Source organism: Cucumis sativus, chromosome 3 (genome assembly GCF_000004075.3).
Source record: "Cucumis sativus cultivar 9930 chromosome 3, Cucumber_9930_V3, whole genome shotgun sequence".
Classification (NCBI taxonomy): Eukaryota; Viridiplantae; Streptophyta; class Magnoliopsida; order Cucurbitales; family Cucurbitaceae; genus Cucumis; species Cucumis sativus.
The window spans coordinates 24,501,452-24,570,308 of record NC_026657.2 but is presented as its reverse complement, the minus strand read 5'-3'; the positions used below and the strand labels follow the sequence as shown (position 1 = coordinate 24,570,308).

At 33.9% G+C, this 68,857-nt stretch overlaps 4 protein-coding genes and 1 long non-coding RNA gene across 14 annotated transcripts; 4 read left to right on the top strand and 1 right to left on the bottom strand.

Annotated features, from left to right (window-relative positions):
* The first annotated feature begins 23,825 nt into the window (after nt 1–23,825).
* LOC105434915 lies at nt 23,826–26,622 on the top strand. Of its 2 annotated transcripts, XR_004215480.1 has the most exons (8): nt 23,826–24,081; nt 24,154–24,246; nt 24,514–24,816; nt 24,899–25,129; nt 25,211–25,445; nt 25,534–25,695; nt 25,775–25,879; nt 26,278–26,622. XR_004215480.1 is itself a non-coding variant. In XM_031883212.1 (5 exons), exons 3-5 carry the CDS (start codon nt 24,799–24,801, stop codon nt 25,406–25,408), a joined length of 447 nt encoding a protein of 148 aa, XP_031739072.1. In that variant the 5' UTR covers nt 23,826–24,081; nt 24,154–24,246; nt 24,514–24,798; the 3' UTR covers nt 25,409–25,512. The 2 variants fall into 2 exon arrangements, 1 of the variants encoding a protein (XP_031739072.1); XM_031883212.1 differs by lacking the exons at nt 25,534–25,695; nt 25,775–25,879; nt 26,278–26,622 and having other exon boundaries at nt 25,211–25,512.
* A 6,095-nt stretch (nt 26,623–32,717) lies between these two features.
* LOC101214911 (cyclic nucleotide-gated ion channel 1) lies at nt 32,718–40,652 on the top strand. 5 transcript variants are annotated; one of them, XM_004150271.3, is made up of 6 exons: nt 32,718–34,994; nt 35,759–35,959; nt 36,438–36,721; nt 38,683–38,794; nt 38,994–39,230; nt 39,640–40,652. In XM_004150271.3, the coding sequence occupies exons 1-6, from the start codon at nt 34,581–34,583 to the stop codon at nt 40,345–40,347; spliced, it is 1,956 nt and encodes a 651-aa protein (XP_004150319.1). In that variant the 5' UTR covers nt 32,718–34,580; the 3' UTR covers nt 40,348–40,652. The 5 variants fall into 5 exon arrangements, with proteins under 5 accessions (XP_004150319.1, XP_031738560.1, XP_031738559.1 ...); XM_031882700.1 differs by having other exon boundaries at nt 33,858–33,966; XM_031882699.1 differs by having other exon boundaries at nt 34,856–34,999.
* Nucleotides 40,653–47,718: 7,066 nt separating this feature from the next.
* On the top strand, nt 47,719–52,273 carry LOC101212985 (cyclic nucleotide-gated ion channel 1). 2 transcript variants are annotated; one of them, XM_031883131.1, is made up of 8 exons: nt 47,719–47,873; nt 47,991–48,135; nt 48,727–49,267; nt 49,449–49,661; nt 50,143–50,396; nt 50,803–50,971; nt 51,094–51,330; nt 51,481–52,273. In XM_031883131.1, exons 2-8 carry the CDS (start codon nt 48,122–48,124, stop codon nt 52,102–52,104), a joined length of 2,052 nt encoding a protein of 683 aa, XP_031738991.1. In that variant the 5' UTR covers nt 47,719–47,873; nt 47,991–48,121; the 3' UTR covers nt 52,105–52,273. The 2 variants fall into 2 exon arrangements, with proteins under 2 accessions (XP_031738991.1, XP_004150313.1); XM_004150265.3 differs by having other exon boundaries at nt 47,720–47,873; nt 50,803–50,914.
* A 76-nt stretch (nt 52,274–52,349) lies between these two features.
* On the bottom strand, nt 52,350–57,480 carry LOC105434925. Of its 3 annotated transcripts, none has more exons than XR_004215444.1 (3): nt 57,191–57,480; nt 56,927–57,039; nt 52,350–52,708 (listed from the first exon to the last, which is right to left on the bottom strand). It is a non-coding gene; the product is annotated as an uncharacterized LOC105434925 (long non-coding RNA). The 3 variants fall into 3 exon arrangements; XR_004215445.1 differs by having other exon boundaries at nt 56,927–57,036; XR_969043.2 differs by having other exon boundaries at nt 57,232–57,477.
* Nucleotides 57,481–59,111: 1,631 nt separating this feature from the next.
* Nucleotides 59,112–63,163, top strand: LOC101214670 (cyclic nucleotide-gated ion channel 1). 2 transcript variants are annotated; one of them, XM_004150270.3, is made up of 7 exons: nt 59,112–59,275; nt 59,560–60,076; nt 60,166–60,375; nt 61,005–61,279; nt 61,367–61,478; nt 61,861–62,097; nt 62,179–63,163. In XM_004150270.3, the coding sequence occupies exons 1-7, from the start codon at nt 59,250–59,252 to the stop codon at nt 62,884–62,886; spliced, it is 2,085 nt and encodes a 694-aa protein (XP_004150318.1). In that variant the 5' UTR covers nt 59,112–59,249; the 3' UTR covers nt 62,887–63,163. The 2 variants fall into 2 exon arrangements, with proteins under 2 accessions (XP_004150318.1, XP_011651606.1); XM_011653304.2 differs by having other exon boundaries at nt 59,118–59,275; nt 59,613–60,076.
* The last annotated feature ends 5,694 nt before the right edge of the window (nt 63,164–68,857 follow it).

The window sequence follows — 68,857 nt, the reverse complement described above, 5'->3', positions numbered from 1 at the left end:
TGCATACAATGCTAAAGCTTTAGCCTCTGCTTCAATCTTCAATGTGTTGCAACCGAGAGGATTCATCTTCATCTTCTCATAGGAGTCGCAACCGAGAAGATTCATTTTCATCTTCTCTCAGGTGTAGCAACCGAAGATGATTCATCTTCATCTGCTCTAAGGTGTCGCAAGTGAGAGGATTCATCTTTGTCTTCTTCCATGTGTTGCAACCGAGAGGATTCATCTTCATCTTCTCCTAGGAATCGCAACCGAGAAGATTCATCTTCATCTTATCTTAGCTGTTGCAACCGAAGAGGATTCATCTTCATCTTCTTCTAAGTGCTGTAATCGAAGAGGATTCATCTTCATTTGCTCTAAGGTGTCGCAAGTGAGAGGATTCATCTTTGTCTTCCCCCATGTGTTGCAACCGAGATGATTCATCTTCATCTTCTCCTAGGAGTCGCAACCGAGAAGATTCATTCTCATCTTCTCTCAAGTGTGACAACCAAAGATGATTCATCTTCATCTTCTTCCAAGTGCTGCAACCGAAGATGATTCATCTTCATCTGCTCTAAGGTGTCGCAAGTGAGAGGATTCATCTTTGTCTTCTCCCATGTGTTGCAACCGAGAGGATTCATTTTCAACTTCTCCTACAAATTGCAACTGAGAAGATTCATCTTCATCTTCTTCCAGGTGCTGCAACCAAATAGGATTCATCTTCATGTTCTTTCATATGTCATAGCCGGAAGGATTCACCTTCATCTTCTTCTAGGTGCTACAACCAAAGAGGATTCATCTTCATATTCTCTCATATGTCATAGCTGAGAAGATTCATCTTCATCTTCTCCCAAGTGCTGCAATCGAAGAGGATTAATCTCCTCTTATATGTCATAGCCGAGAGGATTCATCTTCATCTTCTCCCATATGTCATAGCTGAGAGGATTCATCTCCATCTTCTCCTAGGTGCTGCAACTGAAGAGGATTCATCTTCATCTTCTCTCATATGTCATAGCTGAGAGGATTCATCTTCATCTTCTCTCAGGTGCTGCATCTGAAGAGGATTCATCTTCATCTCCTCCCATATGTCATAGCTGAGATGATTCATCTTCATCTTTTTCTATATGTTGTAGTTGAGAGTATTCATCTTTATCCTCTAATAGGTGCCGCAACCCGGTCGATGGGATTCATCTTCATTAGCTCTAAGGTGGCGTAAGCTAGATGATTCATCCTCATCTTCTCCCTGGTACCACAACCAAGAAAGAAGAAAGAAGAAAATGATGAAAGAAGAAAGAAAAAAAAATGAAAGAAGAAAGAAAGAAGAAGGAGAAAGAAGAAGGAAGATGAAAGAAAGAAGGAGAAGAAAGAAGGAGAAAGAAGAAAGAAGAAGAAAACAAAAAGAAAGAAAAAGATGATGAAGAAGAAAGAAGAAAAGAAAAAAAAACAAAAAGAAAGAAGAAGAAGAAAAACAAAAAGAAAGAAGAAGCAGAAAAAGAAAACAAAGAAACAAAAAAACAAAAAAAAAACAAGAAGAAGATGAATGTAACACCCAAGATCCTAAGGTACTCTATTTTAATGAAGTTGCCCAATTTATGTAGAGATTTTTAATTTTTGGGTTGGGTGTTGTTATATGATAGGATCGAAGGAAAAGAGAAATTAGGTATTGTGAATTAGGAGTAATAATAATAGATAATGTTATTATTATTATTAAATATAAAAAAAAGGAAAAGAAAATTAAAATTCTCTCTCTCGGGCCGCACGTCGCACGCACCCCCCCCTCCGTTTTTCCTTCTCCCTTCAGCCAGCAACCGCTGGTCACCCCTCTCCCTATCTTCTTCTCTGTTCACCCTAGCAGTCGGTCTTTTGTGAAGCAGTGGGCTGCGAAATCGTGGGTCACGCGACTCTTCGTTTCCCCAGCCGAGCCGCAAACCATCTATACGCAGTCTCTCCATCGCACGTCGTCTCTACGTCGTATCTCGTTGCTCTGCCGCACGTTGTCTATTCACAAAGCTGCTGCCCAATTTCTTCTGCGAGTAACACCTTTGACGTTCGCGCCGCCAGGTTTTCATCCGCTACCGTGAAGCTGTCGTGAACCGAACTAAAGACCCCAGATCCAACTTTCTGCGCGTCGAGTTCCTTCTTCGTCCTGCCGCAGGTAGCAAACCCACGCCATTCGATTGGGTTGTTCGCTATCATTTCTGCCTTGCCACGAGTCATCAAATTTTGGTTGGTAAGATTGAAGTTATGAAATTTGTAGTTGTTTCCAAAATAAACTCAAGTAATATTACTGAAATAATTGGTTGGATAAATTGTTTAATGTTCGATCATAGGTTGAAGGTAATGCTCGAATTCCTTGGGTTCGCAGCAAACATTTGATTTTAGTTGGAACTCGTTTCGTGAAGATTTGGGTAAGTTGTAAAAAAAAAACACATTGGGTTGAATTTAAATGATTGATGTGTTGGGGAGATTTATTGAGAAATTGTCTTAATGTTTAGGTTCGTTCTTCGTAGACCTCAACGTGGTCAAGGAGCTTAACTAACTTCAAGGTAAGGGACTTTCTACTGGACTCACCTAAAGTTTTGAGTTGTGTTGGACTGTATGGTTATATCGGAACTTAGTAGGAATGATGGTTATGATATACACATTTGGTTCCAGACTTAATGTTTAGTGTATATTGTATTTAAATGGAAATATATATATATATATATATATATATATGATTATGTACGGATTGATGTGGATTGTTGAATGTATACTCTGAATGACTGGAATTATGCATATACATAAATTGACGTAGATTTGATGTTGAATATATATGGAGATTGTCTGGGATAAAACATGCAGGTGTGGATGTAGACATGATGATATTAGTAGACTGGTGTTGTATAAAATTTTGCATGTGAACGGGTGAATTTGTTTCGGTTGGGTGTGGGTTATACTAAACTGTGGCTTGTACTGGTAAACTGAGGAGTGTTATGACTTTATAGTTTGTTCGACTGATATATTAAAATGTTACCAACGGTCTTTGGACTAAAGTGGGATAGGTTGATTGTTAGAATGTTAAGTGAAAGAACTTTATATTTTGAAGTAATGGAAAGATGTTATAAATGACTGTTAAAATGTTTAGAATTGACTGAGGGGAAAATTGTTAGCTTTTATTGGGATGTGTGCCTTGTAGGTGTCACACGAGATCACCAATCATTATGAATCCTTCGGGAGCATTAGACTGATATATGTTTCTACAGAACACTAGACTGAAATGTATATCCCTCGGGGCGTTAGATTGATACGTGTATCCTACGGGATCACAAGACTGTGACTGTGCAGGGTTTTCTAATAGGACGTTAACAATTTATTTTCCCCTGACGGGACTAGTAGTGGGTCTCTTACTGAGTATTTTTTATGTTTAATTTTTCAGGCAAAAGTAACAAAGGCGGCAAACCGGCGAGGGGAAGGAAGGAAACGTGATTGCCATAGGAAATGTGTTATTTTGCTTCCGCTTATTGTTTTTTTGAGGTTTAAGACGTCGTATTGAAACTTAGCTTACAAACTTTTATTTGTAAGTAGTACTTTTTAAGTTTTTGAATATTTGAAATCAGGTCAAACTTAAAGTTGTTTTTCCTCGATTGTGTGTTTTTCAATTGGCTTACATTTCATTTTGTATCAACCAAGGTCTTTTGTCAAAAATTAATGACCTCGACTTAGGTAGAAAAGTTGGATCGTTACAGTTGGTATAAGAGCCTAAGTTTTAGGTTCTGTAGACTGACTTACGATGTAAGTCTGTGTTTTGTGTCCCTATGGCTAACGCGACCCTTCGTCTCTCGTCAGGTATGTTTTATGCTTATATGTATGGTTTATTTGCATGACTTTTGCCTAAGTTAAACTGGACGGTATGAAGTACTCTTTTGTTTAGATTTTTAAAAGATAGTTATTGGTGGATAATAGGAATTATGCCGCCAAAGAGAGGTGTTCAATATCGCAGACTTGAAGCCCTATCATGCCCCAGACGACTTCCAGCTTGCTGACTAATGTACTCGTGGTCGAGTACAATCTCGGGAGGATGGAATGATGCAATTATAAACAGTGCAATCATACAGTCATTAACTATCTTACTATTGGTTGTTATTTCTGTTTTAACCATTCTTTGTTAGTAGTTGTTTTATCTGTTAGTAGCTGTTATTCCCGTTTTCAACTGTTGTTGTTAGTAGCTGTTTCTTCTGTTAATAGTTGTTGGTAGCTGTTATTTCCAAACTAATCAGTTACAACAACTGATTAGTTACACTCAACCAACACTCACAGCTATAAATAATCATTCTCCTATAGAGAATGATAGAATAGAATTATTGAATAAAAGAGAGAAATTAATCCCAGCTTTGAATTACATCAAAGATGATGCAATTATAAACAGTGCAATCATACAGTCATTAACTATCTTACTATTGGCTGTTATTTTTGTTTTAGCCATTCTTTGTTAGTAGCTGTTTTATCTGTTAGTAGCTGTTATTCCCGTTTTCAACTGTTGTTGTTAGTAGCTGTTTCTTCTGTTAATAGCTGTTGGTAGCTGTTATTTCCAAACTAATCAGTTACAACAAATGATTAGTTACACTCAACCAACACTCACAGCTATAAATAATCATTCTCCAGGAGAATGATAGGATAGAATTCTTGAATAAAAGAGAGAAATTAATCCCAGCTTTGAATAACATCAAAGTGGTATCAGAGCAGCCCCGATTCTTGGACGGATGGCTGGCCGAAGAGGAAACAACCCAGCCACGGGGGACGACCGTGCGCAAGAAGAGGCAAAAGACACTGCCGCTCTCTCACCAAGGACATCAACGGTTCGCTTGCTGGCCGTCGAGGACTCCTTGGGAGATTTACACCGGAAGATAGATAGAGTCATGGACAACTTTGAACTTTTGGCAAGAAGGATGGACGAATTACGGGCACCACCGCAGCTCGAAGCAGAAATGGCAGACGATGGGGAGATCAACAACAGGCGAAGGCAACGTGGACGGGGAAATTTCAGAAATCTCCACAATCCACGATACGCTAACCGAGGAAGGGCTGATCTCAACCCACCACCACAATTCTACGCCGACATCCATAATGAGCAAGAAGACGAATCGTCGAGCAGTGAAGACCAGAACAACCCCTGGGACGCCTTAGACGAAACACAGAGAGGACAACACGGCAGGAGGTTCGGCACGCGGGCAGAGACTCATCATGACTTCAAGATGAAGGTTGACTTACCTTCATATAGTGGCAAGAGAGATATCGAATCCTTTTTGGATTGGCTAAAAAGTACTGAGAACTTTTTCAGTTACATGGACACCCCTAAACAGAAAAAGGTACGTCTCGTGGCCTTGAAACTCAAAGGGGGCGCATCAGCATGGTGGGAGCAACTGGAAGCCAACAGGCAAAGATACAACAAACGACCCGTACGCTCTTGGGAAAAAATGAAGAAGCTATTAAAAGAACGATTCCTGCCTCCGAATTATGAGCAGACTTTATACAACCAATATCAAAATTGTCGTCAAGGTACCAGGACAGTCACCGAATACATAGAAGAGTTCCACCGATTAAGTGCCAGGACAAATCTAAGTGAGAACGAGCAGCATCAAATAGCCAGATTTGTGGGGGGTTTGCGTTTTGATATTAAAGAAAAAGTAAGATTACAGCCTCTCCGTTTCCTATCTGAAGCAATTTCATTGGCCGAAACAGTAGAAGAGATGATAGCTCTAAAGACCAACACCATGAATCGAAGAACATGGGAACCAACATCAAACAAGAAGACAAACTATGCGAACAAGTCAAATGATCAGCCGATGGCACCAACTTATGGAAAAGGAAAAGAAGCCGACTCTCAGACTGCAACATATGAAAAGTAGGCAGAGATGATCAACAGAAGCAAGAACCAAAATAATTACACTCGCCCATCATTGGGCAAGTGCTTCAGATGCGGACAACCAGGTCACCTATCAAATTCTTGCCCTCAAAGAAAAACAATTGCCTTAGCTGATGAAGAAGACAACTTACCTGGAGAGGTGAGTCAGAACCAGAAGAGGAAACAGAAGAAATTGAAGCCGATGAAGGAGATAGGATCTCTTGTGTTATCCATAGAGTACTCATTGCTCCCAAGGAAGAAAAGAGCCCACAACGCCACAGTCTTTTCAAGACAAGGTGCACCATTAATGGGAAGGTATGCGATGTTATTATCGATGGAGGTAGCAGTGAAAACTTTATAACCAAGAAGATAGTCTCCAACCTGAACTTGAAGGTTCAGCCACATCCAAACCCCTACAAGATAGGATGGGTAAAGAAAGGGAATGAGTCCACAGTTAACGAGGTATGTACGGTCCCCCTTTCTATCGGCAGCAGCTACAAGGATCAGATCGTATGCGATGTAATCGACATGGATGTATGCCATGTCCTCCTAGGCAGACCGTGGCAACACGACACTCAAACCTTGCATAAGGGGAGAGAAAACACATACGAATTCCACTGGATGGGTAAACGGATAACTCTACTGCCCTTGACCAAAAAGAACGAGGAGAACAGTAAGACAAGGGGCCAGCTATTCACAACGTGCAGTGGCAAAACTCTTTTAAAAGAAAGAAAGCAAGATATTTTAGCCCTTGTGATGACAGGCAGCTCTAATGAAGAACAGGCTGGAGAGTTGGAACCACAATTACAACAACTTTTCGAGGAGTTCCCACACCTCAAGAAAGAACCTGACGGACTGCCACCTCTTCGAGACATTCAGCATCATATAGATCTGATCCCTGGAGCATCACTGCCAAACCTAGCTCATTACAGAATGACCCCTAAAGAGTATGCAGCGCTCCATGAACATATCGAAGATCTACTCAAGAAAGGGCATATTAAGCCAAGCCTCAGTCCTTGTGCTGTCCCAGCTCTCCTTACCCCCAAAAAGGATGGAAGTTGGAGAATGTGTGTAGATAGCCGAGCCATTAACCGAATCACAGTAAAATACAGATTCCCTATCCCAAGAGTTGGAGACCTCTTGGATCAACTCGGCAAGGCCACCATCTTCTCGAAAATTGACCTAAGGAATGGATACCATCAAATACGTATCCGACCAGGTGATGAATGGAAGACTGCCTTCAAGACGAATGAAGGGCTGTTCGAATGGATGGTAATGCCCTTCGGCCTATCCAATGCTCCCAGTACCTTCATGAGGCTAATGAATCAGGTACTGCACCCCTTCCTCAACAAATTCATTGTGGTTTATTTCGATGATATATTGGTGTACAGCAGTGGGAACGACGAACACTTGCTCCACCTTAAAAAGTTGTTTCAAGTATTGACAGAAAAGGAACTATACATCAATCAAAAGAAGTGTGAATTCTTGAAGTCTGAAATTACATTTCTTGGTTTTATAATCAAGAAAGGAGAAGTAAGCATGGAACCAAGAAAGGTTGAAGCAATACGAGAGTGGTTGGCTCCAACCACTGTCAAAGAAGTTCAAGCCTTCCTAGGACTGGCTTCTTTCTACAGAAAGTTTATAAAGAACTTCAGCTCCATCTGCGCACCACTGACCGACTGCTTAAAGAAGGGGAACTTTAAGTGGACTTCATTCCAACAAGAGAGCTTCGAAGAAATAAAAAAAAGGTTAGCTTCTAGCCCTGTTCTGCAGCTGCCAGATTTCTCTTCTCCTTTCGAAGTAGCAGTAGACGCCTGTGGCACAGGAATTGGGGCAGTCTTATCCCAACGAGGTCACCCGATTGAATACCTCAGTGAGAAATTGAGCACCGCACGACAAACATGGAGCACATACGAGCAAGAATTATATGCCTTAGTTCGAGCTCTCAAGCAGTGGGAACATTACTTGCTCTCCAAAGAGTTTGTTCTCTTAACAGATCATTTCTCCCTGAAATATCTTCAATCTCAAAAAAATATCAGTCGGATGCATGCCCGTTGGATATCTTATTTACAGAGATTCGATTTTGTTATCAAACACCAGGCTGGAAAAGAGAATAAGGTGGCTGACACATTAAGTAGAAAAGGCTCCCTGCTCACACTTCTCTCCTCAGAAATAATTGCTTTCGAGCACCTGCCAGAACTATACGAAAGAGATGCTGACTTCGCAGACATCTGGCATAAATGCTCCAATCACCTAAGGGCTGAAGGATACCACATCCTAGAAGGATTCCTCTTCAAGGGAGACCAATTATGCATACCACACACTTCCCTGCGGGAAGCCTTAATAAAGGAAGCTCATTCCAACGGATTAGCCGGACATTTCGGGCAAGACAAAACCTTTGAAACAATCTCCATACGGTACTACTGGCCACAGCTAAGAAAAGACTCCAATAACTTTGTGAAGAGATGTTCCGTTTGTCAACGGGCCAAGGGCTCCCGAACTAATGCAGGGTTATATACCCCGCTGCCGATTCCACAATCAATCTGGGAAGATCTCTCAATTGACTTTGTACTCGGACTCCCCAAGACTCAAAGAAACCATGATTCAGTCATGGTGGTTGTTGACCGATTCAGCAAAATGGCTCACTTCATCGCTTGCAAGAGAACAAATGATGCTGTATACATAGCTAACCTATTCTTCAAGGAGATCACCCGATTACATGGAGTACCTAAAACCATCGTCTCCGATAGGGATGTTAAGTTCCTAAGCCATTTCTGGAAAACACTGTGGAGAAAGTTTGATACAACGCTGAAGTATAGCACAACAGCTCACCCTCAGACCGACGGACAGACTGAGGTAACAAACAGAACACTGGGTAACTTGATACGCTGCCTCAGTGGCTCTAAACCTAAACAGTGGGATTTGTCCCTCGCACAAGCAGAGTTTGCCTTCAACAACATGAAGAACCGATCGACTGACAAATGCCCCTTTGAAGTCGTGTACACTAGACGACCGAGGTTGACATTTGACCTCGCATCCCTCCCTGTTACTGTAGAAAGTCACAAAGAGGCCGAAACCATGGCAGAGGATATCGAAAAACTACACAAGGAAGTTCATGACCACCTTGTCCAATCCACTAATTCCTATAAGAAAGCAGCAGACAAAAAGAGGAGACAAACTGTTTTCTCCAAAGGGGACTTAGTAATGGTACACCTAAGAAAAAACAGATTCCCCACTGGAACGTACAACAAACTGAAGGATAGATAGATCGGCCCATTTCGCATTACAGAAAAATATGGAGATAATGTTTTTAAGGTCGAACTTCCCCCAGACATACACATCCATTCGGTATTCAATATCGCAGACTTGAAGCCCTATCATGCCCCAGACGACTTCCAGCTTGCTGACTAATGTACTCGTGGTCGAGTACAATCTCGGGAGGATGGAATGATGCAATTATAAACAGTGCAATCATACAGTCATTAACTATCTTACTATTGGCTGTTATTTCTGTTTTAACCATTCTTTGTTAGTAGTTGTTTTATCTGTTAGTAGCTGTTATTCCCGTTTTCAACTGTTGTTGTTAGTAGCTGTTTCTTCTGTTAATAGCTGTTGGTAGCTGTTATTTCCAAACTAATCAGTTACAACAACTGATTAGTTACACTCAACCAACACTCACAGCTACAAATAATCATTCTCCTATAGAGAATGATAGGATAGAATTCTTGAATAAAAGAGAGAAATTAATCCCAGCTTTGAATTACATCACTTTTGTTTAGATTTTTAAAAGAGAGTTATTGGTGGATAATAGGAATTATGCCGCCAAAGAGAGGTGTTCGTAGAGGAGGTCGTAGAGGCTGGGGTAGAGGAGCAGGTCGTAATCAACCTACTGAGGGTCAAGCTGAACAAACAACTTCCTGCTGCACCAGTGACTCACACCGAGTTGGTTGCACTGTCTGCTCACATGGAGTAGAGGTTCACGGAGCTTATGACTGTTATAGCTGAGAACCAACAGGCATCAGTAGTTCCGCCTGTACCAGTTGTTCCGCCTGCACTTGTGGTTCCCCCTGTACCAGCAGCTCTACCTGCACTGGCGATCCCTCTTGCACAAGGATTGGCTGCACAGCAGCTACAGATACTACCAAACCAGCTTTCTGCCGAGGAGAAACACTTGAGAGACTTTAGGAAATATGACCCTCAGACGTTTAACTGGTCACTGGAGGATCCTACCAAAGCTGAATTGTGGTTGTCCTCTATGGAAACCATATTTAACTACATGAGATGTCCCGAGGAGCATAGGGTTCAGTGTGCTGCTTTTCTTCTGAGGGACAGAGGTATCATCTGATGGAGGACCACAATGCGTATGTTAGGTGGAGATGTGAGACAAATCACTTGGGATCAGTTTAAAAACTGCTTCTATACCAAGTTTTTCTCGGCTAACCTTATAGATGCTAAAAGCCAGGAATTCTTGGAATTGAAGCAAGGACACATAACAGTTGAGGAGTATGTCTAGGAGTTTGACATGCAGTCGCGCTTTGCCCCTGAGCTTGTTGGAAATGAGCAGGCCAGAGCTGAGAGGTTTGTTAAGGGATTGAGTGATGAGATTAGAGGCTTTGTGCGAGCACTAAAGCCCACCACTCAGGCTGAAGCACTGCGTCTGGCAGTGGATATGAGTATTGGGAAGGACGAAGCTCATGCAAAGAGTTCTGATAAGGGAGCGTCGTCTGGCCAGAAGAGGAAAGCAGAGCAGAGATTTGTGGGAGTTCCTTAGAGGAACTTGAGGTCGGGTGAACCTTTTTATAGTTTTCAGTAGAGTCCTGGTGGGGCAAGGGACACTACTAGAGAGAAGCCACTATGCAAAACGTGTCAAAAGCGACATCTGGGCTGTTGTTTGGTTGGAACCAGAATTTGCTTCAAGTGCAAACAAGAGGGACACATGGCTGATCGTTGTCCCTTGAGATCTACTGAGGCTGGACAGAGCAGTCAGGGAGTGAGAACTCCACAGCGGGGTACAGTTTTTGCCACAAGTAGAGCAGAGGCAGAGAAGGCTGGCATAGTGGTGACAGGTACACTACCAGTGTTAAGGCACTTTGCCTTAACCTTGTTTGACTCAGGATCTTCTCATTCCTTTATTTCCTCGTTATTTGTGACACATGCATGCTTAGAGGTGGAGCCCTTAGATTATGTTTTGTCAGTGTCTACACCCACCGTCTAAAGAAATTATGTTGTCTAAGGAAAAGACTAAAGCATGTAAAATTGAGATAGTTGGTCATGTGCTGGATGTAACTTTGTAACTTTGTTGGTGTTGGATATGCGTGACTTTGATGTAATCTTAGGCATGGATTGGCTAGCTGCTAATCATGCTAGCATTGATTGTTCTCGTAAGGAGGTGGTGTTCAGTCCTCCTACCGAGTCTAGCTTTAAATTCAAAGGGGTAGGAACAGTAGTACTGCCTAAAGTGATTTCAGCTATGGAAGCTAGTAAACTGCTCAACCAGGGTACTTGGAGTATTTTGGCAAGTGGTGGATACTAGGGAAGATGAGATTTCTTTAACTTCATATGTGTTTTGCCATTGAGTTGGAGCCAGGCACTACTCCCATTTCGAGAGCTCCTTATAGGATGGCTCCTGCGAGTTGAAAGAACTGAAGGTACAGTTACAGGAGTTGCTTGTCAAAGGTTTTATTCGACCTAGTGTGTCGCCTTGGGGTGCACGAGTACTGTTTGTGAAGAAGAAGGATGGGTCGATGCGTCTTTACATTGACTATAGAGAGCTGAATAAAGTAACGGTCAAGAACAGATATCCTTTGCCCAGAATCGATCAGTTACAAGGAGCCACAGTGTTCTCTAAGATTGACTTACGCTCAGGTTATCATTAGTTGAGGATTATAAACATTGACATTTCTAAGACTGCTTTTCGTTTGAGGTATGGACATTATGAATTTATAGTAATGTCTTTTGGTTTGACTAATGCACCTGCAGTATTTATGGATTTGATGAACAGGGTGTTTAAGGATTTCTTAGGCACTTTTGTGATAGCCTTCATTGATGATATTTTGGTTTATTCCAAGACCGAGGCCGAACATGAGGAACATTTGCATAAAGTATTAGAGACTCTTCGAGTCAATAAACTTTATGATAAATTCTCTAAGTGCGAATTTTGGTTGAAGGTGGCTTTTCTTGGTCATGTGGTTTCTAGTGAGGGAGTTTTTGTGGACTCTGCAAAGATTGAAGTGGTTACCAGTTGGTCTCGACCCTCTACGGTCAGTGAGGTTCATAGTTTTCTGGGTTTAGCAGGGTATTACCAGAGGTTTGTGGAGGATTTTTCTCATTTGGCTACTCCCTTGACTCAGTTGACCAGGAAGGGAACTCCTTTTTGTTTGGAGCCCAGCTTGTGAGGATAGTTTTCAGAACCTTAAGCAAAGGTTAGTTACTGCACCGGTTCTTACAGTACCAGATGGAACTGGAAGTTTTGTGATTTACCGTGATGCTTCTAAGAAAGGACTGGGATGTGTTTTGATGCAGCAGGGTAAGGTGGTTGTTTACGCCTCTCGCCAGTTGAAGAGTCATGAGCAGAACTACCCAACGCATGATTTGGAGTTGGCAACAGTGTTTTTTGCACTAAAGATGCGGAAACATTACTTGTATGGTGAAAATATACAAATCTTTACTGACCATAAGAGCCTGAAGTACTTCTTTACCCAGAAGGAGTTAATAAATATGAGACAGCGAAGGTGGCTCGAGTTGGTAAAAGATTATGACTGCGAGATATTGTACCATCCTGGTAAGGCGAATGTGGTAGCTGATGCTCTTAGTAGAAAAGTATCACATTCGGCAGCACTTATTACTAGACAGACACCGTTACATCGAGACATTGAGAGGGCTGAGATTGCAGTATCTGTGGGGACGGTCACCTCACAATTAGCTCAGTTAACGGTGCAACCAACTCTAAGGCAAAAGATTATTGATGCTCAGAGTAGTGATCCTTATTTGGTGGAGAGACGTCGCCTCGTTGGAACAGGGCAGATTGATGAGTTCTCCATATCCTCTGATGGTGGACTGATGTTTGAGAGACGTTTGTGTGTGCTAGCAAACAATGCAGTTAAGATTGACTTACTAGATGAAGCCCCTAATTCCCCATTTTCCATGCAACCTGGTAGTATGAAAATGTATCAGGATCTAAAACGATTTTATTGGTGGCGGAATATGAAGAGGGAAGTGACAGAGTTTGTTAATAAGTGCCTAGTGTGTCAGCAGGTTAAGGCACCTAGACAGAAACCGGCAGGTTTTGTTACAACCTTTAAGTGTGCCATAGTGGAAGTGGGAGAATGTGTCGATGGATTTTATTACAGGGCCGCCTAGAACCCTGAAGGGTTACACAGTGATTTGGGTTGTCGTAGACAGGCTTACGAAATCGGCACATTTCGTTCTAGAGAAATCCACTTATACTGCTAGTAAGTGGGCACAGTTATATTTAACTGAGATTGTGAAACTGCATGGAGTGCCTGTATCGATTGTTTTTGACAGGGATGCACGTTTTACTTTCAAGTTTTGAAAGGGACTTCAGACTGCCATGGGTACGAGGTTAGATTTCAGTACAGCCTTCCATCCACAGACTGATGGTCAAACTGAACGTTTGAACTAAGTTTTAGAGGATATGCTACGAGCTTGTGTTCTAGAGTTCCCAGGTAGTTGGGACTCTCACTTACATTTGATGGAGTTTGCTTATAACAACAGTTTCCAAGCTACCATTGGCATGGCACCATTTGAGTCTATTATCGTTAATGAGTGGACTAGAGTTCGTATAGGTATGACTCTTTCTCTCTATCTTCCTCACTTTTTCTTTATGGATGTGAATTGATCTTTCTTCTTATGAGCTTCGCGGAGTGCAAAGAAAGAGCTCATTCTCAGTCTTAACCTAAAAAATATAGCTTAAAGGAAGACATAGGTAGAAGGTTTAGTGGTTTTCTATTATCGGAAGACGAAAGCAGGTTCCATAAGACAGGGATATTGTGCTCATTTGTATGGTAAATGTTGTAGAACCCCTGTTTGTTGGAGTGAAGTTGGTGAACAGAGGTTGATGGGTCATGAGTTGGTTTAGTCCACAAATGAGGCTATTCAGAAGATTAGAACACGTATGCAGACAGCGCAGAGTAGACAGAAGAGTTATGCGAATGTGAGACGGAAAGACCTTGAGTTTGTTGTGGGAGATAAGGTGTTCTTAAAGGTAGTACCTATGAAGGGTGTTATGCGTTTTGAGAAGAAAGGGAAGTTGAGTCCTCATTTCGTTGGACCGTTTGAGATTTTAGAGAGAATTGGTGTTGTGGCGTATTGTTTGGCATTACCACCGTCTCTCTCCGCACTTCATAATGTTTTCCATGTTTCGATGTTGAGGAGGTATGTGGCAGATACATCTCATGTAGTGGATTATGAACCACTAGAGATTGATGAAAATTTGAGCTATGTAGAACAACCAGTTGAGATTCTTGCTAGAGAGGTGAAGATACTTCGTAATAGGGGGATTGTATTAGTGAAAGTATTGTGGCATAATCACCGAGTTGAAGAGGCAACATGGGAGCGAGAAGATGATATGAGAGCTCGTTACCCAGAGTTATTCCAGGATTAGAACTTTCGAGGACGAAAGTTTCTAAAGGAGGGAAGAGTGTAACACCTATGATCCTAAGGTACTCTATTTTAATTAAGTTGCCCTATTTATGTAGAGTTTTTTATTTTTTGGGTTGGGTGTTGTTATATGATAGGATTGAAGGAAAAGAGAAATTGGGTATTGTTAATTAGGATTGATGTGGATTGTTGAATGTATATTGTGAATGACTGGAATTATGCATATACATAAATTGACGTAGAATTGATGTTGAATATATATGGAGATTGTTTGGGATAAAACATGCAGGTGTGGATGTAGATAGGATGATATTAGTAGACTGTGCTGTATAAAATTTTGGATGTGAACTGGTGAATTTGTTTCGGTTGGGTGTGGGTTATACTAAATTGTGGCTTGTACTGGTAAACTGAGGAGTGTTATGACTTTGTAGTTTGTTCGACTGTTATATTAAAATGTTATCAACGGTCTTTGGACTAAAGTGGGATATGTTGATTGTTAGAATGTTAAGTGAAAGAACTTTATATTTTGAAGTAACGGAAAGATGTTATAAATGACTGTTAAAATGTTTAGAATGTACTGAGGGGAAAATTGTTAGCTTTTATTGGGATGTGTGCCTTGTAGGTGTCCCACGGGATCATCAATCGTTATGCATCCTTCGGGAGCATTAGACTGATATATGTTTCTACAGAACACTAGACTGAAATGTATGTCCCTCGGGGTGTTAGACTGATACGTGTATCCTACGGGATCACAAGACTGGGATTGTGCAGGGTTTCCCAATAGGACGTTAATAATTTATTTTTCCTTCACGGGACCAATAGTGGGTCTCTTACTGAGTATTTTCATACTCACCCCTTTATGTTTAATTTTTCAGGCAAAAGTAACAAAGGCGGCAAACCGGCGAGGGGAAGGAAAGAAACGTGAGTACCATAGGAAATGTGTTATTTTGCTTCCGCTTATTGTTTTTTTTTAGGTTTAAAACGCTGTATTGAAACTTAGCTTACAAACTTTTATTTGTAAATAGTACTTTTTAAGTTTTTGAATATTTGAAATCAGGCCTGACTTAAAGTTGTTTTTCCTCGATTGTGTGTTTTTCAATTGGCTTACATTTCATTTTGTATCAACCAAGGTCTTTTGTCAAAAGTTAATGACCTCGACTTAGGTAGAAAAGTTGGGTCGTTACACTGAAATCCCAGGTTAATATGAATTGTCCTTCGAACTTGGGAAATCAATATATAAAGAAAAAGAATGGACTTCTTTTTCTCACAATATCCCTGATCATACTGATCGACATTCTGTTCTTTGCAAACGCGTGGGAATCTAAATTAAGGCCTAAGACGATGGTCACATATTAAGTTGCTCCTAACTTTAGGGTAGAGCCAGCTTGTCCGAAGGACTCATCGTAGAGATCTAGGAGTATTCACATAAAAAAAAAAAAAAAAAAACTATTAAATAGCCACTATCAAAGTATTATTCAGAAAAAAAGCCACTTAATAACCACTAACTAATAATCCGCTAAAAAAGTCTTGTGGAACTAAAATAAGCGGTCTACAATATCCCTGTCTTATATAGCCTAATGGAGGCGGGGTCACGGAGCTCTAGATCCATAGAAAGACTTGCCCACGGATTCAATATTCTTTGAACCTATGCTGGAGTTAGGGGGAAAGAAGGTTAGAAAATGTATGTGGTGTGGGTTCATCTCTCTCGACCTGTGAAGGTGAAAGGGAAGGTGAGGGGACCCAGACTTTAGATCTCTTCTCTATGGCATGAGGTTGATTTCGTCTCGACGAGTGTGTTGGGGAGCCAAAGAGAGGGAGTACCTATGCCTCTGAATCTCTAGGATGACCATTTGTCACAGTTGTAGGCAAAGGAGACAAGGGTGAGGCACTTTTGATAGAAGAGACTGAACCTCCAGGGGCTCAACAATATCCATTCTTCCCGCTCGACTTGCTTTATGCCTAGCATAAGATCCCGATACTTTTCATTGATCCACTCCTCCATCTAAATAAAATGAGCCTCTCGTCTCAAATCTCCAAATGAATAGTCCTTCGGACCTGTCTTATGGCACCTCTCCCTGTATTTCCTATCGTCGGCGAGCCCAACAATATCCCTATCTTATGGCGCCTTTCTTTACTTAAATTGCATTGAGCGTCCTCTATGGCCTAATTAGGGGAGCAAAGAATTTGATCTTAATGGAAAAAAATATCCATTCGGCCTCAATCCGCTTTTCCTTTTATAGTTATGCGCACTAAAATCGGGAAGCCCCCATTCTTCTTATTAGGTTGATTGTTTTGGAACCCTAAGGTTGCTTGTTGCTCTTTTGTTGTGCGGTCTTTTTAGAACACGTTTTAAATTTAGTTTTATTCTCTTATTTGCATTTTGCATTGGATTCTTCTAAAATTTTGACTCTCTTTATCTTTTTTTGATCATTTATTGTGCGATCTCTTTTTATAAGACATTTTTAGTTTAGATTTATACATTTAGTTTACAATATTTGAAATTTGGAGTTTGTTTTGATATTTTTACCCTTTTTGTATTCTCTCGTTTTTTGTTTATTTTGTTTAAAGGGGGTGCTTTTCTTTGAACAAATGTAGAATTTATTTTCTTCTTACGTATTTGCATTTTGTTTGAAACTTTATTGTGTCGTGATTATTCAGATCTCCTTCTTGTTTCTCTCTTATGTGTTATTGTTTCTCTGTTTTTTTATATTTTTTTTCATGACTATGGAGGGTGTTCTTTTAAAATTTGAGTTGATTTAAGAAAAATTGGTTGTCCGGGAATTAATTTTTCTATACTATCTCAACCGTAATAGAAGACATGTGTTTTCTAGTTTCATTCTTAGTTGCGTCTTTTTTTTATTTTCTTATTTTAAATCTGGCTCATTTTGTTATGACATTATTCAATCATTATTATAATATTTATTTCTTGTGCGATGTCTTTTGAGAAGACATTTTTAGTTTAAATTTATTATCTTTTAGTTTGCACTTTTTTCATTATTGATTGGTATGAAATTTTGAGTCTCTTTTTTATTTGTCATTTGTTGTGCCCAATTTTTACGAGGTATTTTTAATTTAGATGTATTATTTTTAAATTTTCTTGCAATTGGTATTACGAATTGTTTTCAAATTTTGGACTTTTTTTCTTTGTTGTGCAATGTTTTTTTCTTTCTTTCTTGCATTTAGCTTCCTAATTTAGACATATTTTGTTTATTGATTATATTTTTAATTTAGATTTATTTACTTTTAGCTTGCATTTTGCATATAGATTGTATTGTTTTATGAAATATAGGGTTTTTTTTTTTTCTTAGTTTGTGATGTCTTTTTACAATATATTTTTAATTTAGATTCATTATTTCTTAGTTTGTATTTTGTATATAGATTGTTTTTTAACATGGGGTTTTTTTTTTTTTTTTTTTTGCTTTGTTGTGCTGACACATTTTAAATTTAGATTTGTTATCTTTTTAACTCTTGCGTTATGGTTTGTTATGAAATTTTGAGTTTCTATTTTTCTATTTTTCTTTTTTTGTCATTTGTTTTGCTATCTCCTTCTAAGACATTTTTAGTTTAGGTTTATTATTTTGTAACTTGCTCGCATTTTGTATTATGGACTGTTTTGAATTTTTTATTTTTTTCCAATGGTGTACGATGTCTTTTTACGAGACATTTTCAATTTACATTCATTATTTTTTAGTTTGCTTGCATTTTGTATTATGGATTGTTCTTTGGAATTTTAAGTTTCTTTTTTTGGTTCTTATTGTGTGATGGTTTGTAAGAGACATTTTAAAATTTAGATTTATTATCTTTTTAGCTTACTGTATTATGAATTGTTACGAAATCTTGAATTGTTTTCTTTTTCTTTTCTTTTTTGTCCTTTTTTTGTGTGATTTTTCTTTAATGAAACATTTTAATTTAGGTTGATTATTAAAAGCTTGCTTTTGTATGGATTGTTATGATATTTTGAGTTTTTTTCTTCTTTTGTTAGTATCTTTTTATGAGACATTTTTAGTTTGCATTTTTGCATTATTCTTTGTAGAATTTTGATTTTTTTTGGTTGTGCTATAACTTTATATGAGACATTTTAAATTAAGATTTTTTACTTTTTAGCTTGTTTGCCTTTTGTATTATGGATTGCTTTTTGGAAATTTTGAGTTTTTTTTTTTATTTTTTGGTCTTTTGGTGTGCGGTCTTTTTAGGACACGTTTTAAATTTTGTTTTATTATCTTTTAATTTGCATTTTTCATTGTATGGATTCTTCTAAAATTTTAACTCTTTTTCGGGTCATTTTCTGGTCGTTTATTGTGCAATCTCTTTTCATCAGACATTTTTATTTTAGATTTATACATTTAGCTTACAATATTTAAAATTTGGAGTCTGTTTTGATATTTTTACCCTTTTGGTATTCTCTGGTTTTTTCTTTATTTTGTTTAATGGGTGAATGTTTTTCTTTGAACAAATGTGTTTTCTTCTTATGTGTTGTTTCTCTGTTTTTTTATATTTTTTTCATGATTATGGAGAGTGTTCCTTTTAAATTTGAGTTGATTTAAGAAAAATTGGTTGTCCGGGAATTAATTTTTCTATACTATCTCAACCGTAAAAGAAGACATGTGTCTTCTAGTTTCACTTTCATTCTTGTTGTGTCTCTTTTTTATTTTCTTATTCTAAATCTTGCCCATTTTGTTATGACAGTATTCAATCATTATTACATATATTTATTGTGCGATGGCTTTTTTATATTTATTCTCTTTTAGTTTGCATTTTTGCATTATCGATTGTTCTGAAATTTTGAGTTTCTTTTTAATTTGTCATTTGTTGTGCTCATTTTTTACGAGATATTTTTAATTTAGAGGTATTGTTTTTAAATTTGCTTGGATTTGGTATTGTGGATTGTTTTCAATTTTTGGGCTTTTTTTCTTTGTGTGCCATGTTTTTTTTTCTCTTGCATTTAGCTTCCTAATTTAGACATACTTTTTTTATTGATTATACTTTTTATAAATTTATTAATTTTTAGCTTGTTTACATTTTGTATATAGATTATATTTTTTTTTGAAATTTAGGGTTTTCTTCTTCTTTTTTTTATCTTTGTTGTTTAGATTTATTAATTTTTAGCACTTGCATTTTGTATATAGAATGTTTTTTGAAATTTAGTGTTTTCTTTTTGTTTTTTTGGGTCCTTTGTTGTGTGATGATTTTTATGCGACGATTTATGTCTTTCGATCCATTGTTGTGTGATTTCTCTTTATGTGACACTTTTAAATGTTTGTTAGTTAGCTTGCATTTTGTATATTATGGATTGTTTTTTGGAAATTTTGAGTTTTGTTTTCTTTTTTTTTGTCATTTGCAGACATTTTTTAATTTAAATTTATTATCTTTTAGTTTGGGGCTTGCATTTTGCATTAATGAGTTTTGAAATTTTGTGTGCGTTTTTTTTTTCTTTTGTTGCATGAGATCTTTTATGAAACATTTTTAATATAGATTTATTGTTTTTAAATTGACCTTTTTTTTTCCATGGTTTGTCCCAATCCATTAGTTTGGTGCCTTTTTCTTCTATCCAACATTTTTTGTTTATAATTGTAGAATCTTTTTACTATGCGTTCTTTGTGTGACTCTTAGTTTCACTTTACTTTCTAAAGATTTGATAGCAGTTTTTTTAGTTTAATATTTCTTTTAGTTCTATTTTAATTTGGTATATTGTAGTTCACATTACACCCATTATGGTTTGTTATGAAATTTTGATTTCTATATATATATATATATATTTTTTTTTTTTTTTTGTCATTTGTTTTGCTATCTCTTTGTGAGACAATTTTTAGTTTAGGTTTATTATTTTGTAGCTTGCTTGCATTTTGTATTATCGATTGTTTTGAATTTTTTATTTTTTTTCAATTGTTGTACGTTGTCTTTTTCCTAGACATTTTTAATTTACATACATTATTCTTTAGTTTGCTTGCATTTTTTATTATGGATTGTTTCTTTGGTTCTTTATTGTGCGATGGCTTGTAAGAGACATTTTAATTTTAGATTTATTATCTTTTTAGCGTACTGCATTATGAATTGTTATGAAATCTGGAGCTTTTTTCTTCTTGTGTTTTCTTTTGTCCTTTGTTGTGTGATTTCTCTTTAATGAAACATTTTAATTTAGGTTAATTTTTAAAAGCTTGCTTTTGTTTTGCATGGATTGTTATGAAATTTTGAGTTTTTTTTTCTTTTTTTTTGTTAATATCGACATTTTTAAGTTAAAATTTAATTTAGGTTTATTGTTTTTTAGTGTGCATTTTTGCATTATCGATTATTTTTAGAATTTTGAGTTTTTCTTCTTTTTTTTCGTCGTGCTATAACATTATGCGAGACAATTTATATTAAGATTTTTTATTTTTTAGCTTGTTTGCCTTTTGCATTATGGATTGCGTTTTGGAAATTTTGAGTTTCTTTTTTTTTTTTTTTTTTTTGGTCTTTTGTTGTGCGGTCTTTTCAGGACACGTTTTAAATTTAGTTTTATTATCTTTTATTTGCATTTTGCATTGTATGGATTCTTCCAAAATTTTGACTCTCTTCTTTGTTATTTTTTGGTCATTTATTGTGCGTTCTCTTTTTATGAGACATTTTTATTTTAGATTTATACATTTAGCTTACTTGGAGTGTGTTTTGATATTTTTACCCTTCTGGTATTCTCGGTTTTTTTCTTCATTTTGTTTAATGGGTGAATGTTTTTCTTTGAACAAATGTGGAATTTATTTTCTTCTTACGTAGTTGCATTTTCTTTGAAACTTTACTGTGTGAAACTTTACTGTGTCATGATTATTCATATCTCCTTGTTTTTCTCTTCTGCGTTATTTCTTTGTTTTTTATGTTCTTTTCATGATTATTGAGAGTGTTCCTTTTAAATTTGAGTTGATTTAAGAAAAATTGGTTGTCCGAGAATTAAATTTTCTATACTATCCGAATCGTAATAGAAGACATGTGTCTTCTAGTTTCATTCTTGTTGTGTCTCTCTTTTATTTTCTTATTTTAAATTTTGCTCATTTTGTTATGAGATTATTCAATCATTATTATATTTATTTCTTGTGGATGTTTTTTTAGAAGACATTTTTAATTTAAATTTATTATCTTTTAGTTTACATTTTTTCATTATCGGTTGTTCTGAAATTTTGAGCTTCTATTTTATTTGTCATTTGTTGTGCACATTTTTCACGAGATATTTTAAATTTAGATGTATTATTTTTAAATTTGCTTGCATTTGGTATTACATATTGTTTTCAAATTTTGGGCTTTTTTCTTTGTTGTACTTTTCTTTTTTTTTTTTGCTTGCATTTAGTTTCCTAATTTAAACATATATTTTGTTTATTGATTATAACTTTAATTTAGATTTATTAATTTTTAGCTTGCTTGCCTTTTCTATATAGATTATATTGTTTTTTGAAATTTAGGGTTTTCTTCTTCTCATTTTTTTGTCTTTTGTTTTTTCGAAAAATACACAATGGGTCAGTAGGTGCACCAGGACATCTCCACTAGGTGGACACCTCCTTAGCACCCTCATCATTCCCGCTTCACTAAATATAAAAAGTCCAAAGCATGAAGCAAGGAACACAAAAAATGCTAGAGAGTAGCCTATGAGACCTGTTACCTCGAAGTCCCGATGGAAAGCATTAAAATACATTGAGATTTAAAGTAACGCTACTAGTAGAGTTTTTGAAAATGGGAGAACGACTAGTCCATAATCCAGTGAGGGCTTGTATATCTTCCCATAAAGCCGGCAAAGATTTTTCTTTCCCATTAAAAATTCTCTTGTTTCTTTCTAACCATATAGACCAGAGGGTGACAACAGCCATGTTTAAGTGGATAACTTGTTTTTTCGACTTGGGTCTATTTCTACAAATATGTTTGCACAAGAGAGCAGTATTGTCAAAGTTGTATTGATGATGTAGAAGAGCTCCAACCTTTTCCCAAATACCTTTGTTGTAAGGGCAGCCGTAGAAAAGGTGATTTCTGTTTTCTTCACTAGCCTTGCAGAGCACATACCAGGAAGGGTTCAAAATCCATTTAGGAAGTCTTTTCTGTAAGACTTCAACCATGTTTATACACTCGTGAAGAAGGGATCATATGAAGAATTTACACTTTTTTGGAATGGTAGATTTCCACAGTTGTTGGTATATTTCATATCCCGAATTGTTTTGCTCCTATTGTATTCTGTCTGTGATCGTTGTTTTGATCGAAGCAATGGAGAAACAACCATTTGTATTTAAGCTTCATTTGAGAGTGTCTTTGTCTTGTGAAGGGGTGAGAAGATGCATTGTGCTTTTCAGTTCCTCCCAACTCTATATTTCCACACTTCTCAGAGGTCTTCTAGGGTATAAATCTCATTCCATAGTTTCTTCGTTCCACAAGTCTTTGATTGAATTCCATTTCTTTGTTGGAAGCGCATACAGTCTTGGTCTTTGAATGTAGAGGGGGTTGTGTTCATGCCAATCTCCATGCCAAAAAGAGATGACTTCCCCATTATTTATTCTCCATTTAATCTGAGGTAGAAACCATTCATTGCCCTTGGTAATAGACCTCCATGGGGCTTTTGGACTGTTGTATTTGCCCTTTGTAGGGATGTCACCCAAGAAAGATTGTTCATATTTTGCTAGAATTATTCTTTTCCAGAAGGGGTCGGTTTCATTTAGAAATCTCCACATCCTTTTGAATAGAAGAGCAAAGTTTGTGTCCTTTACATTGTTGATGCCGAGGCCGTCCTTGATCTTAGGAGTTGTAACAATCTTCCAATTAATTAGGTAGATATTGTTTTTTTCTTTTGAGTTTCTCCAAAAAAACTTCTCCAGCTTTTTTCTACGCTCTTGCATATTGAGATTGGTGGTTTAAAAACTGAGAGATGATAATTCAGGATGCTAGCAAGTGTGGAATTTATAAGGGTCAATTTGCCTCCGTTGGATAGGTAGGAGTACTTCAAATTATGGATTTTTTTTAACATGAAATCAATGAAGGCCCAGTTGATTTTGAATTTAGATTTATTAATTTTTAGATTGCTTGCATTTTGTATATAGATTGTATTCTTATTGCATTTTGTATATAGATTGTATTTTTATTTGAAATATAGGTTTTTTTTTTTTTTTTTTTCCTTTGTGCGATGTCTTTTTACAAGATATTTTTAATCTAGATTCAATATTTTTTAGTTTGCATTTTGTATATAGATTGTTTTTTTGAACATTGGGGTTTCTTTTTCTTTTTTTTCTTCTTTGTTGTGCGATTTTTTTCACACATTTTAAATTTAGATTTATTATCTTTTTAACTTTTGCATTATGGTTTGTTATGAAATTTTGGGTTTCTGTTTTTTTTTTTTTTTTGTCATTTGTTTTGCTATCTCCTTGTGAGACATTTTTAGTTTATGTGTGTTATTTTGTAGCTTGCTTGCATTTTGTATTATGGATTGTTTTGAATTTTTTATTTTTTCCATTGTTGTTCGATGTCTTTTTACAGGACATTTTTAATTTAGATTCATTAAGGATCAACCATCATGTTTGCAGTTTCCTCCTAAGATCTATTCTCTTATTAATCAAGAAAATTGTGAATCTTTTGTGGACCCTAGACTGACCGAAGAATGGAAGGTAAATAAATTTAATTACATGTTAACTTTAATTTTGGTTTGGTAAGTAACTACAAACTAATTCTTTGTATAGGATTATAGTCGCACTCAAAGGGAAAGAAGATCAAAATGCATATACAATCATCACATTGCTCGTAAGGAATATGCAAATCTTGCCAAAGAATTAGTAAGTATTTCTAATTGAATGAAATAATTTATCTTAATATGTTTATGCTAACTAAATATATATCTTTGGTTGTAGAATATAACGGGTGATCTTTCCTATTGTTCTACTCTTTGGAAAGAAGCACGAAAAGAAAAAAACAATGATTATTTTGATGATGTTACTCGAGATTGTCTCTCAGATCATAAGTTTGCTTACGATTTACTTATATACAATATATAATCTTTTGTAAACTTAGTTAGTGATGAATACACTTGTATTGTTCTATAGGAGGCATTAGCTGAAACACATAAAGATGAGGACATATTGACTGAGGCATTGGGTTCTAAGGAGCATGGTGGACGTGTACGTGGCATGGGTGGTTTTGTCTCTCAATCACTATATTTCAAGGCAGTGAAAGGGAAAGGGAAAATTGTAAGTTCTCAAATTGAAGTATGTCATATAGAGGATGACTAAAAAAGTAAGAGTTACAAGAAGAGTCATAACTACTCAAAACCGTCCATCGGAAATGTTAACATAGATCTCAATGCCGATGAGGATTTGGGCAACACCCCTATGAACGAAGAAGTGAAGGTAACTAACTTTGTTGTCACTTATAAAATTTTAATGTTTATAGGATAATTTTTTCTTAACGATGCATTTAATACTTGTAAAGGGAACACCATGCAAATTGGCTATAGGAACGATTAATAATATCGTTGCAATAGCCACCATACTTGATGATAGCAATGACGGTCTCAATGTTAAAGTCTTGGTGGACTTGCTCACGGGAGGAGATTGTAGTATACCTATTCCAGTGAAGGGCAAGATAGAGACTTTAAATCAAGCATTAGGTAATATTGTTGAATGGTCTCGTCGACTTGTTTATGTGATTCATAACAAAGAAGTAAGTCTCTTATTCACTATTGAAGTTTTGATAATATATGTGGTTGTATTTTAGGTTTTGATATTATTTTGTTTGTGGTAGGAGCATTCAACCCCGAAGGATGTTCTGTATTCTTTAAATTACACAAATGTTAATGGAACCATTAAGATCTTATATGGACATGTCGTGAAGAGTATAAAGGGTGTAGATATGGTTCGTATCCCAATGAACGAGCTAATATTCGGTAAAAACAAATTCATTTATTTAGATCGTGAGGACTTGATCCACTATTGCAGCTAGTAGAAATAGGCTATATGTGCATCCTAGCATACATTACGTAAGTAAACATCTTTTACTCATCTTTATGTCCAATACTATAGCTATAGTTATTTTGTTCCTTTTTAACTAAGATTGTTGTTACTTAGATATCTTTGGGATGAATGTGATTGTGGAAACAAGTTTTTTGTTATCAACCAAGCAAAAATAACATCACATATCAAGGATCGTGATCTCCGATCCAGAAATTTTGCCAACCAGTTAGAAGCGACTACCTTGGAACAAATAGTTCTAATTCCGTATAATACTGGGTAAATAAATAAGAGGAACACATTATTATGTTTTTCATTGAGCTTAAATGTATACTCACATTGAAGATGTTTATTGTAGTTTTCATTGGATGTTGCATGTCATCGATCTTCGAGGGAACTGTGTTTATGTTTTGGACTCTCTTCGAAGTAAAGTTAACGAAGACATCCATGGAGTCATAAATGTGTAAGTGTACTTACGATTTACTTCTTATTTCACTTCATTGTCTTCCAATTCTAATTATGTTTCCAAATGTATAGAGGATTAAAAGCATGGCAAGCTAAGCATGATTTACAACATTATCGGTCAACTCCGAAATGGAAACCTATAAAGATAATTTGCATTGACACAAAATTATTTTCAATGAAACATAAGAATAATTTGTATGTAATTTATATACATGCAATGTCCTCGTCAATTAGAATCGGTTGGGTGTGGGTATTATGTCCAAAAGTATACATCAAATCGTTTATAATTCTAGTACTCCCATCACTAGTCTTGTAAGTTTCTACATTCACTTTTTTATATGTTACAAATAAATAAATTACCTAAACTTATTATTTCCATACATTCCTTGTATATAGGCAAGAGGAGATTGACGAGATTCACACAAAATGGGCAAGCTTTGTTAGTCGATTTGGGTAAGCTTTATATATGTGTTGTATTGTAGTGTTTTAGGTGTTACTTTATAGTGTATTTGTTGTAGTACTATGTGAAAAATGTGTGTTAGTGGAGGAATTTGTTGTACACATACTTTAATACTTTACATATTATTTACTTGATTGATATGTGTATTTCTGTAGTAGTATGAAAGTGTGGAAAAGTGTATTTCTGTAGTTTGTCATGGAAGTGTGGAAGTTTATGTGCTGGTTTTGTAGGTGTCTTACATGTTGAATCCTATGGCTAAAATATATTAATTTTCCATGGAAGTATGGAAGTGTATGTGCTGGTTTTGTAGGTGTCTTACCTGTTGAATTCTATAGCTAGAAATAATATTAGTTTGCTATTGGATGTGTGGAAGTGTATGCTGGTTTTGTAGGTGTTGATCTTCTTCCTTGTAGGTGAAATGGATAAATTGATTTGTCATGGAAGTGTAGAAGTGTATGTGCTGGTTTTGTAGGTTTTTTATATGTTGAATTCTATAGCTAGAAATAGTATTAGTACTCATTGGATGTGTGGAAGTGTATGCTTGTTTTGTAGGTGTTGATCTTATGCCTTGCAGGTGAAATATAGAAGTAATATATAAGGTTTGCCATGGAGTGGTAGACAATTAGCAATCGTGCAACAATTTTTTTAAATTTTTTTAATATACGATGAGGAACATTTCATGTCGTAATTTGTGACAAATAATGTCGATTTCGATACCATAAAAAATAATTAAAATAAAAAAAACAAGGCTTTGATGTCGATTTTAAACCGACATCAATGGCCATTAATGTCGTTTTTAAACTGACATCCAAGCAAAAACGACACTAAAGGCCTCTAATAACGCTAGCATAGATGTCGGTTCAGTACCGAGACCAAAGGCCATTAATGTTGGTTTTAAACCGACATTAAAGGGCAAATTTCTTCTGGTGCTTGTTTTTTTTTTCTTTTTTTCCTTTGTTGTGCGATGTCTTTTTACAAGATATTTTTAATTTAGATTCATTATTTTTTAGTTTGTATTTTGAATATAGATTGTTTTTTTTAACATTGGGGTTTCTTCTTTTTCTTTTATTTCTTTGTCATCAATGTTTTTTATGGCATGTTTTAAATTTAGATTTATTATCTTTTTAACTCTTGAATGACACTCATTGTTGAATTTTTTCTTAACCTAGAACACATTTATACTATTATGAAATTATAGTGTAGGATGAGATGATGGAATTAAAAACCACTTCATCATAAGAAGGGAGTGAACCTCTTCTAGAAAAGGAAATATGTGAACGGGTATTGGGTAAGCGATCAGGGCATGTGAAAGGACAAGGTTGGGGACCAAGGCCCAAGAATGCTAGAAATGAAATAATTCGACAAAACACCAAAGAAGCAAATGCACATATTGCACACTTGCAAAGCATAGTTGATTCATAACAAGCTACAATTGAAGCGATTTTAAAAAGGTTAACATGTCAAGAAGCTAGCTCTAACATGGAACAAAGTTTAGAACAATCAAATGAGAGCCAACAGGTACATTTTTCAAACTTAATTAGTTTGATATAAAGTGCTAGATTAGAGTAGTATATACAAAGATGGTATACTGTGAATTGATATGACTATCCTTCAGTTATGGTAATCATAAATTTGTTCTTATGATGATTTTGGTGCTTGTGATTAGAACATTATGGACTGTCTAGACATGTCTCTCCCTTCGCATTTTGGTGCTTGTGATTAGAATGTTATGGAGTGTCATTATGTCACCCCCCCCATTGTTTGAGTTTTCAATTTAGACATGTCACCCCCTTCTCAATTTGGTCTTGTGATTGCTTGTGTTTAGAATGTTTTGGAGTATCATTATGATTTTGGCGTTTCATGTAGACATCCCCCCTCTTATTTTGGAGTTTGTGATTAGAACGTTATGGAGTGTCTAAACATGTCCTCCCTCCTCATTGTTTAAGTTTTTAATTTATAACGATCGGCGTTTTGGGACAAGACTTAGAACGGGGTTGGAAGCATCCTCATTGTTTGATTAGAAAGGAACGACCGAACTTAGAACGGAGTCGGAGGCCTCGAAAGTTGACATCTAACTACTAGGAGGTCCGATTCTGAGTGATCTCGAAGTTTATTGCCCAGAAAAGCCGAACGGTGATGCCCCAGACTCGGTTTCTTGGTTCCGTCCCAAAACACCGAAGACAGGTACAATGGCCTAGAAAGGAACGACCGAACTTAGAACGGGATCAGAGGCCTCGAAAGTTCACATCTAACTATTGGGTGGTCCGATTCTGAGTGATCTCGAAGTTTCTTGCCCACAAAAGCCGAACGGTGATGCCCAGACTCGGTTTCTTGGTTCCGTCCCTGAACGCCGAAGAAAGGCACAATGGCCTAGAAAGGAACAACCGGACTTAGAACGGGGTCAGAGGCCTCGAAAGTTCATATCTAACTACTGGGTGGTCCGATTCTGAGTGATCTTGAAGTTTCTTGCCCACAAAAGCCGAGCGGTGATGCCCCAAACTCAGTTTCCTGGTTCCGTCCCAAAGCACCGAAGAAAGGCACAATGGCCTAGAAAAGGAACGACGAGACTTAGAATGGGGTCGGAGGTCTCAAAAGTTCACATCTAACTACTGGGTGGTCCGATTCTAAGTGATCTCGAAGTTTCTTACCCACAAAAGGCGAATGGTGATGCCCCTATACTCGGTTTCCTGGTTCCATCCCAAAACGCTGAAGAAAGGAACAATGACCTATAAAAGGAACGATCGGACTTAGAACGGGGTCGGAGGCCTCGAAAGTTTACATCTAACTACTGGGTGGTCCGATTTTGAGTGATCTCAAACTTTTTTGTCCACAAAAGCCGAACTGTGAGGTCAATGTTATCCTGATCTCAAGTTTCCTTCATATATTCTCTCTTTTATTGTCTCACAATACTTTTTTTTCTATATATATTTAATAACACTTGAAGTTTTTAAAATGAAAAAAAAAAAAAAGAAAAGATCTTACTTGACGTTTAAAAAATGTCAAAAAAATCTAGAAAATGACTCTCCTCCACCTTTTGTTGTGATTGAACTTGTTAGTGTAATGGCAGAGTGACATGAAGAACATGACATGTTTTTTATTGTAAAAAAATGTAGTAATTGAAATGACAGAAAAAAAAATGTCATAATATACAAATTCGTGACATTTTGTAATTGTCATCAATATCAAAACAATGACATTTTATTTTACAAAAACTGTCACGGTTGACATATCCTTGACAGGGAAAAAATGTCATAATATACAATTCGTGACATTTTGTAACTGTCGTCAATATTGAAACAATGACATTTGATTTTATAAAAATTGTTACGATTGGCATATCCTTGATAAGGAAAAAATGTTACAATATACAAATTTGTGACATTTTATAACTGTCGTCAATATGCAAATGATGATAGTTATTTGTTGTTATAAAATATTAAATAATGACATTTATTTTCTATCATAAGAACACTTATTGTGGTCGTTTTTTAAATTGTCATTGATGGTCTTTTCACAACAAAAGATCTTATGACTTTAAATAACTGTCACAAATTTTATTTATGACAGAAAATAACTATAGTCGTAGACCATTTTTCTTGAACACCTCACATCCATTTTTAAGATATGTGAGGGGAGAGCCTAATATTGTTTCAAAGATTGGTCATTCCTTTGTATTTTGAATCACCTCAACTTTGTATTTTTACCGACCATAAACGTGGATATTTTTTATTATTGATGGCTTATCCTAAAACTTTTTCATATTCTCTTTGAAAGAATACAAATAATGTGTCATTAGAAAAGAAAAAAAAAAAAGACAATATGATTGGGATTGATGCAAAAACATAAAACATATGTTGTTCGTTGCTTCTCTTGATGAACAATAGAAAGACGTTTAAAGCAAACTAAGAATAAATAAGACAATGATGGATATATCTATTTTTCTATATTCTCTTCAAGCTTATTTATAAATATGTTAATATCAACCTAGCTTAATTGCATGCATATTGAAGATTATTAGGTATCTACTTTGTGTTTGGTTTTCTTCCTTCATTAGTTGGGTTCAATCAATCCACCTTTGTGAAAGGTCATAACATTGTTGGAAGATTGTGGAAGTTAATCATAAGAACAATGATAAAGGTTGGCCTTTGTTGGAGGGGCATGTCCAAAAGGTTTTTGACTTTGTCATCGAGATTTTGTTATTTAACATTATTCTTCTTGCTTTTGGTACACCATTATGGACTTGTGAGTTTGATTAAGGGCTTGTGTTACTTATTGTACATGTGTTCCATTTATATGGATGAATCTATTGAAGATCAGGTCTAATCTATTGAAGATCAGGTCTTTTTGTCAAGGGGATCCATTATGGCAATACCACTTTCTGTCATGGAAGTTTTGCCTCAATTGTTGGATTTTCCTCTACTTCATCTTGGTTTCATCATTGTTTGTGACCACATTGGGCTCACTCCCCTTGACATTTCTCCACATTCTATGTCTTGGCTTCATCCTTATCTCTAACATATTCTTACATGGAGATATTGTTGATCCTTATCCCTTGACTCATCAATTTAGCATGGGTTGATCAGTTAGAGTCCATTTCATAACGTTTCTATTTTTTATTTGATAACTATTCTCATTTTTCATTTTTAAACTTTAAGGAATGGTTCTTAAAATTGGACAAAAGTTCAGAAACCATTAGAAATAGTCTATCCGATTCCATTTCATTTGATTACATTTTCTTTATTTTTAAAAATCTTTAATTGACTCGTCGGTGGGAACACTTGTCTAAATCATTTATTTAGTTATGTTTATTTTTGTTTTTTCATATTTAGAGGTTTAATCTAATTTTGAATTTTAAACAATCTAATATTTAAACTTATATATTATTTTGATCTTCTAAATTTAAATATTTAATATGTTTATTTAAATATTTTACGAATTTTACCATAAGCATGTTTATATGTTATTTTAAATTTAAATTTATTATTTTAGTTCGTTCGAAATTAGTCGAATTTTGGTGTATATCCAATATTTTACTAAGATATTCATTTAGGATATCCTTAACATTTACAACTACCACATTCATAGTAATATAAGTGAGTTAAATTTAAATCAAAATCATTTAAAACAAATGAAATGAATATATGAAAAATAATATTTCAAAATTAAATTTTAACATGTGTTTAATAAAAATACTATATTATAGTTATTAATTTTGGAATGGAATTTAGGTGTGTTTGATCATGTTAATGTTTTTATAATTATTTTATGAATTTTATATATGTTCATTTTTTACCTATTAAATTATATTTAAATTGAAAAAATAACATAATAAATGATTATCAAACAAATCTATGTTTATGTTTCCTTTTTTTCAAGAAACAAAAAACAATAGTAGTTATTAAATATGGTTCATTTTATTGTTCTAAAAAAGAAGAAACAAATAAATGAAACAAGAAACAGATAACAAAAAAACGAGAATGTTATCAAACAAACTCTTATTAGATATTTCTATATTTATATTGGTTGGCTACAAATTATGCACTTGATATATTTGGAGTTTTCAAGCTTATTGGGTTAGCGTGTTGATTTTGCTTGTCAAAATAAGTCAAAATAGTATTGTTGGGGCAAAGGTTGTTTGGTGGAGCGTTTACCTTCTATAGTAGGAGGGTGGTTTTGGTATTCATCAAATTCCCTCTCGGAATGATCTTGTTATCATGAAGTTGTTGATGCTTATTCTGATTCATTTAGGTTCTTTGTGGCCACCTGTGTGGAGACTTATAGCTTGCGTTGTTGAAGTATTTAAGCAGTTAGCTCCTCTAAATCTTCATGGTAGACTATTCTTCATGTTTTGAACAATTCTGTAGCTCTTGATTTGATTTTCTATTGTTGGCGATTGCCAATGCTTGGTCTGGTTTGACCCTTAGTTAAAAAGGATTATATTATGAATTGGCTTAATACTATGATTATGTTAGACGATGGGAATAATTTAGTGGTTTCTATGCATTCATTGGACCTAGGATTGGTCTCTTCAAACTCCAAAAAGCTAATTGAACTTTTGGATCGATTACAATCAATAGTGGCTAAGGTTGGTAGGGAGGATCAAGTGACATGACGCCCTTGTTGCCTAGGAGTGTTTCCAGTCGAAAGTACTTGAGATTACTTGCAACATGTGTAACTTTGTGGTGGCTTGTTATTAGAAATTGATTTCATTCATGATCATAAAAGTAGTGTTTTAATGTTGGTAAAGTTAAAGACAAGGTATCAATCATTTTCTTTATATGGCTCTTTTAGTTAGACTTTCTAGGGGCATCCTTTTATGGGGTGCAGGGTGCATGTTCCCACGAGATCATATGTAACACTTCAGTGCACCCCAACAAAGCTAATTAGGTTGTGTGATCCAATACTTTTTTTTTTGTTGTTGTTCCTAGTCACTTTGAGCTTCTATCAAAGGGACTCAAGTCGGTTCTCCTCCTTGTAATTTATTTTCTGAATTTGTGTATGTCTTTCCTATATTTTTTGCTTTTTTATTTTCAGGTATTTGTTGTGCTTTGTATGAAACCTCCAAATTTTGAGAAATTTCAATTCCTAATGGATTTCAAATGAATTTGGTTGTTTGTCACAGCAGGAAAGAAAATGAATGATTTTAAATTCTGTTTTTATTTGAGCATTTTTCTGACCAAAATTGTAGTATTTGATTGGACTTTAAAGTAAATTACATAATTGACTACCCATAGAAGCTAAAATTTGAGCATTTTTTTCTTTTCAATAACCATCCAAACCTAAAATTTGAAAGACATTCATTTCGAATCTTTTTCGTTATTACAAGACATTTTTTTCAACTTTGTAAATCCAAAGAAAGGCCTAATTTGCTTGGTTGTGTTCGTAGTTTGACTTGATAAGAAGTCAAGTTTGTCTCCTTGCGATTCAATACATTTGAAAGAGGAAAAAAATTGAGTGCATACACGATGAGGATATCTATGTGTCTCTCCATATATGGGTTCGATGTAACCTTTAATTTTATTTTTGTGTGCCATATTAGATAGCTGCAAATCATTGCCACTGGAAGAAGGGGCAGTAGCCGTTTTTTCTTATAAACTTTGAATTTGAATGGTTTTTCATTTTCGTTTCACGTATTTAAGAATTACATCATATTTTCTTGATTGCAAGAGACGAATCCAACCTATATGTCGACCCAAAGGAAATTTCTTCGAACTTCGTTGGGAATCAGGATGATCCCGGACACTAGGAGAGTAAGACGCTTGAAGCTCGTCTTTTACCATCCACAAATTGACGTATCATATGGGGGCAATATAAATACAATATCTTTGTTGACGTACCTTCTTCGTCGTTGACAAATCCCCCAAAAATGCAGAGTCAAACCTCTCCAAACCCACCTTCTTCGACCTCCACCGCGGGACCCAACTGCACTCAATTTCTCCATTTTGATCATCTCAGAGCCACACCCTACTTGGGTCGAGTTAATATTCGGATGAAAGTTGTATTGTGTATAATAATGGCAGTATGGAATTTTTCTTCCAAGTTTTATAGCTTGTTTCCGGTTTCTACTACCAACTTCGACGAGAGAGTGGCCATTTCCTTTAATTTCTTTCTGTTCCCTTTTCTGGGTATGGTTGATTTTTTGTGAATTACGAAATTCCATGATTTGGGTAATGAGTTTTGGTCCTGATTATTTCATTTTTAGTGTTTTTGTTTTGTTTTTTTTTCAAATGAAGTTGGTTTGAAATTGATGCTTTGTGTGGTCTTACTGTGGCTATGGATAATCTTCATGTACTTCATTTGTGCCATTTAGTCTTTTTCTGTGGCTTTTTGTACGGAATTCCATAGTGAGTGGTTTCATATCAGTGGATTTTATGATTTTATGCACACAACTTGGTGTGAATGTCTAATGAGGTGGCGAACTTATGGAGAGACTCTTTTCAAACGGACTTTTAATCTGATTTCTTAGTTTTTTATTTTTTATTTTTTTGCCTCGTAAGTTGGTTGTGCATGTTTATCATTTTGAAGAAATTGATGCTCATAGCTTCATAGAGGATACTGAAATCTGCTTTCATCTTTTCAATCCTTTCAACTACTGGGTCACTTGGATCGGATCTTGATCATCCTCAATTTGTTACTGGTCAGGTTTCATGATTCTGCTAAGGAAAATTACTAGAGTGGAGTTTCATAGTGGATGAGTAAATGAATTCAGCTTTCCACAGAGGGTTGGCTTCTAGTTTTTATGGAATTAGAAGCTTCTTCTTCTAATAAACTCAGGCCTGAAGGCTTTCCCTCAGAGAAGAAAATTCTTGATCCACAAGGGCCATTTCTTCAAAGTTGGAACAAGCTATTTGTGTTGTCTTGTGTGATTTCTGTTTCGTTGGATCCTTTGTTCTTTTATGTTCCTGTGATTGATATGAGAAAGATGTGCCTTAGATTAGATGGGAAAGTGGAGACTGTAGTCTGTATACTGCGGTTTTTTACAGATTTGTTCTATGTTGTGCATATTGTTTTTCAGTTTCGTACAGGATTTATTTCTCCCTCTTCACGAGTATTTGGAAGAGGTGTTTTAGAAGAAGATTCCTTGAGAATAGCAACGAGGTATCTGTCATCGTACTTTCTAATTGACATTTCTTCAGTACTCCCACTTCCACAGGTGAGGTCAGTTTCTTAGGACTTGACAGTACGTCTACTTTACTGTTAATTTGTTAGCAGCCTTTGCTAAGGGATCATTCATTCATGTACCTGTTTGATTCAATCTTCTCCCCCTCTCTTTCTTCAAATGGGTTCAACTAATTGTTAGTTCCTAGCTTTCCCATGCCAATTTCAATAATTCAACATCAATTGATTACTACTTCTCTCGAAATTTCCACCTTAGCTACTGGGAGAAAATTATTGGTTATTTCCTTGTTATATGTGCATGGCAGTCAGTAATATGTATTCTCTTACGCTTAATCTTGCCATGAACAAATTTTTTTCAGTAGGAATTAAAATGTGATGGCTAGCCTAAAACTAATTTCTCGGGTAATTGAATTTGAGAACTGCATAAAAATTCAATTTTCTTTTATATTTAGTTCTGTGGTTCTACTTTTTTCAAGGTTTCCAGTGAAATGATGTGCTCCTTATGCATGCAAAATCCCCATTTTCTGCTAGCTTACTCTGGAAATATTTCTATGGTATTCGTCTTCAGATTTATACATTACAATAATAACACAAACCATATTTGTAATTACTGTGGGATGATCTCAACTGGAGTGAAGCATACATTTATAGTGCTGGAATGTGAGCTTGATACCATCAACTGTATGAAGGATTGATTTAACTCTTGTTGAGGTTGAAAAATATGTCAATCAACATTTATTTCTCAAATTCATTTGATTTTGATGCGTGAACTGTCCTGCTTTTCTATAATTTGCCCAGGTGGTGATTCTGATAATGAGAAGTTCGAGATCAATGAATACAAAGGACTTGCTGAAATATGCTGTATTATGTCAATTTGTGCCAAGGTTTCTTCGAATCTATCCACTGTACAAAGAAGTTACGAGGACGTCGGGCATACTCATTGAAACAGCTTGGGCAGGAGTGGCATTTAATCTCTTTCTGTACATGCTAGCTGGCCACGTTAGTTTTCCTCTATGCTCCATGTGTGGAAGCAAGATTTTTTTTCAAGTGCCTAGTCATTTCTATCAAATATATATTGTTGTATGTTGGTGACTTGGTTGGTTTCGATCTTCCAAAATTCCTCCCTTTCTTTGGAGATCATAGAGAGGGGGGAGGGAGTTGGGTGACACAAGGTGCCATGCTGATATGTGGTTAAATTACTATTGAACCAATAAGCCATAAAACTGAAGGGACTTGTCACAAAATCTTAAAGAAGTATTACTAATTGATGGTTCTCATAGAATCTAGGATCAATTAGAGACAAAGCCAAAGTAGGTGGATGATTCTGCTTTTGCATGTGATTTCTCAACCTTGAGTCTGCCAAATGAATTATAGTATTTCTATTGTGCACGTCAATTTTATTCACACATTTAATTCATCCTTCTCTTGTAGTGACATTTTTCTTTTCTTTTTTGCATCTTGCCATTCTGAACCTTAGGTATTTGGGGCAGTCTGGTACTTATGTTCCATACAGCGAGTAGGCCAGTGCTGGCAAGAAGCTTGTACCAAGCATCTTGGCTGTAGCTTTACTTCCTTATATTGTGATCATAATTACATTAATGAAGGGAATCAATTCCTCACTGATATGTGCCCTGTCAAAAAGAAAAATATTGAACCTTTTAATTTTGGAATATTCATTCAAGCCCTTCAACCTGATATTGTGGAATCAGATTTTTCGAAGAAGTTCCTTTACTGCTTCTGGTGGGGCTTGAGAAATCTAAGGTATGTTGTCTGCCCCTTTTGGATATTCTTTCTGATCCAGAGATCTGCTATAAATTTATAAAGCATCCTAGAGAAACAATTTTTTATGTTCACAATTATATGGTTCTTACTTCCTGTTGCTTTTTCTGTATCTTTGTTGGGATGAAGAAGATCTTAGGACCATAATTGTGCATCCTCATACCTAGTGTTGATTTTATGGAATAAATCTATATTTCATTTTAATAGAGATACAAGCCTATATATAACCATAGAGAAATACACTTAAGGAAATAATATCTCCAGAATAATATCTCCTAAGAATAATCTAATTATATTAATACCCTTCCTCAAACTCAAGGTTGAAATCACAAACTTGAGTTTGCTAAGAACTAAGAAAAGAAACAATATATCTAGAATAGAATAAAAAACCCGAAGAACAAACACACAAAGAACTTCTAGGCTAAAACAAACCCACGAAGAGCGAAACGAAGAACTTCTGGGATAGAAACATAGATCCTCGTATAGAGATCTATAACAGAACCTAGGAAGAACGAAACAAGAACTCCGGGGGCAAAATGAAAGAGCAAAACTGAAGCAAAGTAGAATCAAATCAGGATGAAAACGTGGTCTGAATTGGGCAGGAGCGTTTCGTCATCAGAATGGAACTGAACGAACTAAACTAAAGCAAGTCAGAATCAAACTGAACAGGAAATCTGGGTGAACAGAACGAAAACTGAAGAGAGCTGAGAGGTTGAGTAGATAGAGAACTTTGCGGCGTTCTTCGCAAAAAGAGAAGATGCGTTTCATGACGGCGAGCTTCACAAATGGAGAGCGGACAAAGCCGAACCTGTGCGTCGTCGGCTGTGAGTGGAGCGGAGCGGTGGATCATGGATCTGAACAAAGATTCACCCTCTTCAGGATCGGGAGTCTTCAATCTAAAGAGATTGTCTGGTACGAGTAAAGGGCGGCGGCGGCAGGTCGGTCTGATCTTGAACAGTATGATTCGAAGGCGAAAGATGAAATAAAACACGGATCTGGAAGTCGAAGACACGAACAGAGATGCACGAACAAATCGGTGCTTGCAATGTGCGCACAAGTAGATCTAAGTGAGGACGAATGGAGAGCGGATATGGGTCGAGAGTGCGACGAACTGTGTGGATGGAAGGAGCAGTGATGGCGGAAGGAGCAGTGATGGCAGAAGGAGTAGTGGCGGCGGCGGCAGAATCAGAGACGAGGATTTTGATCTAGGAGGCAGAGCGAATTACTTGGAGACATGATGTGTATTGATTACTGATGGGTATGGCTCTGCCTCCGTCGACGAATCAACGGAGGCAGACGTGCAGGGATGTGACGGCTAGAATACAAGGAGACTTAAAACCCTATAGCTCTGATACCATGTTGATTTTATGGAATAAATCTATATTTCATTTTAATAGAGATACAAGCCTATATATAACCATAGAGAAATACACTTAAGGAAATAATATCAAATAATATCTCCAGAATAATATCTCCTAAGAATAATCTAATTATAGTTCATCGCAGGCTGGCCAGAGTTATATACAAATTTATGCTCATCTAGACCACTTTTAATTTAATTGGCTTAGAATTGTAGATTCATGGTGGAGGTTGGCAGTGCTCATAAAAATTGGTCGCTTGCAAATGTTATTTATGTTATCACATAAAACTTACGTTGATTGACTTTTCAAAGGAAAAAAAACTTATGCTGATTGATTAGAGTTCACAGAAAAATTCACTTAATTTAATGCATTGCTTGAGACATTATGCATAAATTTGAGTCCTCTGACCCATTGAGAATACTGAACTTGTGGTGAAATGGTGATACTCTTTGCAGTACTGTGTTACTTCAAATAAAATAATTTTATAACCCATTAACCTCTAAAATTTCTATGGTGTCGAATATTTTGCCATCAATTGTTGAAGTAGTTTTCTATATACTTGTACTTCTCTCTTGGATGCAGCTCTTCGGGGCAAAATCTTACTACAAGTCCTTGCATATGGGAAAACTGCTTTGCCATTTCCGTTTGCATCTCTGGCTTAGTGTTGTTTGCATTTCTCCTAGGCAACATGCAGGTCAGTACTGGTAATTCTTGCTGCTATTTATCATCTTAGGCTGGCGTAGAATCTCTTTCCTTTGCAAGAATGAAAGTTGGGCATTTGATTGTAGGCTGTTGAGAAGCACATAAATCTATTTGTTATAAAACCTTATGCAATATTTGATGCATATTTTACAAGGTGAATCTCTTTCTGTGTTAAACTTGGTGTGGAACAGATGTATTGGCGATCCTCAAATGCAAGAGAGGAGAAGATGAGAGTGAGAAGGAATGATGTCGAACAATGGATGTCACATCGTTTACTCCCTGAGAACCCAAGGGAGCGGGTTCGTAGATATGAACATTACACGTGGCAAGAAACCAGAGGTGTTGATGAACATAGTCTGCTGCATAACCTGCCTAGAGACATCCAACGACATTATAAACGTCATCTTTGCTTGGCTTTGCTCATGCGAGTAAGCATTCTTTTTGTTTTGATTTTTGTTTTATTAGTTACAGAGAACGATGGCAGTTCCATCCATGCATACTACGCACAAATAGATAATGTGTATGCACATATGTGAGTGTACATGTGTGTGTTCATATATATATATATATATATAGGTAGATACATGTATACAATACAGATGTAAGGGTTGACAAGATTAAGAATGAGATTTAAATAATCTGAGAGCAGTGTTTTAAAGTGAATTGCATTTTTTCTTCTTATAAGAACTTATAGAGAAAGTTCTAGCTCGGTTAAGTATCCTAGATTTGAAAAGATGGATAACAATGGTCATAAACAATCACTAGTTCAGTTATACATACACTGCAAGCTTTACTTGCTGAATTGATTCTCATGATTTGTTTACACTTTCCATTAAGGTTCCAATGTTTGAAAAGATGGATGAACAATTGTTGGATGCAATGTGTGCTCGTCTCAAGCCAGTGCTGTACACAGAAGAAAGTTGTATTGTTCGGGAAGGCGATCCAGTTGATGAAATGCTCTTCATCATGAGAGGCAAGCTCTTGACCATGACTACAAATGGTGGGAGAACTATATTCTTCAACTCCGATTTCCTCATGTCTGGTGATTTCTGTGGAGAAGAACTACTGACATGGGCTCTAGACCCTCATTCCTCAACCAATCTCCCTCTTTCAACTCGAACTGTTCGATCTCTTACAGAAGTTGAAGCATTTTCTTTTGAATCCAACGACTTGAAATTTGTTGCATCTCAATACCGCAAACTTCACAGCAAGCAGCTACGCCAGATTTTCAGATTTTACTCACAGCAGTGGAGAACCTGGGCAGCTTGTTTCATACAAGCAACATGGCGGTGGCGACGCCATCAAAGAAAGAAGCTCAAAGAGTCTCTCAAGGAGGAAGAGAGTAGGTTGAAAAACGCATTAGCTTCCCTTGAGGACCAGTCACTGAGTTTAGGCACCACCGTCTACGCAGCCAGATTTGCTGCTAACATGCTTCGCTCGGTGAGACGAAATAGTACTAGAAGAGCTACAATAGCCATATTGCTTCAGAAGCCAGCTGAGCCTGATTTTTTGACCTTGGAAGATAACAACATATATGAAAGATGACATTCACATTTATTGTTTACAACTTTATATTACATTTTGGTTTGAAAACGAGGACATATTAAACTGTCAGTTCAAATTTGGAATGGTTGATTTCATTGCATTTACAATCTCTCTGGTAGAAGAGAATCCTCCAAATAATGAAGTTTTGGTTGTAATGAACTAAGCAGTAGGAGAAATGTCTTTCTGCTTTTGATTATTGCATATCGACTAGTCTTTGGTAGAGGGTCCCAGTTTTATTGTAAATTATTGAACACTTCCCTAAAGAAATTTCTAGTTATACTGCATTGAGCATGTGCTTTTTTGCATTTTTGTTATGTTATAGATGACACATTCAATTTTCTTTTTTTTAGGAATGTGGTTGTAAAGTAATTAAAATGTGATTCATAAGATTCACTCACATGGTGAATTATTTTGTCTGGGATTGTAAAGTAATCTATGCTGACTTTGTTTTTCCACAGTTTCATTGTACTATACCACGACGAATCCAGAACGTTCACATCAGAGGACACAAATATATAAGGTTAGAAGTTTAGTTCATGAATTTTTAAATTTCTGTATGTATATAATTCAACTTTTTAGGTACTTCGTTTGAAAAGTATCAACTTTACATATAGTATCTCTCTTGTATATTTGAAAATATTAAAAAATTAATGGATTCTTTTTCTCCTATATAGCAAAATGATCTACTTATTTATAAATATGAAAAAACGACACAAAGTTTCCATTTTGCTATATTTGAAAATATTTCTGTTAATTTTGTTATTTAAATAATTTTTCACAATTTGAATGATATATTAGACATCATTTTTTTTAATTAATGTTATCTATTGCGTTCCAATTTTAAAATATAAGGTTCAATTAGAACATTTATTATACTTATAAAATGGTTAATTTTTAAACATTTTAGAAATAAAATTGAATTGATTAGAAAAACTTGTCATTCAACTTTCATATGAATGTAATATTGAATGCACTAATATACAATATGTATATTAAAATAAGTGTTGACAAGCCTTAACAAATGTAGCAAGATCCCAGGGTTTTTTAGTTCAAAACTCCATCTAACTGTTACTTAAAAAGAAAGAAAGCAAAAAAAATGCTTACAACTATCAAACCAACCTCAATTACACGATTCTAAATAGAAACAAGTATTGTATATCTAATATACGACACTTCTTTTAATAAAACATAAATATATAATTCAGGATTTGAGGGAGGTGTTCCGCCTCCTTGATAGATATGCTCCGACTAAATTTCAAAGATTTGTTCGAAAAATTATTTTAAACGATAAAACTTTTATTTATATTATAATTTTTTATTTTTACAACTATGTGTTCAGTTAGATGAATTGTATAAAGTTTTACATGAAAGAAAAAGAATTATGTAAAGTTGAAATAAAACACATTGTTTGAAGTTTTCCAACTATTAAGTTAATAGTAAAATATCAATTCTCTGCTTTGAAGTTTTCCACCAATTAATATCAATTTTGTTCTTTGTAGGCTTTTTCTTTCAAATATTTAAATTGACAAGTACTCGTATTTACTCAAATTCACTGATTGTGTTATAAAAGTAGTGCTCTTTATTTATTGAGTTTGGAAGCAATTATGGTTTATTTTTGTTACTTTGAACCTCTTTAATTTGAAAACCATGTGCCCCTTATAACAAAGATTATTGTTGCTTGCTCTAAACGGTTTAGCCAAGGATCTCTAAATCTTTTACTTTGTTATTTACTTAATAATATTTTAACTAATAATTACATTATTTTTATGAAAAATACAAAATTATTACCCACAAATCCACATAAATTTAGAAAGTCAATAAACTAAAATAATTTTAAATTTATACAAAGTTGTGCCTCCAATATAAAATTCTAATCCCTCACTATTAGTATGCTAATTAGTTACGTTTATTTTAGCAATAGCGATATTATATGATTTGAATATTATATCGATGCATTCAAAATTATATCTATGTGAACTTGTTGTCAGGTGTTTTTCTACGAAAAATTTCTCATCTTTTTAAGTCTTAACTTTGATCGATTGGATCATGAGAGTTCGGTAAAAAGAAGAAACGTGTATGCGACCCATCGTATTAGCCCAACAATTTTGACTATTTTTCTTGTACATCTTTTTTTGTTATAGATATATAAGAAACACTCGTCTATTTAAATCAACCCATACAAAACAAAAGTTCACCATTTTCTTTATCTTAAAATCATAAAATATCTATATATTTTGAATTATTATAGTTAATTAATATAGATACATAACAAAATAACGTTATAAGTAATTGTAATCTGAAATAAATAAATAAAAGTTTGTAGTTGACATATGGAGGAACTTAAACACCAAATCTTAAAACATAGTAACTATTGTTATTTTTCTTTAAAAAAAAAAAAAAAAAAAACCTCTATTATCATTGTTCTAAAACTTACAAATATATTCTCATAATATTTTCTCTTACATATCATTATTGTTATTAATTTTTAAAAACAACTTAAAAATATTTAAAAAAACTAAAGAAAAAATCAAACAAATATAAAATTTATTAAAAATAAAACTAGTTACATACCAGATAAGAACTTAAACATTCTTTTTTCCAAACTTGAATTAGTATATGTAAAATTTGAAGATCCAATTTGTTGATTTTGTATATACCGTTGAATGGTTAGCTTCATCAGAATATTGTGAATGACATGATAAATAGACATTAAAAATACAATGAGAGTAGACCTTAATTTACGTTAACATATTTCTTCAAACTGAAGGTGGTAGAATGATAACCAACACAATACATCAAAGAAAAAATGGATAAAATTGAAAAGAGATGGTTGATGAAAGATGATTTTGTTTGCCACCAACAAATGAAATCTTAAAATGAAAGAAAGAAAGTAAGGTTGTTAAAAATTCAAAATTCGATTGTTGGGTGTGTAAAGGGAAGTTCACAATTATATGGATGTTGAAATTCAAATAAGCATGTGAGAAAATTTTGATATTTGTTGTCTAGTAATAGTGGTATATATATAATTTTGTTTATTTCAAATTATAATAAAAAAAACTTCTTACCTTTTTCTCCATTATCATTATTATCCCTTAGCAAGATTAATGAGTTCCGTAATTAATTTTAATTGGAAAAGGTGTTCCTTCTTTTTGGATCAATATGTGATTGTTAATCCTACCTACCATATATACTATTCATCTCTCTTTCTTCTTTTATTTGAATAGCTTAAAGTCCACAACATATAGGATGTTTTTCCAAATCAACTTTTTTTCAAGTGTTCACATTCCGAATAATATAAATTATTTACTTAATTCTTTTTTTTTCTAAATTCTTTTTACTTAATTCTCAATTATGATACAATCAACTTATCAAATTTGTTGATTAATAATATAGTCTTTATTTATAAGATTTTATTCCTTGTATTCGGACAAGGGTTCAAAATTTGGATCCCCTACATTCCTCTACCACCTAAAAAAAACAAGACTTTACACATATTAGGTTTGCACTTTTTTGCTTTTTGAAATGGGTTGTTTTTACACTCTTTTTTTCTCAACTTTAATTTTTCTCTTAATATATATTTTCAAGGTAGAATAATCAATTGGAAAATAAAATAATAAAGAAAGTTAAAGAAGAATGAATTTGTTTTAGGAAAGACAAAATGTGGCCTACAAAAATAAAAAACTTACAAATTAGTGTGATGTTTTTCACACATACTCCCATATACTTTTAAGTTAGGAGTAAAATAGTTTGGAAGTTAAGAAATTTGAGAATAAGATATAAGTTATTTGATATAAAGCTATAATGATGGTATATTTGTAGAGAAGGATGATGTAGGTTGTTCTCATAGTGTTTTAGAATCATTATAATATTTTTTGGATTTGTTTACTTGATAGGTACTTAATCAGTTAATTAGTTTAATTTTTAAATATGCAATATTGAATTCCTCTCAACCATATAAAAAGAAAAAAAAAAACTCTAATATTATTATGTGTACAACACATTTTTGTAATATATACAGATGGTTTTATCAAACATTTATGTGGAGATACTCTTATCCTCGTCAAGACTAGATCATTACAACTTATAAAATAAATGGATACATTATTATTTATACCATAAACTAAATTGTTACAAATTTTGAAAGTATAATAAGATAACTAAATTATTATAAATTAAAATTTATAACAAAATTTATATTGAATTTATTTGAAAGTTGCGTACCTTCAAATTTGGTTGTCGTTTTCTTTACTAAAATTTTAAAGGTCTAAATGTTATAATCGTACTTTCATATGCTATATGTATTGAAATTTTAATTAGTTTATATTATAGAAAAATTGTAGTAGGTGACGGTTGAATAAGAAATTTTGAGACCAATCACAAGTTGCCACATCATTTATTAAGTTAATGATGAAAAGTACAAATAATTAAATTTGGGACTAATTAAAATTGACACATGCTCTAAATTAAAGAGTTAAAATAAATAAATTGGTCATTCTAGTAATGCCACATGTTTTCATATTAATCGTTAGATTAAGTTAATCATTTTAGTTCAATTAAATATTATTTACTTGGACTAAGTTCAATTAAGCCAAAAAAATAAGCTTAATTGAGCCCAAAGACTAAATATAACATAAGTCCATATGGTTGAGCCCATGGGTCTGGTCCATGGACCAACCAGGTTCAAACCGATAAAGCCCACTAGTGAATTCTATAAATAGAGGAATTCTCCTCATTTGTAAAGGGTGGGAAAATTTTGACTCTAGAAGATCGAGAGAGAATTCTTCAAAGAGCTAGAAGACTCCCTCACTCATGAAGTCGACCATCCTCGAAGATGGAAGCTTCTTTAAAGATACAAGCTTTCTTCATCAGGGGATCAAATTCTAGAGATTGAACCGCATCGCATCAAATCAACAAAAATACAACATCAACTCATGACCTTTGATTATATAATATAGTAAATATATATATTATTTTAGAATTTTGTAAATATAACAAAATTATCGTGTTTTCAAATATTTTTTCATCTTATATAAAATTTCTTATTATTTCTTTTTCCACCTTTAATGTTATAATCATCAAGTATTCATTTTCTCACTTTTTAAGCCTTAATCATTCTTTCTCTTAAAAGAAAATATTTTTTTTCTTCAATAACGTATATATTTTTTTCTCCTTTTTAAAGCCCTAATCATCCTTTTTTATACGGAAAAAACAATTTGTTCTTCCTCGTTCTTCCTCACGAGTAGATTTTAATTGGCGTTCAAAATTGGTAAGGGAGTTTTCACCACATCTTTTACTTTTTTTTGTGAATCGCTCATACAAGATTTTTTAAGTTTTATTTATTGTTTTGTTTTTTTGCTTGGTTATGTAGTAAGTGTATTGCTATTTATGCATCCACGAATTCTTTTCTTTAATATTGTCTTAATCTTGATTCTACAATATCAACGTTTCATTAATTACAATATAAAATATAATGGTTGTTAATCGAAGTAATTTAATTTCGTTTGTAATTTGTTTTGCAAATAACGTTACATATGTCCTTACATACATACAAATATATACACATATATGTATATATATGAATACGCTCACAAAGATCAATGAGAAAATTTTATCCTGCTTATTAAAAAATATTTATAATATTAAAAAGTAAACCATTTAATTGAAAATTGACTTGACTACAATTTTTTCCGATTTGATTGATTATCCCAAGTTCTAACAACCACGATTTATTACATTGATTGATTTCAAACTCTAAAGCTAAAATTTAAAAAATAAAAAGGAAAAAAAATTCTATAATTTTACAAATAAGAAAAAGCCAAGACACTAAAGACACAAATATTATTGTAATAGTTCACATGATACAAGTTATGAATATTAAATATTAAAAAAAAAGTTATGAGTAATAAAGACTAATTAAGTTGGGACAGAAACTATCAAAAGCCCATTTTCAAAATTTCTCATATTTATTTAGAAACTACTTTATATCTTTTCTTTTCTTTTCCTTTTTTGGATTAGAATTGAATATAATAGATGGCTTGAAATTGATACCATTTACTTAAAGTTATCAATTAAAAAAGCAATTTATTTACAAACTCTTTTTTGTTGTTGTTGTCAAAGTAAAAAGTGATAGGACAAAGTTTCACGAAAAATAAACAAAGTAAACTGATGACAATAATACATATAACGATGTGTTATCTTTATATTTATATATATATATATATATATATATATACCATTTTAAAATTTTAATCAAAATATTTGTAAAACATTGAAAAATTTTATATCTATTACAAATACACATTCATATACTTTTGTCTTCGGTCATAATTACTGATATTGATAGAATTTTTAAAATAATAGATATAAAATATATTATTGTTATTAAATATATTATTTCAATCCCTACCGTTTATGATATTTCTAACCAAAATGAATCAAAATACTTATAAAATATAGCAAAATTTTACGCCATCCAACTGATTATGGTCAATTTTGTTGATGTTAAAAAGTGACATAAACTATGAAAGGAGTACAAACCGATCGTTGGTCGATTTATTGAGATTGGCTTTAAGCTTTTGGAGTTTTCTTAACAATGTTGTTGGTTTGGACTTTTTCTAAACTCACATCGCTTTTCTAAACCTGACATCGATTGTTCGACCAAACACCTTTTGTTCAGTTTTGGTCGGTTGGTACGATTTTTTTGGTCTATCATGCCCATCTTTAGAAATCATTAATAAAAATTTATCAGTGTCTATCATCAAAAGAATCTAAAATGTTGCTACATTTTAAAATATTTTCTTCAATTTTATCATTGAGTTCAACCAATATATTTTTTTTACAATTTATTTATGGGGATAAATAAAAAGTTTATTCTAATAAATATTTGGGACTCATTTTACGATTTGTTGTAAATTTATTTTAGTGGATTTTCCCACTACTTCTCTACAATTGCTAACTAAGCACTACAAAATTTTAGAATACTTTAAAGTATTTTATAAGCTTACTTTTCAAAAATGAAAAAATCAAAACTTTAGGTTATCAAATGAGTTTTGGTAAATATTTCTTTTTAAAAAATTAAACTTATATACAGCAGTAATGAAATTGATGGCTTAGACCAAATAAACCAAAATTTCAAACTATAAAGGACTAAAATACTCCCAAAGTCTTTTTTTAGAAAAAATGTTAATGAATAATTTTGTAAGAAATTAATAATTTTAAAAAAATGTATAGTTGTTTGAATGGTGGTAAATGACAAGAGGGCAGTTGATTTTGATATATTTAAAAATGTCTACCAAAAAAAGAATTTATTTAAATAGATTATAAATAAATTTTATGAAAAGGAGTATATTCTAAATTTTAAAATCAAATTTATAATTTAGGCAAGTAAATAATTTCACCAACCCAAAAATCTTTCCTTCCCTACTTTATGTTTGTTCATGCAACGCAAACTGGAATGAGTGGAATCTTTAATCTTTCAATTCTCCCTTTCTTGGGGGATATTTTGCATTAAAGTCAAGTGAAAAGAGGTGAGAGAATGGTCCCATTGATACTTGATAATTGGTCCTGTCAGACAACCATGTTTGTTTCTTCAGATATACTGAATATTACTTTGATTACTGATTCATTTTGATTTCTTTTTTTAGTCGATTATGGCGGCTCGCTTTGGAAATTTGTTACATAGCTACTGCCCAAACCTTTAAATTGCCTTCCGGATGCACCTCAAAATCAGCTTCATTCTTTGTGTTTTCTAATTTCTAGCTCACTCAATTCAGCCATGGAAGAACGGAGGTAAGTTAAGTTCCCTTTTGGAATTGAAGTTCTCCTCTACTTCTTGTTCTTCTTGTTGCATAACTGTGGTTGTGGAATTTTGGGTTTTAAGTAGTGAAAGAACTTGTATTATAGTTTTCTGTGGTAAAAGAAATGGAACCCACTTGCCATATGTTCTCTCAATTTAATTTATTACTGCACGTTGAGTTAGTTATGGTCATTTTCAAGGGGTTCAACTGCATCTGGGGAAGTCGGGAAGGAGCAAAAGGGATTTTTTTAAGGCAGAACTAACTTCTCACTTTCTTTCTCTGCACTACTAACTTTCAAAGTTTTTCTGACTGTTAGAAGTTTCATAACGTGTTTGTGTTTTCTACTTGGTTATGCTTCATAATTGCTTTAGATTCACAAAAATACTATAACCTGTAGCCGTGTAATTCTATCCATTTCATGAGTTTGAGACCTTTTTGTATGTAGGAACTAAGACAAATTGAATATTTCAAAAGTGAAAAGAAGTTGGGTTTATAGAAAATATACTGCCATTTTGGTTGAGTTATGACTCCTTTGAAGATAGTTTTATTGACCTATGTTCCACTTGCTTTGTCCCCTGTTCAGGAGTCCAGAAAGTTTTCATCTACAACACAGTGAAAGTAAACTTTCGTCTATCGTAGAAACGCGCTCAAGGAATTCAGTGAAAGCATTGAGATCAATTTCAACAAGCTTTACTGCTAGTTTTGATAGGCTTACGAGTTTTGGAAACATAAGATTTGACCGAGAAGTTAGGAGTAAAGGTTTGGGATATCTTAAATCTCTGGTTGATAAAAACCCAGTATTTCTTCATTTGTGGAATGAAATACTTGTCATGTTGTGTGTGATTGCTACCTCATTGGATCCTTTGTTCTGTTACACCCTGTTGGTTGATGAAGGCAAAGGATGTGTTAGATTTGACGACAAAATGAGAAAAGTAGTTGTAATTCTTCGCTCAATCATAGACTTCCTCTACATAATTCTCATTGTCTGTCATTTTCATTTTGGATATTCCACATTTTATAATGCAAATCCTGATGAAGCCGATGATGGTGTTTGGACAAGAGCTTGGAGATTCTTTTTCTCTTACTTCACAGTTGACGTTCTTTCAGTTCTTCCACTCCCCCAGGTTTGAAACATCAGCCTCTGCAGGCTTAGATTCTATCAATCTCTAGTTTTCCTCCAATTTTCTAATCCTTGTATTTCCTTGAAGGATTTGATTATATGTAGACCCCCAAGACGATCCTGGCCTTTTATTTATTTAGGGTGATGATATTATTCTGATGCATGTGAAAGATACTCGTGTGCAGGTGGTGGTTTTAATTCTCATTCCAAGCTTAAGAGGAAATGGATTTATATACGCAGTGAGGTCATTGAAATATATTCTCATCGTTCAATATTTGCCAAGGGTCTTTCGAATCTACTCATTCTTAAAGAAAGTTAGATGGACTTCGAGCATTCTCCCAGAAAGTGCCGGGGCTAAAGCTGTATTCAATCTCTTCCTTTATATGCTTGCAAGCCATGTACGTTAACCGCCACTTTTGTGCTTGTTTTAGTTTTTTCATCTTTTTTTCGATGGATTACACTACACTCAAAGATTGATTCAGTTAAAATTTTGGAAGAGAAAAGGAAAGAAGATACAAAATGTGATAAACATGAAAAAGCATAAAATTGATCTGTCTTCTGGTTTCAAAAAGCAATCTGTGACATGAATGCTTCAAGCTGTGACAATACATAATGTCATAACCATGCTTATTCAATAGTATTATATTTCACAGTGCATTTGCAAGAGAATACCAGGATGTAGGCTCATTTATCAACCTTCATTTTTGTTCGTTTTAAAGAGTTAGTACGTGGTTTCTTGATTATCAATATAGGTCAAACTATTAGTTTGTTTTGGTGAAGAACATGCAGAAGCGTATTCTGTAGAAGTAGATAATTGATACCAACAGTTACTCTCGTGTGCTTTCTTCTAGCAAGCTTTTAATAATATTGCTCTTTTAGGTTATTGGAGCGTTTTGGTACTTGTTCACTATAGAGAGAAAAACAACTTGCTGGGAAGAAAACTACACAAATTGGTCTCTAAACTGCAATTACGTAGGCAACTTGAGTGTCGACACCATTTGCTCTCCGAAAGCTGAAAATGATTCCAATTCTTTTAATTTTGGAATATTCAAAGACGCTCTTCCTATTGTGGGATCAAGAGAGATCGTGAAGAAATTTTCTCTCTGTTTTTGGTGGGGTCTGCAGAAATTGAGGTTTTCCTTCAAAAGATTCTCTACTCTCTGATACATTTTTTTGGATTTACTTTTACCAGTCAATAGCTCATTGTACTTGTGCTTCTTTGGCATTCTTGTTATGTGAGAAACTAGAAAGTACTTACCTAGTAATGCATATTTTTTGAGCAAGATAAAGACATTGTTTGACTGAGTTAAGGTATCATTCCACATTTATGCCTTGTTCTCGCTTGACATTTTTCTTTAAGAGTAGTTTTTGTGCTTCTGCAAGAGAAAAGACAGATGAAGTTTATTGATTTATCATAGATACAAGATTCTTGTCCGAAAATGAAAGGGCTTTACAAGTTAGAACTTGGCAACTCACCTAATTGGAAACTCACTTTACAAGATTTTTCTTCTGACATGCCTCAATTGTAATGTGTTGCAGTTCCTTGGGTCAAGATCTCAAAACTAGTAACCATTTGTGGGAAATCTACTTTGCAGTCACCATTACCATTTCTGGCTTGGTATTATTTGCTCTTCTTGTTGGAAATTTGCAGGTCAGTAAGCCTACTTCAAACTCGTCAACTAGGCGCGTTAGGCCCAGTTTTGCTTTGGCAAGTAGAATAGCATACAGTAATTAGTTATTTTGATGGTTAAAAGTTTTAGTTTACACATAATCCCTCGACAGTATCTGATCTGACGAGTTATTCTTTTTTTCTTGTGTAATATTTAATAGACATATCTGCAATCAACCATAGCAAGATTGGAGGAAATGAGATTGAAGGGGCAAGATATCGAGTTGTGGATGTCTTACCATTCCCTCCCACCCAAGTTGAAGAAAAAGATTAAAAAGTATGAACGGTACAAGTGGCGAGAAACCAAAGGCGTTGACGTGGAGCAGGTTCTTCGTAATCTTCCAAGAGATCTAAGAAGAGACACCAAACGACATCTATGCTTGACTCCACTCTTAAGTGTAAGTTTGTTGTCTCATTCAGGTTTCAACATTGAGCATGCTGTTTTAAAAAAATGCACAAGTCCAAAACCACCTACGTTTAATGATAATGGCCTTGTATATGGCATTAATTAGTTGCCACATTCTTCTGGTTGATAATATGTTAAAAAGGTTTCAAAGCTTCAAAACGTGGACGATAAGCTTCTGGATGCCATATGTGATTATCTAAAGCCAATGCTGTACATTGAGCGAAGCGTCATTGTTCAAGAAGGAGAGCCACTGGATGAAATGGTGTTCATAATTCAAGGCAAAGTAATGATCTACTCAAAAAGAGACAGTGAAGCTGTAGATAATTCCTCAGAGTCAAGATGGCTTACAAAAGGTGACTTTTATGGAGAGGATCTTCTAGATTGGGCACTGCGAAATCCTGCTTCAACCACTGTCCCCATATCGACCAAAACCATCCGTGCGCACACGAAAGTTGAGGCGTTCGTCCTCATGGCAAATGATTTAAAAACTGTGGTCTCGAAATTCTGGTGGCTTTTCAGCAGAAACTCTCCTAGTTTGAAAGCAATATGGGCACCGTGGGCGGCTTTAGCTTTGCAGTTAGCATGGCGGAGATACCTAAAAAGCAAGAATGAGAAGGATGAGTGTAAGTCTCAGCTGGCTATTGAGAGAAGGAATGTTGTTCCGCATTCAAGTACCCGACTTCTTAACTCTAACTTGGCTCGAGTCCTTCGTGTTCTTAAGCTAAAGGCCAAAAAAGCACAAGCAGCTGAATCCAGCAGAGTCTGAGTAATAATGTATTGTGTGCTTCTTATTTAATTGTGGATTGCTTCCTCTGTATATTCATTCCACTCTTTAGCTTCTCATCATGACTGTTTCACCGTTTCCAGGTTTTAACTGCCAATATTGGTCTCTCTATGTTTTTACTTCTAAACCTTCCGCCTAAAGTTTACTCAAATCTTGTAGTTGAAATGTCGTTTTATACCCGAATCTTATAAAAACTAGGACGAGTAACCTTTTTATGTATTAGCTAATTAGCATCAAGTAAAAATACAATAAATGTCTATATACCGACCTGTTTACACCCAAATAATTCAATACAATAGTGTACTCATGCTTGCAAACTCCCAATAATCCAGAGTATCCGTAGAAATCTTAACAAATTAGTTATCATTTTGTAAGATAAATATAGTTAAAAGTTAGTTTGAACTTCTTTTTTAACCAGAGATTTAACTAGATACCTTGTATTATTTGAAATTACACACATAACTGAAAATAACATCTTGCTCCCAAAAGCACGGTGGACGTAGGAATATTTGTCGAACCACTTTAAAAATCTTGAGTCTTCATCTTCTCCTTCTTCCTCTCTTCATCTTCATCATCTAACCATCTTCTACAAATTAAGTCATCCGTAAAATCAGAAAAACAGAAAAAAGAAAGAAAGAACAAGAAAGCTTGAAGATGTTTCTTTAATCTTCTGTAATCTACATTTACACACAAAGTGAAAAGAAGGGGAAAGGAAAAGACAATAGAGAACATGGAATAATGAAAAGTGTAATCTTCTCTTTGTATCCATACACGTGGATGTGCTCCTTCAATTTGGTATCAAAGCCTGCGGAAAGATTCAAGAAAGCTCCAAGAATCACATTGTTGATTTCAAGAAACTCAAGATGCCAGTAGCAAGGTATGATATTGAGAAATTCAATGGTAAGGGAGATTTTATCTTATGAAAAGCTAAGATCAAAGTCATTTTTGGCCAGCAAAAGACATTGAAAGCCCTCACAGATCCAGAAAAGCTACCTAGTGACTCAAGAAGACAAAGAAACTATGGAAAATGAAGCCTATGGTGCCATAGTTTTAAACCTAAGTGACAATGTTCTTAGGGAAGTCATTGGTGAAGAAACATCTTATGAAATGTGGACAAAATTGGATGAAATATATAAGTCCAAAGATCTACCTAATCGTGCATACATAAGGGAGGGGTTCTTTACCTTCAAGATGAATGGTAACAAATCTTTGACAGAAAATCTTGGAAATTCAAGAAACTATCTTCAAATTTCAAAGAATTGGGAGACAAGATTGGTGATGAAAATGAATCCTTCATTTTACTTAATTCACTTCCAGAAGCATATAAAGAAGTAAAAATGATCTCAAATATAGAATGCAAAAATTCACCACAAATGATGTTATTTCAGCAATAAAAACCAAAGAATTGTAGCTTAATTTACGGAAAAGAGATTCAACAAATGGTGAAGGTTTGTTCTGAAAAGGGAAGAGCAAAAGCAATTTAAAAGAATACAAGAATGAGAAAAATAAATAAATAATAGAATGCACATTTTGCCATAAAAAATGACACCTCATACAAGATTGTTTTTTTCTAAAGAAAAAGCAAAATCTAAAGAAACAAAAAGAAAAACAACAAGAACTAAGAACCTAAGACAGAAGCATAGTAGTAGAACAAGCCTCGTTGGTGTATTCAGATGCCTTACCTATCTTATAAAATTCAATTCAAACATAAGGTAATAAAAATACTCATGATTGGGTATTTGATTCAGGGTGTTCATTCCATATAACACCATTAAAGAGATGGTTTACAACATACAAAGTGTGGGATGAAGGCCTAGTATACATGGAAAATGACAATGCTTGCAAGATTGTAGGCATTGGATCTGTTACACTTAAGTTCAAAAATCATGCTACCCTAATTGTTTTTTATGATAAGCTAACTGAAGGAGATTTGTGGCATAGAAGACTTTCCCATATAAGTGGAAAGAGGTTGAAAATGTTGTAGAACAGGGAATTCTTTTTAAAGGAGTGACTGAAAAGCTTTCTTTTTGTGAGCATTATGTAGTTGGCAAGTCTACAAGACAAAGTTTCCAAAAGGCTGATCACAACACCAAAGGTATCCTAGACTACATTCATTGCGACCTATGGGGACCCTCACAAACACCATCTTTAAATAATTCCATGTATTTTCTAACCGTTACTGATGATTACTATAAAGATAGTTGGGTTTATTTCTTAAAGTCTAAAGACCAAACTCTAGGAAAATTTAAAGAATGGAAAACCATGGTAGAAAAACAAACTTCTAAACAAGTTAAATGACTGAGAACTGATAATGGTTTATAATTTTGTAGTGAGAAATTCAATAACTTTTGTAAAGAACATGGAATAATAAGGCATAGAATTGTAAGATATACCCCTCACTAAAATTGTGTTGCTGAAAGGTTAAATAGAACCATAATGGATAGGGTTAGGGTTAGATGTCAAATGTCTAATAGTTTAATTCTAAAAAACTTTTGGGCAGAAGTTGTTTTCTATATTGTTTACACCCTTAATAAGTGCCCTCATCACTCTACAAACTTTCCAACACTTGAAGAAAAATGGTCTAAACATCCTCCTAATTTACAAAACTTTAGAATATTTGGTTGTATACGATTTTCCATCAAATTCGAGGGAAATTAAAACCTAGAGCTATAAAATGTATGTTCTTAGGTTTTACATAGGGAGTTAAAGGATTTAGAATGTGGCATCCTATAGAAAAAATGTGTATAACTTGTAGAGGTGTGAGTTTTAAGAAAGATACTATGTTTATGCTTGATAAACCTAATGAAACACTTGATTCAAATTATAAGCCAAATGAGATTGAAGTGGAGCACCCACCAACAATGAATTAAATAAACTTCCTAGTAGCGTTGAGGAAGAAACAGAAATAAGGATCACTCTGCCACCTACTCTAGAAGATGTTACTCAAGAAGAAGAAGATTTATCAAACTATTCTTTGGCTATTGATAGACAAAAAAGGACTATTGTTCCTCCTTCTAGATACAGTGAAGCAGATTTTGTGAAGTTTGCCATAAATGATATGAATTATCTAAATGGTGATGAACCGTCAACATTTGATGAGACAATGAGTTGTCCTAATTCTAGATATTGGATAAATTCCATGAATGATGAAATGAAATCTCTTACTATCAATAATACATGGACTTTGGTAACGCTACCTAGAAATTGTAAGACCATATCTTGCAAATGGATTTATAAACTTATAGAAGAAGTTCTCGGTCTTCAACCTCCTAGATATAAAGCTAGGCTTATAGCCAAAGGCTTTACACAAAGGGAGGGAATTAACTACAATGAAATATTCTCATCGATTGTAAAACAAATAACTTGAACTTGGTGTTAAAACAACATTCTTACATGGTTATTTGACTAAAAACATACATGAACCAACAACAAGGATACATTGAAAAAGGTAAAGAAGATTATCATGTATGTTATCTTAAAAAATCCATCTATGGTCTAAAACAATCACCAAGGTGTTGGTACAAAAGGTTTGATGATTTCATCTTTAAACTTGGTTTTAATAAAAGTTCCTATGATAGTTGTGCGTTTATAAATCCAAATTCCTATTCTTCTAAGGTTTACTTACTTTTGTATGTAGATGATATGCTATTTGCAGAAAAATCAAAATTTGATTAAAAGAGTAGAGACGGCCTTGAAGGAAAAATTTGATATGAAGGAACTTGGAGAATCTAAGAGAATTCTAGCCATCAACATCACAAGAGAAAAAACAAAGAGGTTTCTAACAATTGACCAAAGTAACTACTGCTGTAAGGTACTTAAAAGGTTTAATATGTTAGATGCTAGGCAAGTTGTAATTTCTCTTGTACAACACTTCAAACTATCATCTGCTAACTGTCCAAACCCAGAAGACCTCAACTATGTTAAGTACATGACTAACATCCCCTACTCACAAGTGATAGGGAGTATAATATACTTAATGATTTATACTAGGCCTGATCTATCTTACTCTTCTAGTTTAATTAGTAGGTACATGACTAATCTAGGAAAAAGGCATTGGGAAGCAACCAAATGGGTCCTTAGGTACCTAAAGGGATCTATGAATGCTCAATTAATCTATAAAATATGCCTTAAAGAGCTTTATGGTTTTGTAGATTCTGACTATGCAGGGGATTTGGACAAGAGAAGGTCACTAACAGGATATTGTTTCTTAATTGGAGGCAACCTACTAAGCTGGAAAGTTTCACTACAACCTCTAGTGGTCCTATCATCTACTGAAGCTAATATATAACTCTTTTAGAAGCTATTAAGGAAGTTATTTGGCTAAAGGGACCACTGAAGGACTTTGGCTTATCACAAAAATCTGTAAAGATCTAATGTGTTAACCAAAACACTATTCATTTATCTAAAACCAACAGTATCACAGTAGAAACTAAGCACATAGATATTAAATTTCCCTTCATCAGAGAACAAATCGAAAAACAGGAAGTGAAAGTGCTCAAAGTTTATATTAGTGAAAACACAGTTGATATGTTGACGAAGGTAATCACTCGAATGAAGTTCCTCAAATGTCTTCAAACAATTGGGTTCCTAAAACCCGAGAAGAAGTGACTGCATCAAAAGCTTTGGGAGTCAAGACATACACAAATTTTCACACTATATTTTTTATGGTGGAGATTTATAGAAATCTTTACAAATTAGTTATCCTTTTGCAAAAGAAATATAGTTAAAACTTAGTTAGAACATTTTCTTTTAACTTCTTCTTTAACTAGAGATTTAACTAGTCTTAGGGAAGATCTATACATACCATCTTGCTCCCAAAAGCATAGTGGATGTAGGTATATTTGCCGAACCACTTTAAAGTCCCAAGTGTTCATCTTGTCCTTCTTCCTCTCTTCATCTTCATCATCTCACCATCTTCTACAAATTAAAGTCATTCGTAAAACCCAAAAAAGCAGAGAAAAGAAAGAAAGAACAAGAAAGCCTTGGAGAGGTTTCTTTAATCTTCTGTAATCTACATTTACATGCAAAGTGAAAAGAAAGAAAAATGAAAAAATAGTAGAGAGTTAACCTATTGTTACATACAAAGAGGTGTTCTCTTTATGTACATACATGTGGTTGGCTTCTTGAATGGATGTCAAGCTCTATTTTCTCTGAAAAAGTTACTTGACTGCAAATCTGCTTTAGGGTATGGACTGTGTTAAACACTCGAACTGATCTGAATTGATTTCTTCCATTGATAATTGATGTAATCCAATCTTTTTTTTTCAATTAATTTTATACTATTTGGATTGAGTTGAGTTTTTGTTAAAACTCAGTATTGAGTATGAATGCTTGTTGTCAATCATTATCAATATTGTAAAAGAGAGAGAACTAATTTTGTCCCCTTCAAAATAATAAAGAAGCATTAAATGTTGAATAACAAACATCCAATTATTGGGAACAAAAGTCCAACTATTGGACGGGCTGTGTTCATCCGTTCTAACTCAAAAGAACCTCAAATATAATAAAATTATAAGAAATTTAATATTTAGATCCACTAATGAATCAATTGAAAAAACGTTATATTTATGTTTATTTATTTTGAATAATTTACTGTTTGTTTATTTTTGCTACCAAGTATTGTAGTAGAGCATGAAGTGAATAATTTGGTCATTTCAATTGGCTAAACACTCTTTTTCCTTTTTTCTTTTTTGAACTTATAAACATTTGTTTAAATACTTAAAAAGTTTTAAGTTAATCTTAATAAACACTTACAATTCCTAAAAAAAACTAAAAAACTATCAAATAAAATAATAAACCATATTAATACATCAAATTAAATCTTATGCAGAAGCCATAATTTTTCAAATCTTGAAAAAACCATAACTGAATTTCGGTGGAAATTATGGCCAAAAAGTATGATAATAAAATGAAAAGAAAAAAGACACCTAAATAAATCTTTGGGCGAAAATAAGGATTTGGGCTTAAAATTGAAAAGCTTATGCTAATTTTCCTTTTTCCTACCCATTAATAAATGAGATGTTAATAAAAATAACAAATTATGAGTTTTATTTTGAAAAAAAAAAAAATACGGAAGAGAGTCATGGTTCAATGAGCTCCGACAAGAAATCATGAAACCCAACGAAATTTCTTTGAGTCAAAACCTCTCAAACTTTCTCATATTGAACAATGCAGTGATGATATTCGACAAGAATCACCTACTTCGCCAATGGTTAAGGAAGAGAAAGAGAGGCCACTGGGCGATGGATAAGTTGAATATAATACCACTTCAAACTTACTTAAACATCTTCTGTCCACTTCATATTTTGTTTATTTTACTACCTTCAACATATCTATTTTTTAAATATCTATTGCCTACTAATAAAAATGAAATAAACAACCACATTACAAACTCATGTTTTGGCAGAACACAAGCTCAGCACCATCAAGACATGTACCCTCCAATCATTTTCTAGTTTTGGACCTATCACTCCAAACTTGAGTAGGAGACCATCAATTCATAATCCATCATTCCAGTTTTTCAACATCAATAATCCCTTTTCTGATTCACCTTTCCTCATCCACTCCATTCAAAACTCAATAAACTACACTCAACCCGCTTTGATAACAATTCAAAAAAATAAATTATTTTACCCTTAGGTTGTTACTTCAGTTAAATTTTAGATTGTTAACTAAAAGAACAATAAATAAAAACATTGAACTACCGTAGAGCTTTTAAATGCAAATAAAAATTCTGTTGATTTAAATTGAAACATCCAATTATTTAAGTTTTCTTTTATTTTCTGAAAAAGAAATATCAGGATATCAAAAGGAATTTTTAAATTTGGTCTTCAAAGATGTCGAGAATACAAAGAAATTAAAATATCTTCCTCAAAAAACTCTTTTATGAGAATAAGAAGGGCGTCAACAAAATTGGATGTTTATATTATTGAAAAATAGTTATTTTAAAAAGAAACTAAATAAAATTTATTGTAGAAAAATAACAATATTCAACAACAGCCACTAGAAAGGAAGACTACTTTTAATGGCCGACGAAGCCGTGTATTTGCTTCACCCAGCTTGTTTACTCGTCAATGCAATAACGATATTCATCATCCTATATCCACCAACAAAGTCCTCACCTCGCTATGAATGTAGAAGATGATGCCATACGGTTTGTTCTTACCATACTTATCTTTCGACCATTTTCTGGCTCTGGCCTGGTTTTGTGATTTCTGCTTTTGGGAGAGAGGGAGACAAGTTACTCCATTACAGTTTCTGAAAAAAGGGTTCTAGTTTTTTTCTTTAGAATCTGAAAGGGAGGAAGTAAAGATTCAAATTTGGTTAATTGAGTTCATTAAATAATACTGCTAAGTTTGTTTTATGTTTGTTCGTGTGTTTCATAGGCAGATCATTTATAAATTATTATTTTACTTGTGTTTTTTTCTTTTTTTTTAGGATTCGGTCTTTCTCTCATGAACATCAGTCTGAGAATCTTTCTTCCCATGTAGACATTCACTCGACGAATTCCGTGGGATCAGTGCCAACAAGACTTGAGTCTCCTACTGATAAACTAACCAGTTTTGGAAACATTCATTTTGATGAAGAAGTCAAGAGTAAAGGATTGAGCTCCATAAAAAGATCTATTGAAGGAAATTTGCTATTTCTTCATCTGTGGAACGATGTGCTTGTGTTGATGTGTGTAATTGCGACCTTACTGGACCCTCTGTTCTGTTACATCCTATTAGTTGATGAAGAGAAAAGCTGTATAGAGTTTGACAATAAGTTAATGGTCACGGTTGTAGTTTTACGTTCGCTTGTTGATTTTGGCTACATACTTCTCATTGTTTTTCATTTTCGCATTGGTTATACTGCCCCGAATGATGCAAGTAGTGGAAGACTTTGCACATTAGCTACAAGATATCTTTTATCTTACTTTACCGTTGACGTTCTTGCTGTTCTTCCTCTCCCACAGGTTTGGACTATTATTCTGCCTAAGTATAGTATTCGGAACATTAAAGTTATATATGTTATCCAGTGACATGTGAGAAAACATGTGTGCAGGTGGTGATTCTAATAGTCACTCAAGGAACAAAAGCTTCTCATTTAACCGCTCTAAGGTCATTGAAATTTATCCTTATATTTCAGTATTTTCCAAGGGTGTCTCGAGTTTACTTATTCTTAAAGAAAGTTAGATGGAGTTCTGGAATTTTGCCCGACTCTGCTGGAGTCAAAGCTTTATTCAATCTCTTCCTGTATATGCTTGCAAGTCATGTACGTTCACCGCCAATCTTTATCTTGTTATTTTCTTGCATACCATTAATTAATTGCTACTTATCTTTAAGGATTCATCTCATCTGTATTCAGTAAAAAAACAGCTTAAGTTGAGAGGCTTTCAGAGTGAGACTGGCATTATTCAAAACTCAAAAAATTTGGAAAGCATTGATCGTATAAGTGGATACTTTTTCTTAGGTTAGTTAAGAGCTAATTAGGAAAGTTTTGCATTGAGTGATATAGTGTAGTCGGTCTTAAACTCTTCTTGAACAAGAGCTCATTATGTCTCATTAACTGTTTGTTTCTTTTTCTCAAATCAGAGGATATTTATGAAGACTACAAAATAACCTGTTAGGTATTATGGGTTTCTTTGGCGTTGGAAATAACGTGTCCTTGTGCTTTTCCATCTTATCTTATCAACTTGGTTGTTCAGTGAAAGTAGTGTGGATTTCTGTTCGAAATTGTAAAATCATTGGTTGTGCTGATTCCGGCTAAAAACACATTTTTTAAGTAATTAGAAAATCATTCCAAACATGTTCTCGGTATTTCAAACATGCCATCAGTCTTCTGTACTTCTGTACATTTGCCCATATCTTAGCATTAACTCAGTATCTATCTGTTCCTTCCAGGCCTTTGGAGCCTTTTGGTACTTGTTTTCTGTTGAGCGTAAAGCATCCTGCGTGCAAATAAGGTGTAATAGTCATCCATATTGCTCTCGGATGAATAACAACAGCTCTTTTGAGAGATCATGCATAAATGATGTTTGCTCTGGAACAGCATCAAATGTCACAACAGCTTTAGACTACGGAATATTTGATGATGCCCTGAATTCTGGCGTTGTCTCTTCGACTGATTTCATATGGAAGTTCTCTTATTGTTGTTGGTGGGGTCTGCAGAATCTAAGGTCTGTATTCAAAAGCCTATGTCTTATGTATTTGTTCTCCATCCCTACTCTACGTTTACATATTTGATCACTTCCTACTTTTCTCAGTTCTTTGGGTCAAGGCCTCAAAACTAGCAAGGATATATGGGAAATTTACTTTGCCATCTCCATAACGATTGCGGGCCTGGTATTGTTTGCACTTCTAATAGGAAATTTGCAGGTCAGTGTCAATTTAAGATTCATCTATGATTTCATGATCTAGAAATAAATGTTTCAGTACATGGTAACATGGTGATAGAACCCAAATTTATTGAAAGGTAGAAGATAATCAAACGCATGAGAAACCAAGTGTTCAGGGTATTTGGACCATTCTCTTGCAATCTCTCTCACGCCTTAAGTCACTCACCAAAATAATGGATATCTTCTTGATTCCCCGCCCTTTCTATTTTTCTAACCAACAGGCGTAACGAATTCCCAAACTAATTACTAGTATACCTTTAATACCCACTAATATTCCCATATCTATTCTACTAGCATTGCTGTTACAAGGTTTAAAGGCAACACCAGTAACACCCTGACATGGCAATTTGATTGCAAAACAGACATATCTTCAGGCAACAATTGCTAGACTGGAGGAAATGAGATTGAAGGGGCAAGATATTGAACTGTGGATGGCCTACCATTCTCTCCCGCGTGATCTAAGGAATCGGATCAAACAATACGAGAAGTATAAATGGCGGAAGACTAGAGGTGTTGATGTTGCTAACATTCTCAATAATCTTCCTAAAGACCTTAGAAGGGACACAACAAGACATCTTTGCTTACGTGCAATCAAAAGTGTAAGTTTCTCGCTCTCCTTTCTGTTTCCATTCATGATGTTGTGTCTGACTTCCATGGTATTGTTGTAATATGTGGTAAAGGTTTCAATGTTTCAAAACACGGACGAGAAATTCTTGGATGCCGTCTGTAGTTATCTGAAGCCAAGGCTATATATTGAACGTAACTTCATCGTTCGTGAAGGAGAACCGCTAGACGAGATGATCTTCATAATCCATGGAAAATTATGGATCTATTCCAATTCCAGTAGGAGTGATGAAATATCAGGTTCTTCTGAGAGCCTTACAAAAGGTGATTTCTTTGGAGAAGATCTCTTGAAATGGGTATTGAAAGATCCACTCTTAACCACTGTTCCCATGTCCACAAAAACTGTGTCTACACACACCAAAGTGGAAGCATTTGTTTTAACTGCAAATGATTTGAAGAATGTGGTCTCCAAATTCTGGTGGCTCATCAGTCGAGAGCTTAGAAATGATCCAAACTTAAAAGAACGATGGGCTGCATGGGCTGCTGTCGTCTTGCAAGCTGCGTGGCGTCGTTACTTCAAGAATAAGCGTGAAAGAGAGAAATGTGAGCAAAGCGTAGTGGTTGAAATTGGGAATCCACAACCTGCAGCCACCACCACAAGCCTTCATGCCTCTAGATTTATTGCTCGCATAGTACGTGCTTTAAATCATAGAAGAAAAAAAGGGATTGGAAGCAATGACGAAGCTGGACCTAGCAACAGCAATGGCTTGCAAGAACAGAGCAATGAAACACCCTTTCCTCCGGAGTCTCCACATGTTCTCTGAAAGTGATTGAAGTTCAATTTTGTTGAAGTCTTAAATCCCGAATTCAAAGTTCATGGATACGTATGTATGTGACCATATCTTCATTACTTGGGTGTGGACAATCTACCATGAAGATATATGGCTGCAATCCTTCATTACTTTTCATATCCCCACCAAAATTAATCAACTCTTCAGTACCCTTTTAAACTTAACGACTAAAAATATTACATTTTAAAAACCTGAGAACTGTGTTGCCTAACCAACTTCAAATATTAATATTTGGTCTATCCAATTGAAATGTGGATGAAGTTCAGTTGGTTGACTCTCTCCCTGCAGTGTTTTCAATGACTCTACCCGTTGGCAACTTCATAACTCAACATTAATAAACTCTTTTAAGTATCTAGCAAATTGTGTTAGAGAAGAATCAAATATGACAAGGCAGAACAGTCACCAACAAATACCTTGAACTTCCCTCATCAACACAATAAAAGTTATAAATTAATGATCGAATAAATACTTTGTTTAAGTTATAAATTATCCATCACAACAAATACTTTCTTCTGTATTACCTTCCTTTCCTTATTTATTTTTCAAAAATGACGGACCCTTACCTATTGGTTATAATAAAATAAAAAATAAATATCAAGGGTTTTCTTCTTCCAACAGCAACTTTTCCTATATTTCTTGGACACACTTGTGTATAAAAAGTAATTTTTAGAAAATATGGACAAAATGAAAATGATTTTTGAAAAACATTTTATCCAATATCATCCCTTAGGTTGTAATCCATTTTGTTAATGACAAAAGAAAATCAAATGAGATGCTATCAAAAAGAAGAGAAGAAAATACCAAATTTTAAACTAAAACTTGAACAATGGTCCTAATTTTAACCTCAAACTTGAATAATTGTTTTGACATACCTTATTTATTGATTTTGTTTATGTTTCACTCCTAAAATTAAAAGAAAAATGCAAAGTATGTTTTAAGTTTGTTGATTCGATTACGGCATATATGAAAAGTGAGAAGGTTAAATATTTTTTAGCTATATCACAAGTATTTAACTACAAGATTAACTAAAGCACACATAAGATAAATAACACTGTGCACTTTGATAACCCATTTTAACAAATACCACATACATTTGGGGAGCGTTTCAATAGTTACATAAAATAGTTATAACCATAACTAAAAGTAAACTCAAGCTCCCATGAAGATAATCAGAATCTCTTTTAAGACTAGTCTAGGCTCCTCCTAACTTCGTGAATTGATCTTTCAATTCAATGCTCTTCGTGTATATTTTTTATCTTCTCAAAGTTCACATCACAATGAGAAGTTCACATCACAATGAGAAGCCTTCAATATCAAGCTAAATATAATATATCCATTAAACGTTCATCTTGACCAGCTTAACTTGACGAGCTTGTTCGGATCTTCTAATTATCAATTTCTTCATTAGTCTACATACCCGTCAAAAATCACATATATAAATTCTCCTAACATCTTTTATGCAGACAACTTTTTTATATAAGAAGGAAACAAACTTACCTGAATTCGTAGATAATAGGAAGGGTTGGTAATTTAATAATATTGTTTCATAAGAGAATAAAATATTGTAACAGTATAGGTGGAAAATGGTAAAATGTTTACATTCAACTAACAATCATCTAAATTTTCAAATTTTACTCAACCAACAATTATAATCAAATTTAACTTGGAAGCTAACAAAGTACAATGCAAACAAACTAAATCTCAAATCATGGGCTCATCAAAACGAGTTTGAAGATAAAGATTTTTGTATAGTTGATAAAATCATATCATTTAGCAAATTTACCATCTCCAAATCAATCAAAATCAGCCTCCACATTTGAGATATTAGAAGAAAAAGTACTCACCAACTTAGACCATGTTGTCATTGCTTCAAAAATCTTTACTTTCTTGCATTCACAAAAAAGTTTCATGAAACTTAGATGAACACGTCTCCTTTAAAAACCTTCACTTTCTTGCATCAACAAAAAAGTTGGATGTCACTTAGATGAACATATCTCAATTGATCTTTTAGTATCTAATCAAAATTATAGTGTAAATTTTTTATCAAAATCTCAAAATTTCAAGATTTCAAAAGGCTCAAATTTTTGTTTGGAATTTTTTTCTTCCTCCAATTTTGACAAAATTTAAAAATTTTGAGAATATTATGAGATATTATATTTCTGTCCGTTTCAACGAAATTATTTCTACATGTCAAGAATCTTTTGTAATTAACTATATTAGTTTTATTGAAATTTATGTTTTAAAACTCGTAGTTTGTAAATTACATTCAATAATCGGGTTATTAAATGATTTATTAGTGAAATAGGACACTATAATTTTGAATCAAATAAATTAAGATCTCGAGACTATTTTGTGGACTTGAACTTTATGTAGACACATAAATATGAGTTATGTAGAGTTCACAGCTTAAATGGTCTATAGTATATGAATAAGGTTGGACGTCTTATTCTGGTAATACTATGAATGTGGCCTACTTCATGTAGAGACGTGAAAGTGAAGGCTTCCAATGTAAATAGTTTGCATAAGATCGGACTATTGAATATTCACTTTCACATTATAACACTTTGGTGTTTTAAAATTGACTATTTCTTTTTATCGGATGACTTAACTTTAATCATAAGCTAACTATGAACTCCTATTTACACGTGATTATCCTTAGATCTGCATAGGTAAGGACAGTTCATCAACGTCGACCCTATATGCCTCACATTTCAGGGGTAAGACTTGGTTAATAGTTGAGGACATAGGATGCATGATGAAATTCACATCGACCAACTTTAGGGTTAGTAGATAAGTTATTCCCTTAAGGATTGAAACTAAGTCTTGAACAAGGGGCCCCACCCTCTCATTGACCCGAGAGAGATTTGATTTATAGGTTGAACCTTAAACCAATTGTTTAATAGTGGATTCGTGGGACTTAAAGAGCAAATGTGTAGTCTTGGGGTTAAAATGATATTTTAACCCAACTGAAATTACAAACAAACTGTGAAGGGTTAACTTACTAACATAGTTATATATAGTGGACATAAGTATATCTATAGAAAGGGAAATGCAACTACGGAACTTCAATGAAATGACCCGTTAGTTAACAAATGTTGATTAGTTTGATCCAAACGAGTTTAGTTAGTTAATCTCAAATCGTTAGAGCTCATGATCTATAAGTGCACTAAGTCCCTCTATTAGCTCACTATGGTAATGAAATTTATAATAGAGAGTGATTAAAAATTCAAAATAATTCAAATTAATTTTGTTAAAAATGTAGCATATTATTAACGAGTTTTGAGAAACAATTGATATTTAAATATAATTTAAATATAAAAAATTCAAAATAGTTTGAATTAGTTTTGTTAATAATATTTGTTTTAATTAACAAGTTTTTGAGAAATAAGTGATATTTAAATAAGATTTAAATATGGAAAAAATTGGATATAGATTCGAATGGGATGAATTAGATTGATGGTAATTAAAATAAAATAATAAAAGAATCATAAATTTAAAAAATCAAATGATTTGAAAATTGAATTGAATGAAATTCAATTTTCATTTGAATTTTAGTTGAATAAAATTAAACATGCAAAATGAAAAGGTGATTCAACTTCATGCATGTAACCTAATTGAACACCAAATCCACCTTGTTTTCTCTCTAATTAAATATCATTTAAATGCAAATTGGATTTGCATAAGAATTAAATATATATTCCTCAATATTGATTGAGCAATCCGAGGAGGTTTATTGAAAATTGGATAAGAAATTTGGAGTGAGTTCTTTTTTCTTTTTTTCTTTTTTTCTCTCAAAACACAAAATTCGGTCACCAATTCGATTCCACAACCGTATTCTAAAACGAGAAAATAGCAGAGAAGATTGTTATAATCGTTTACCGCTTGAAATCAATGAAAATGATGAAAGAATTTAAAGAATATTATTTTTTAAATTCATATTTTAATTACAGTTTCATGTTAATTAGATGAAATTAGTGCGTTCCTTTCAATTCTACTTTCGTTGTCACGCTTGTTTATCATTCAGTCCATATCAATTTTTTTTAAAAAACTTTATAGTTCTAGATGTTCGGATTACATATTAGATATCATTTTTACAAAAGATTCAGTTTTATGTATTATTTTTCTCAACTTTTACCTTTATTTTTTACCCAAAACATCAAGTTATTTATTTTGCAAAAAAAACCACACAAAAAAAAAACATATTTACTTTTAACATAATTCAAACTTTTTTTGTAATATTCATTTACAATAGACTATCTAAATATTGTGGTACATGTGATTAAATGATAATCATAGTATAATTAAGTTAGAATGAAAATTTCATTCATTAATCTAACTTCCACCATTTTTTGTTTTTTAAATTTCCATCCCTGTCAACCTTTTCATAAAATTAAAACATCAATATTTCATACTATTATCAAACTATAGATAGACTCCTATTTTATAAATATTTTAAAGGACTCTAGCAAATATACCAAAATTAGTTTTAGAAATTAGATCCATGGCACACTTCTTTTGAATTTGCAAAAAAGACAAAATTCAAGTTCAACCCACATTTGAAAAATACAAAATTACAAACCTACCCTCTAGAATTATAAACATTTTCACGCATCATTTGATATGTTATTGATACACTTGATGTGTTTTTGATATACTTGTTGATACACTCGATGAATTAAATAACACTTCATACATATAATTGGTTTGATACACTTGATATGTTGTTGATACATTTATTAAAATTTTCAAATACACTCAATTAATTAAATACATTGATGCACTAAGTATAGTACTTTTGTTGTATTGTCGATACATTTATTAAAGGGGCACTTGCAAAAATATAAAATAAGTTATAATAATTAAGTCTATAGCACATACGCTTTATTATTTACAAAAATGACAAAAACGAAGCCCAACCCACACATTAAGAGGTAAAATGTCACAAATTACTTTGTTACTAATATACGTTTGATACACCTTATACTGATACACCTAATACCTTTTGATACACCTGATACTTCTTGATACACTCGATACATTTAATTGATACACTTGATGCAACTGATACTTTTTTATACATTTGATACATTTTGATAGACACCTGAAACATTATGTTTGATACACCTGATGCACTGCATATACATTTAGTATTATTCACTTGTACAATTGATTGATTAAATGCACTTGATATACTTGAAGTCCTACTTATATATTTCATATACTATTAATATACACTTGTAAGCTTGGTTCATATACTTGATAATGATTCACTTTACTGATATGCTTTAACAATATATTGTTGATATACTTGATAATGATACACTGAGTTACATCATTCATATACTTAATAATACTCTAATGAACTGTATAAATTTTGAAAAAACGAAAAATCACGTAGTAAGTATACTAACCAACAAATACATATAATATAAGTATATCAGAAAACTGATATACAAAACTGAGACAAAGTAAAACCAAAACAAAATTAATGTAAAAAAATAAAACAAAATAATTTAGAATCAGATTTAACTCAAAATACACATCGAAGAAAGTAAAAAAGAAAAAATACAAATGGAGTTAAATTACTCCGATCAACAACCATTATATTTTATATTACAATTATTGTACTATTGATATTCTAAAATTAAGATTAAGATAGAAATAATAAATAATTTTTATAGTATAAGAATAAACAAATAATTAGGACCTTAAAAAGTGAGAGAATAAATAAATAACGAGTGGGGCATTAAAAAGAGAAAGAAAAATAAGTTATTGAATGATATTTTAGGAATAATAACAAATTTAAGGTAAAGAAGTAAGAATTTTGCCATATTTACAAAATCTTAAAACAATGTGCTATAATTGTTATATCATATTCTCAAAATGTTATCCTATACCATTTTTCATATTTTAAAGCAGTTTTAACACTTAAATATTTTAAGAT

Coding starts and splice junctions, on each gene's coding strand:
- LOC105434915 (XM_031883212.1), top strand. Junction 25,130..25,210: donor ATGTGATTCATAACAAAGAA/GTAAGTCTCTTA, acceptor TGTTTGTGGTAG/GAGCATTCAACCCCGAAGGA.
- LOC101214911 (XM_004150271.3), top strand. CDS start 34,581: ATGGAATTAGAAGCTTCTTCTTCTAATAAACTCAGGCCTGAAGGCTTT. Junction 35,960..36,437: donor TGTACATGCTAGCTGGCCAC/GTTAGTTTTCCT, acceptor TCTGAACCTTAG/GTATTTGGGGCAGTCTGGTA. Junction 36,722..38,682: donor TGGGGCTTGAGAAATCTAAG/GTATGTTGTCTG, acceptor TCTTGGATGCAG/CTCTTCGGGGCAAAATCTTA.
- LOC101212985 (XM_031883131.1), top strand. Junction 50,972..51,093: donor TTAGGCCCAGTTTTGCTTTG/GCAAGTAGAATA, acceptor AATATTTAATAG/ACATATCTGCAATCAACCAT. Junction 51,331..51,480: donor GCTTGACTCCACTCTTAAGT/GTAAGTTTGTTG, acceptor TATGTTAAAAAG/GTTTCAAAGCTTCAAAACGT.
- LOC101214670 (XM_004150270.3), top strand. CDS start 59,250: ATGAATGTAGAAGATGATGCCATACG. Junction 60,077..60,165: donor CTGTTCTTCCTCTCCCACAG/GTTTGGACTATT, acceptor ACATGTGTGCAG/GTGGTGATTCTAATAGTCAC. Junction 62,098..62,178: donor GCTTACGTGCAATCAAAAGT/GTAAGTTTCTCG, acceptor TATGTGGTAAAG/GTTTCAATGTTTCAAAACAC.